At 46.0% G+C, this 72,089-nt stretch overlaps 1 protein-coding gene and 1 pseudogene across 1 annotated transcript; one reads left to right on the top strand and one right to left on the bottom strand.

Annotated features, from left to right (window-relative positions):
* Positions 1-24,126: 24,126 nt before the first annotated feature.
* On the top strand, positions 24,127-41,298 carry LOC144102565 (uncharacterized; annotated as a pseudogene).
* Positions 41,299-43,733: 2,435 nt separating this feature from the next.
* On the bottom strand, positions 43,734-45,116 carry LOC144100488 (THAP domain-containing protein 11-like). Its single transcript, XM_077633429.1, has 4 exons — positions 44,901-45,116; positions 44,641-44,818; positions 44,328-44,508; positions 43,734-43,925 (listed from the first exon to the last, which is right to left on the bottom strand). The coding sequence occupies exons 1-3, from the start codon at positions 45,053-45,055 to the stop codon at positions 44,458-44,460; spliced, it is 384 nt and encodes a 127-aa protein (XP_077489555.1). The 5' UTR covers positions 45,056-45,116; the 3' UTR covers positions 43,734-43,925; positions 44,328-44,457.
* Between the last annotated feature and the right edge of the window lie 26,973 nt (positions 45,117-72,089).

Here is a 72,089-nt window from a genome sequence, read left to right as displayed (position 1 = left end):
GGAGACCTCCGGAGAAGGAGTAACTCCGGAGAAGGGAGAGGTTGTGCAGTCCTGCAGTTTGCTCCTCGCGCGCCTTCATTTTGGCGGAACGAATCGAGGGCGAAGAGCAAAACCAAAACGAAGCAAGAATGGAACCATAGCTTCCACTCCAACCATAGAGGTACGTATACGCCTTTAATGGAGCTGTGTGACGGGTTGAGTGCATGGGTCCGCTCATTTTTCTCATTGGACTTTGTAGGCCGTCTGCACAAATATATTACACTATGGGAAGCGTTCTCGGAAGTGGTCAAATTTGTGCGCCTCATAAATGCAACTGTGAAGTGTCCACCTTTGACGGCCGTCGAGTCCTCGCAGTCTCTCGAGTACGGCCGAGAGTCGGTGGGCGAGGATGGCGTGCCATGACAACGCGCGCGTATACATACAGTGGCGAGAGCTTTGGTGGCGGTGAGCGCTGGCAAAAGCCGTACGACGGGCGAAGAACGCAACGACGGGGCAAATGCAGCTGGTCGTTGTGGTCTCGGCGCGCAGTAGCCGTGGGCCTTGTTATTAATACTGCGAAAGCGTTCATCTGGACAATTTTACACTGCATGCAGCACGCGTGCATAGGTCGTTGTGCGAACTTGCTCGTTAAGCCCGAAATCGCATTCCTTGGAAAGCTCCGTCCGCCGCAAGTTTCCTCACTCGCGTTTTCGTATTGACGCCTTGTGGACCGCGTTGAATAGAGATTAGGAAGCGTCTTCTCAGAAACTCGACATTTCGGGCGTATAGAGAAGCGTTTGTTTCCGCTTTAACAAAAGCAAATTCGGCGTTTCGAAGAACCCACGAGGCGCGCATCCCGACACCCCTCCGCCGCTCGGCTGCAGTGGAAGTGGGCTCGCCCGTCTCCGTCGGCGTCCTACCGACGCCGACCTGCAAGCTTGTGTGAATTTTCATGTAATAATAATAATAATTGGTTTTTGGGGAAAGGAAATGGCGCAGTAGCTGTCTCCTATATCGGCGGACACCTGAACGGCGCCGTAAGAGAAGGAATAAAGAAGAGAGTGAAAGAAGAAAGGAAGAAAATGGTGCCGTAGTGGAGGGCTCCGGAATAATTTCGATCACCTGGGGATCTTTAGCGTGCACTGACATTGCACAGCACACTGGCGCCTTAGCGCTTTGCCTCAATAAAAACCTGCTCCATAAGCATAAGGGCCTCCATAAGAGCCTTCTTTTCAGGAAACGAAATGCGCTTAACTGGCTCCCTGGGACAGTGGACACCACAATCGTGCTTTAGGTACGTGGCGGTGGTGACAGACATGTGCGCTGCAAGCGTTGGCGTTGATAACGTTGTGGCAGAAACGCGGCAGTGGATCACTCACCATGGTGGCCCAGTGGATGGGCGCTCGGGCATGGCAGCCGCGCTTCAGACAAAACGCGAATGCGCCCGTGTGCGGTGTCAGTCTTGCTAAGTTTTTCCGCAGCCCTCCAGTCCGGCGGCTCTTTCTTTCACTCCCACCTTCCTCCCTTGCCTTACGGCGCTGTTCGGTTGTCCACCATAATAGGACACACTGCGTCATTCCTCAAAAACCATTTTTATGCGAAAAACTTTGCTACGCTAAGTAAAGCTGTCATCGCATGGGCTAGAGATTGAACTTGAACGACCTTGAGCCCAACCACGCTTGTTCCTTCCTTTCGGCGCGGTTCGGGTGTCCACCAGAGTATGTGAGACAGTCAATGGGTCATTTATTTTCCCGAAAACCAATTTTCAAAACTGATCTTCAATTTTCTTCGAAAGCAAAGAAAAGGCAAGTAAATGGCCCCATGGGACAATGGGCACCTAAGTCGCGCAGTAACCCACGTGGCGGTAGTGACAGATGCGCGCTGCAAGCGTTGGAATTCACAAGGTTGTAGCAGAAACGCGGCTATTGCCGTTGGTGTTGACAAGGCCTCCCTTTCGGCGCGGTTCACGTGCCCGCCGATATGTGACAGGTGCTGTGCCATTTCCTTTCCCCAGTAATGATGATAATAATAATAATAATAATAATAATAATAATAATAATAATAATAATAATAATAATAATAATAATAATAATAATTGGTTTTGGGGGAAAGGAAATAGCACACTATCTGTCTCGTATATTGTTGGACACCTGACTGGCGCCGTAAGGGAAGGGATAAAGGAGGGAGTGAAAGAAGAAAGGAAGAAAGAGGTCCCGTAGTAGAGGGAGGGCTCCGGAATAATTTCGACCACCTGAGGATCTTTAACGTGCACTGACATTGCACAGCACACGGGCTATTTAGCGTTTTTCCTCCATAAAAACATGGCCGCCGTGGTCGGGTTCGAACCCGGGAACTCCGGATCAGTAGTCGAGCGCCCTAACCACTGAGCCACCGCGGCGGGTTTTCCCCAAAAAACAATTATCATTTTCGAGGCTCATAACTGGCTCCCTGGGACAGTGGATGCCTCAATCGCAGGTACGCGGCGGGGGTGAGAGGGAGATGTGGGCTACATGCATTAGCCCTGACAATGTTGTGGCAGACACGCGGCACTGCAGCATTACGCTGTAGCCTTCATTGTGTGACCAACCTCTCGCGATCAACCTTTAACTGCCAAATGCCAGGGTGGCAGGGTGGGCACGCTGCCTATTCAGTGAACGCACTCAACGTTAATGACGCCAAGCCGCGTCTAGTGGTCTGATTAAGCACAGCTTTCGCTCTCTAACCAGGTTTAGCAGTACTTCAACCACAGCAACTTTTTTTCAGTAGGGCGCCGGCGTTCATCAGATTCAGTGGGGTTAGTTTGACTTTCATAATTGGATCCCTTGTTCAGTGGACACCTCAAACACGCTTTGAGATACTTGGCGGTGGTGCCCACGTGCAAAGAACCGTGCTCAGCAATTTTAAACTACCAGACAATTTTTTTCCATGCAAGGGCGCCTTAGGGAGTGCGTTAATCATAATGGAGTAACGCGAACTCTTGGGAATGTAGTTGTAAGTGTTTGTTTGTGCTCGTTTTGCGCGGGTTCGGTTCCGGCCGCGGCGCCCGAATTTCGATGGAGGCGAAATTCTAGAGGCCCGTGTATTGTGCGATGTCAGTGCACGTTAAAGAACTCCACATGGGCGAAATTTACAGAGTCCTTCGCTACGTCGTCCCTCATAGCCTTAGTGTATTTGAGATGTTAACCCCCCTCCCTCCATAACCTATAAGCAAAACTATGTACAAATACTGGATATGGAAATACCTCATCCTTCGAGAGGATTAGTATGTCATAAATGTATGCCATGTTAACTCAGTGGTTACTGCGATCGGCTGCTGAGCGCGAAGACGCAAAACTGAATTTCAGTGGTGGCGGCCGCGTTCCCACAGAGGTAATGTGCAAAAACTTTCCGGCTTAGCATTGCAGAGGTTAGGGAGCTCGGCTTTACTGTACTGCTGCTGACAGGAAGATAGAAAGGAAAGTGCACGGGCCTGCCTACTGGCTCAACCCGAGCCACGCTCGCTGCCGCGTGCCGAAAGTAGGAGAATTAAAGGATAGGAGAGGAAAGATAGAAAGAAAAGACGCCGCGCGCTAATAGGTCCACAGGACCCGGGTCGATCCCGGAGGCAGTGCAATACCGGGCCGACCCGTGCCAGAGTGCGTCTAGCACTCCATCATATTCCAAAAATAAGTTTAATATCTTAGGTGCAAGGACCAGCAGCAGATATTAAATCAGGTATCAGGTAATCCTTTAATCCTCGGTGCAGGCAATTCTCGGCTACTGATCTGGAGTACCCGTGTTCGAATGCGACCGCGGCGGCAGTGTTTCGCTGGAGGCGAAACGTAAAAGCACCCGTGTGCTGTGCCATATCAGAGCACGTTAAAGATCCCCAGGTGGTGGAAATTATTCAGGAGCCCTACACTACGGCACCTTTCTTCCTTTTTTCTTTCACTCACTCCTTTATCGTTTCCCTTACGGCGCGGTTAAGGTGACCACCGAGATGTGAGACAGATACTGCGCCATTTCCTTTCCACAAAAACTAATTTTGAATTTCAATTTTTCAGCATTGCTGAGCGCGAAATATTGTGCAACCGCCGCGGTGGCTCAGTGGTTAGGGCGCTCGGCTACTGATCCGGAGTTCCCGGGTTCGAACCCGACCGTAGCGGCTCCGTTTTTATGGAGGGAAAACGCTAAGGCGCCCGTGTGCTATGCGATGTCAGTGCACGTTAAAGATCCCCAGTTGGTCGAAATTATTCCGGAGCCCTCCACTACGGCACCTCTTCCTTCCTTTCTTCTTTCATTCCCTCCTTTATTCCTTCCTTGACGGCGCGGTTCAGGTGTCCAACGATATATGAGACAGATATTGCGCTATTTCTTTTCCCCCCAAAAAACCCAATTATTATTATGATTATTAAATATTGCGCGAAAGCACAGATTTCCGCTGCGGACAACCGCCACGTACCCCAGAGCATGACTGAGGTGTGAACTTACCCAGGCAGCCAGCCACTTATGCATCTTTCCTTTGTTTAAAATCAATAGAGTTTAAAACGTCAGCGCCAATGAACGGTGGTCTATTCCTTCAGTGCCGTATTTTTTTCTGGAACGTTGTCAACCCCAAGGCAAGCAGCGCACATCGGTATCACCACTCATAGCGGAAAGCGCTATTGAGGTGTCCACTGACTCAGGAAGCCAGTTATGCGCCTTTCATTTCCGTTCGGGACACCCTCTGAGGCTGCACGCCGTACGCCATTTGATCTTTCTGTTTGAGAGGATTACTGCTTTCACACTCGAAAGACCCGTATGCAGAAACCGAAAGCGCTCAGTACGTAGGCCTCCCTATAATCAGATTTCCTTGCAGTGACGTCATGATCGGCATTGGTGGTCATTTTATATTTCCAGCAACCGCTGCCGTCTGCTGTCAGGCTCGGACAATCCTTGATGTACCAGGTATGTGCATGACCTCGAAAAGATTTTAAGAGGACTTTTATATGTTCGAGCTTCCTAACAGTGTGCCCTGTTTATTTTTTCTTTGCCTACTTATAACCGCGAACAGACATCGGTGTGGAAGGAATTTGAATCCTGCCTCAACGGGTGGAGTGCAGTCATCACGTGGGTGCTCCCCGCTCAGTGATCAGGTATGAAGAAGGGGCAAGGGATATTCTCCAGTGTGAACTAACACCAGGTGCATAGCATAACATTACGCACATAACTGACCTGCGTGCTTCATTGCATTGATACCGCTGAGGATGGGAAACTTTGTACTTGCACACCTGGAACACTCGCTGCAACTGCAGCAAAACTGCATACCCACGATTTGCTCCTTCAAGCCTTGTGTACCCTATCAAAACCATCATGTTGAGGTATTACTCAGCTAGTCTGCTTAGCAAGGAATACGCATCATCCTACCTATGCTCTTTACGCGGCCATTCACGCGGTGTATCAAAGACTTGGGTGGCGTTATGCAGGATATCTTATTCAGGATAGCTTGTGCATTACCCTGTATCCATTAGCCCTGCAATTTAGGCGCGAAATCTGTGTCGCGAAGCGCGGACTCTAAATAAAGTCTGCGAAAATCTCGCATTCCAAAACTATAATGTATGTCTCTGCGCTAAAATCGTTCCTGACTGAACAATGGGCAACTCGCTGAAGTCTGATCTGAAGCTAGAAAAAGCGCTTCGAGTATCGCGATGCGGTTATTTCTTGTAGCACAGTAATTATCGCTTTAATAAGGAAAGCTTCTCAGCTGACTTCGTGATGATTGTGTATTTTTATGGCACAAGGGCATCTGGGGCCAAATAGCACCATGGCACAATGGGTTTTCGTAGTCTTAAGGCAGGGTCGAAGACACAATACTCAAGCATTTCACCCTAAAGAAGCTGGGCACCCGGCTAGGCGAAAGCTTGTACCCATTGTATCCCCCGATGGGTACCCGGCGGTACTGGATATCGAATCCCACACATCCTGCATTCGACGCAGATTCTCCGCTACTACTGCTGCGGCATCTGAGCTGTCTTCGTGTAACAGCACACCATGCACCCCACTGCAAATCGCTAGCGAATTGGACACCTTGGCACCATCCGAATTTTGCACTGCCATGGTCTTAAGTGTGCATTTACAGTGGAGCTTCACGTCAGTTTATGTAGCATAAGTTTTGAATGCCAGTTGATGTGTAGTGCACTCATACCGTGCAGTTATTCTGACGCAGCGCGTGAAGCGACAGCTGTGAAATTTGAGCTTTGCCTCTGCTGCCTGCTAGTAGAGGTCGCAGCGAACGGCAAACTGGGCTTCGCGTAGCCTGCTGTCCTGGCGGCGGTGACTTCAAACTGAGCTCTTTGTACACGTCTGTGCACGTGGTACTTGTTATGTGACAAAAGCCTTTGCTACCCCACATGTACTGACGCAATGCCATGCACATCTTTGATGCATGGCTAGAAGGACCCCTGGGAAGCGTACGCAGGAATCCCACAGAGGAGAGCTCCTTGCAGCCGATGTCTGAATTCTAGAGGCTCGTGTACTGTGCAATGACGGTGCACGTTAAAGAATCCCAGGGGGTCGAAATTCCCGAAGCCGTTCCCTACGACGTCCCTCATAGCCTGAGTCGCTTTGACACAAGAACTTTGTTCGGCGGTGGTTGGTCTCGCATGCTTGTTCTCTTTCACAGCCGTGAAATGCAGATGCAAAAGCCATAAAGCTTAAAAAAGGGGGAAGGGCGGAGCTAAGAGCACCATCTCTTCCTTTTTTATTCAACATTTGGGTTCTAATACACAAGATATAATGCGAGAAGCTGAAAGCTGCTGTCGATGAACACTTACACATGCATAAGCAGCATCGCACAGCCAAAAGGACAAAAACAACGATGATTCAAACAGGAAAATAAACAGTGATTTTCTGAAAGTGTGTAATGAAGATGATTGTTTAATGTGTATTAGAGATAAAATTTTTGGAACGCACTTTTCAGCCCGTGGGAAATTTTAAGGATGTGCGGGATCACTTGCTGGGCAAGGAATTGTTGCATGTGAATTTATTTTGTCAGGAAGCTTGTCCAGCTAGATGGCTCTTAAACAGGGTTACCCAGTTGACCTTCAAAACTTTGGAAAGAAATAAGCCAGTTCAATAGAAAGAATCATGATGGTGGGGACGTTGGAAGACAGCGAACATGATGAAAAATGATGACTCCTTACTTACACTTGCTGGGTTAGAGCAAAGCAGAACTGTGTATGATACCCGCGCAGCAGAGCTTTGGAATCTTAAGAAATGGCGCACAATCTATGGTAAACAAATGTTGCAGCATACTTTACCGACACTTCTGAACCAGTTGTACTGCCACAAGAATCTTGATGTCTCCAATATTTCTCTGAAAGAATTTCCCCAATTGTTCGTGTAGTTCTTTTTTCTTGCTATTACCATTTTGAGTGGATGTGTCAGTTTTGCTGTCCCTTATTTTCTCCTCTCTGCATTTGCCTTTATAGGCTCTTGGACCTAAAGTAGTTCTTTTTTCCTTTACATGCAGAATGTACTGCGTACTGAACGGACATGTGTCGTTCTATGTACTGAACATACGTGTTTTTTTTCCTTACATTTTGTTTGATGTCCTTTCCTGCCGCCGTCAATGCTGCACTGTAAAAGGAAGCCAGGACCTTTCAAGCTGTCTATACACCTTTTTTCCTGGCTGTCCGCGCAACACCTAGTTGCGGAAATAAACCTTCAAACCTTCAAACATGAGCTTGAAGGGCTGTGTGTGTCCATACATGGGGAGCTGCGACATGGTGTCATGGTATGACTAGTTGGGCTTAGGTGAATAAACTAGAACATAACTTAGAATTGAGGCCGAACGAAATGCCAGGCAGCGAAAGGGCGAAAGGAGGACGGGGGGTACGAAAGCAAAGGGTTTCTCTTCACTAATAGCAATGGCAGGCCGGTCAAACTGGAAATCTGGAATATAAGTCGCGCCAGACAGAGGAAAGCGAAAACAGGTTCTCGCACATGCTCAGCGCAATTAAGAAATAGTTGTATGCTGATATATACAGACTTATATGCATATTTAAGCACATATGATATTGGTAACTCTGACGCTGGCCTCCGTAATTTGAAGGTTCCTTGTAGTCACCGTTCCAGTTTACGACTAGAAGTCAGCGCTAATATTCAGCCATTATAAAAGACTCCGGTCATCACAAAAACTTTCACAAATTAAAACCTGTGAATTTTAACATTAAGATTTGGAAATCAATAATCAACACTTCATTTTCCTACAAGGTGAACCAGCGAAGATTACCCAAAATTATTTAAAATAGGTTTTTTTCAGGTGTGATAATTACTTCTTTAACTATAACAGGAATTTCTCATAATTAACTTCTTCAATATCGCAGTTAGGCTACTGGCTGCAGTTAGAGACTTGTAGCCGGTCGATAGAAATAGCCATCTTTTTTTGTAACGATGTTAGCAAAATATGTTGGGCCACAGCGCCAAGGATAATCGTGTTTTCGAAATTCTAAAGACTGATATGGCTATTACTAAAGATTGGCTGCAAATCTCTGCAACTAGGCGCCTTAAATGATATTAGTTAAAAAGTTATTTATTAAAACCTAATGAGCTAATTACTTAAAATGAATGATACGTTTTCTGGTGTCCGGACAACACTGGTAATACTATGCCGCAAAAGCCACCGTCATACCTCAAAATGCCTATTTGTAAAAAACTCTGATTCACCTTCGCTGCAATACCTGGTATATTGCACTGCACACTTAGCTACTGCCGTTATCTGAGGAATGATGCGTGGTCGCATGGTTTCATCAACAGCTACGAATGCACCGCTTCATCAGGTTTTAGGTGATTCTTCGCTTGTTGTAACAAGGAAGAACTTTTCACTTCATTTATAACAACAGTTCATTTTGGTCCTGGCGAATGCCGCGACACATCGTCTTAGGCCTAGAATGTCGTTGGACTGCCGTTTACTTTAGGGTTTGCTTATAAACGTACGCGCAGTCGTCAGAAGCTCAAGTGGAGTCTTTCTGACATAGCTCGAGCTGCTTTTGTCCTTGATCACTTTGTTCTGAGCTGCAGGACTTTTCGTGTAAGCTTCTTCCGCAATGCCAACGTTATCATTCATTTGACTCTTTTCCTGCGCAGGTGAGCCGCCGTGCGAGCCAAGCCTCGTCTTCGTGTGGCATACCTGCATCGCGTGTGGATGCCTGCAAGAGGACTTGTCACTCTCAGCGTCCTTTTCACCTCATCGGCCGGGTGAGTGACCATTGCCGAGAAAACCTCTAACAGCTGTGATGCTGAGAGCATATTTATTGCAGCGATAGCTTCATTACGCCATGTAGAGCCAGATTCGCCGTGCCTGACACAGCCCTCTACTGCGCAAACTCCGCGCGTGACGTCGCAGGTGCGCTGCCGCCGCCGGCATCACTGCCCCGGAGCCGCGCGTGATGCCATAGCCACGCATGCGCAGTAGAGCATGCGTCGCGGGCCGTTGCTCACCTCCATATAAACAGGCGGTGCAAAGCGCTCCCTAGTCAGATGCGCGATGCGTGAAGAGGCGGAATGTAAGCGCACGTACTCAGTACGACAGCAGTACAGGATACTCGAAGCCACGTCGACGGATCCTGAAGTTGTAGGATAGTACAAGGCGGGTAAGCAGCGAGCCCAAGAAGCGAGGATGGTCTGGCAAGGGGAGCCAAACGAGGGGTTGCCCAAACTAAACTGACCCCGTTTAACCAGTTGATCGCTATCGCATAAGCACTAGGTTCAACCGGAGCTAAACCACGAGCAATTTTTTAAGAGCTCAGAGTCGTCACACTTGCCAAGGAACTAGATTATATGAATGGTTTTCGCGTATGCGTAAGCATGCAAGTCAAGTATGCAGTGAAGCTTTGCCCATGAAATCACCCCCTCCCCATCTCCAAGTAAAATAGCGAGTTCTTGGTGGCTTTCTTAGCACCTAAACACAGAAAGCCGCTCACAAGATTAAACATAAGAAGGAAGGTTGTTTCTTGTCTAATACCGCGATGTCCTAAGATGTTTTATTCGCCTCTGCGTTTAAAACATTAATGAACTCTATAATCCACAGATGGTTGTTAGCTGCTCTTTTCTAGTGCCATTTTGCCAAGGTGGAAACATTGTAATGGTAACGCATGTCGAGAAAATAGGCAAAAATGCAAAGGCGTGTTCTATCGACGAAAGCAACGTGAGCCCGCGCAAAATGAATGAGGCTCTCAGCGCTTTGGTGTCACATAACCCCATTGAATTTCATACTATTTCGCAGTGCGTATTGAGACTTCAGGCCGGAGGGGCGATATACCATTAAATTCTGAGGGAAAAGTAATGAAGCCACAGCCAACGCATGCGCCCCAACGCTGCAGCCTCTTCACTGATGGTGCCCTGACCCACAAAATAAGTGGGTCAGGGAAACAATGGGAGATGGTATCCTAGCCTAAATGTAGTAGTAATCGTGAGCAGGGTATGCAATACAAAAGGAACAAAATAATAGTCCCTTCGAATCACGCACTATATACAGGCCGCTCCATATTTATTTGTCTGGGTTTAAAAAATTCTCCTGCGCAAATCGCTGGTCTATATCTGCTCAAGCACAGACCACAGGGTACCTTGTAACAGTCTGCGTTTTTCAAAGAATAATTTAACATCGAATCATGCCTGACCTTCCTGGAATCAGGGAAAATCTAAAGCCGCCTGCGCGATCTCGCGAACTACGACGCAGCCAATATCCCTCCTTAGAGTTGGCGTAGGTCTCGCAGTTCCGAGATTGCGCAGCCTGTCAAATTGTTCTGCTCCGTTCGCCTAGGCGAAAATTCCCCGCGCCGACGACTGCAGTTTTTCGCCGGTTCCAGAAAATTCAAACCAGTTCTCAAGTTTAAATTATTTATTGGAAAACGTAGGCTATCATAAGCTACCCAATTTCGTGTGCTTGAGCCCAAACAGGCAAATAGTTTGCGCTAAATAAATTTTTACAACCTCGGCAGATAAATACAGAACACTCTGTATAGGGGTAGCATATGTGGCAGGGTCTCCAAGAGAATCAGCTGTGGTTATGAGGTATACAATTAATGCAGGGAAGAGAGGATTTAAAGTCGTGCCGCTGAAACACAACTGAATTGGCGGTCATTGAGCGGCCTTTCTTCTATACATAACCAGTTTGGCCTGATGATAGTGATGATGATAATGTTGATGATTTACTTTGTCTTTGCTGTTATTCGCATGTTGTTTAACGCCGCGTTGTTCACGTCCAGTTAGCACATATTGAACGTCTGTCTGCTATATAATAATAATAATTGGTTTTTGGGGAAAGGAAATGGCGCAGTATCTGTGTCATATATCGGCGTAGCACCATAAGGGAAGGGATAGAGGAGGGAGTGAAAGAAGAGAGGAAGAAAGAAGTGCCGTAGTGGAGGGCTCCGGAATAATTTCGACCGCCTGGCGATCTTTAATGTGCACTGGCATCGCACAGCACACGGGTGTCTTAACGTTTTGCCTCCATAAAAACGCAGCTGCCAAGGTCGAGTTGGAACCCGAACCCGGGAACTCCGGATCAGTAGCCGAGCGCTCTAACCACTGAGCCACCGCGGCGGGTCTGCTATATAACCTGAAATATAACCTGAAATATGTTTTCCTTCGCAGTGATGTGCCATTTCAATGTGGCGCAGAAGAGCGCTTCATTTCTGCTCGTGCACAGGCGCTCGCACTTAATCTGAACTTTAGGGTAAGTTCTTTCTTTCTTCCGCTGAGCACGAAACTTGTATTTTTGCACAAAAGTAAGGAATGCCTAAGAGTAGGAAGGCTTCCATCAACGCCTTCCAACTAGGCCTTTTCTGCGTCAGACCGCCTGCAGTCGGCTTAATGCACTTGATGTGCCGACCGGGCCCACTTTTTATTTCCGAATCAACTCGAATTTGTTTTCTAATTTACGTTCCTCCTTTTTTCTCTGAGGTTCACCTAGTCTCTTTCGCTTTCCAAGTAGGCCCTGGTGTCCTAAAGCTGAGCTGAGGTGTTTACATTAGCCTCTTTTTCTGATGTCGATAGGAAAGTACTGAAGGTATAAAACTGCATTACTTATCTGGGGTTCTAATGAATTGTGCTTCTCTTAGCGCGAGGCTAAATGTTTAACTTAGGGCGACGGAAAAGTTCAACGTCCAACAATGTATAAAACTAACAAGTCTGTAAAAAATCTGATGTGCGAATGAAGTCCACCACCAGCAATTGTTGTCCCCCCCCCCCCCCCCCCCCCCAGTTCTATCAAAATTCATCAGCTCTAGCTTTGTACCGCGGTATTAAGCAGGCGCCACCTGTTCTAGCCATGACACTTAATGAACGAGAAGTTGCACAGCTTAAAGACCACACGTGTACAGCGGGCTCGACAGGGGCTGTTGACAGCGCCCATCCTGTTCATTGTCACACATTGTGTTGAAGCGCTAAAGAATGTTTCGTTTATTAATGAATCACAAGACGAATCCATGCTATTGTTCATCGTAAAGATCGATTTTCTATCTTTTTGAGGGTATGTAAATATTTGTCCGGCAGCAGGAAACCTATTTGAATTAAAAAATTTTCCTGCCACAACGTTTGAAGTCGACGTCTACACCGAAAAGACCGGTTGTCGCCGTTTTGAAGTCGATGGCGGTGTAGCATGGCCTCTGGGATCCGCCACAAAAATGCAGCGTCGACGCATGCAGTTTACTTCCAGAATCTGCCGGCGATGGCAGCACGTGTATTTTGCTGCTTTGGTATCTTTGTAAAGCCCTGTTTTCGGTGACAGTGGCCTTTATATCGTTAAATTTACATAGTGTATCGACGCAGGTTGAATTCAGTTTCTCTTCAGGTTTTATTAGCTTGATATATTTAGCTGAAAACCAGAATTCTTGAAGCTTATTCCTACCAACTAGGGCTTATTCATGACATTCATCGTAGCGCGAGAATTAAATGGCTTGTCTTTCGAGGTCTAAATATATTCTACCCAAGGTGCAATTCTATGATTTGATTGTATGTGCATTAGCGTGGACAAGTTTTTAGTGACAGCTGCTTGGTACCCGACTGCCAAGATAATCAGTTTTTTGTGGAGACATTTTCTCAAAAACGACGCGTGTCTACGTTCTCCACATGGACCAAGTCATCTCAAACAGCAAATACAGTGATGCTAAAAGGAGGGTGACCATCAGCGAAATGAAATCGTGAATGCATTTGAATTTAGCTCTTCCACGCTAGGAGTAGGCATTTGTTATAAGCCTAAATATGCTTTTCACGCGACAGCGTTAAAGGCCCGTTACCTAGAAAATCTGGCGTTGGCGTTGTGAGCAAAAAATCGCGAGCATGCCCTTGGCTAGTGGTGCACAGAGATTAACCTAGAAGGCAGGTGGGCACCTAGGTTACATGACCTCGCAGCGTCATTACAACCTGCACACCGGGTAGGGAGCAAACTGCCCACCGTGGCAGGTGACATATAAATTAATGATTGCTCGCTCGGGAAGATCAACCTGGGCCATACAAGGTCCACCACTGGGAACAGCTGTCATCGCAGGGCAGTGGCGCATCACTTAACCACTGCACCACTGTGACAGGAGGGGTATGAGGACTTCCAGGCATGTATGAATGTAAAGTAGAGAATGACATTCTGCTTATATGGAAATTAACCCATCACACTATGACGTCACACCTTCAGGTGGAGCTTAAGTGTTCCCTTCAATTTTTTTTTCAGAGACATGGACGGGGCCCCTGGTGTGCACCATGAAGTCGCATGTAGTGGCGACAGCTACACATGGACTTGCATTGCTTGTGCACTGGTAAGTGCGTTCCTCTTCCTCTGCTGCAAATGGCAGTTTGTGTAGGCAGTAACTTTTAGCGTCTAAGGTATCGCCGAGAAACTACGCTGTGTTATTTTCCTTCTCACTGAAATATTCAAAACCGTGACGCTATTAACAAGAGCTAGATATAGACCCCATGACTGCAAGTCGAAAACGATAAAGTTTCGGCTGAGGCACTGCCATTCAAATAAATGCGTTGAAGTCAGTACATTGTTCTTTCGTGGCCTTTTCTAGCTAAAAGTGCTCGGCTTTCATTGCAAGTTACTCAGTTTTTAAAACATGGTAGCCAGTCGGTGCTAGGCAGATATCTATAGCTATCAGCCCATGACGTAGAGGTAAAAGGCGGTGATTGGTGTGGGCACAAAACGGAATGACCTTTGACCTTATGGGATGTTCGTCGCCAAATACATTGCTGTCAGCGCAGAGGAGCTGCAAGTCTCTCATAAAATATTGCAACCGACTGCATTTTCATTAAGTGGCACCGACTAGCTTCCTTAGGTACAGGCAAAAACTAATGTCAAAGGCAACTATCGCCTTTACGTCTGCGCGCACTGCATTACGACACGCAAAGCGAGCTTGGGACTGCCTATATTTTGAATGACAGCGGCAGCGAGAATCTTCCTCGCATTTTTTGGAGGCATTCATTGTCCTTCCGTGTATACAGGTATTCCATTATGTATCCATCGCTGTCGGTGCTCATTAATTCTCAAGAGTACTGATGAGGATTTCTTTAAACTTATAACAAATCAAATAATGGCAAGGCCACATGTGGGCCAGAATACCACAGATATTGTGTTGTCATTTTGTTCGATTTTTGTATCACTGTTTGTTTTGAATAAGAGACGCCTTCTTCAAGGCCATCACCAAGTTTGGGGAAAGCACAGATGAAGTGCAGAGTACGTCGTCCTGTGCTTAAATCACTTTAGAAAATGGCCGATGAGTTTGCATAATCAGCGACACCAATGTCTTTAAGAATGTTTAAAATGCCGATGAAATCATCAGGGCAATTCCTTTGTGCAGTGACGAGAAACTTATGTTGAAGCACAAATATTTATCGGTGATGCATGTCTGTTTGACAAGTAACAATGTTGTTCTCATTCAATGAGTGACCGAAAAATGGTATGCTCAAACAGCCATTGGACAGAAAATCGAACCGGCGAACAGTATTACTACACTGCCTCCATCCCTCCTTTTTACGCTTAATATGTTTCACTGACTCTTGTGTGCAGTGGCTGATTTGAGATTTCCACTCGTTTGCGGCGCGTCGGAGTTAACTGACGACGTCGCATCCTCTAATTTCTCGAGAACAAGAGAACAGGGTGGACCAGAAATACACTTTAGTGGTATCATGCAGCACAGGGTGGGCTAGGAGGCGGGGTCCCCTATGGGTGGTTCCATGTGGCAGTCCATGTGGACCCGATGGTGTTTCTATAGGGCCACATCGCCTCCTTGTGGGCTGGCCACTGTTCACTTACTCCATCGGTGCTTTGAGGAAGCGATCTAGGCAGCCTAAGTGGAGCTTGAATGTGGGTTCCGCCTGAAATGGGCCATACATGGGCAGCCAGCCAGGCTCCCCAAGTGGCCCTGCATTGGACCGAATAGGGCAGCCCATGAGGACGAACGTCGGTTTTTGCATGTCATTTAGTCTTTTGAATAACCCACGTATGACACATGCGGGTTCACCAAGGACATGCTCAATGTGACCTTGGCCACACGTTCTCGAGAAGGCGTCGATATAGTTATTTTACGGTCTGCCGAGCAAAAATACACACGCTGCACCCTCGGAAGCGTATTTCATCTGGACCTTTTGATATGCATGACAAAAGCAGGAAGCCCGCATATCCTACTGGGACCTACTTTAGGTCAGTGTGGGCAGCTCGTATCTGATTGCACTAATGTGACACATATCCATCGGGGGTGAGAAACGCAGCTACTTTAGTCACCAGGGCAATACGAGCAATGTATACGCATCCCGCACGTGTTCTGCCTTTGGGAGAGTTTGGGAGTTGCTTATACGCTATAAAACCCAATACACACACACACACACACACACACACACACACACACACACACACACACACACACACACACACACACACACACACACACACACACACACACACACACACACACACACACACACACACACACACACACACACACACACACACGCACGCACGCACGCACGCACGCACGCACACACACACACACACACACACACACACACACACACACACACACACACACACACACACAGAGAGAAAGAGAGAGAGAGAGAGTGGACAGAATATGTTGAGTTTTTGCGCTCGCATGCCAGCGTACACGGTTGCGATTTTCCGCAAGTGTGGCACACAGCTCACTTCTTCACGAGAAAGTAGGGCTTATAATATGAAGCTTAAGTACCAATCTATGCGGCAAACCATGATTATTTTCTAGGAGAAGGAAGGTCGGCCTCAACATTTCGTCAGTGATAAGGTTAGAGAATAAAAGATATAAACCGAGAGAAATTCTGCGCAAGCATAAAAATGTGCAAGTATCCTTGCCAGGAAAAACAAAATAAAACGATGCACATAAGCAAAGGGGAACGCGATCGTACCTTTCCCTTCGTCATTTTTATCATATTATATCACAGTGCTGTCCAATGCGGGCAGCTGCCCGTGACTCCGGTCAGGCTCGCGCATTTGGCGTCCCAGCGGGTGTTCGTGCTGAATGACAGCGGTAAGCACCGGCACAGCCCACGTCTGTGACGTGGCAGACTGTGAAAGGTGTGTGCTTCTGTATTTGCGGCGTTGAGACGAAACGTGGCTTTGCGAAACATTCTCTCCTCTTATTCTATCTGCATTTTGCACCCGTCTGGGGGCAAAAAGAAGGGAGCGCAGAGGAAGGAGGTCGTGGAGATGTACATCGTTCCCGGGGCACGTCCTGGACGTTCGGACAAGAGTTGTGGCCATCGCTGCCTATTAGTAATTCGCCCAGTTGAGTTCTAGGAATGGATTTCGTGTTTGTAGAAGCACGTTTTTATTTCACTGACGAAGACTGTTTTTCAAAGCGGGTTACTCACCTTCTCTCTCTACATTTTTACAGGGTCGACCTCTTACATGTTCTGCAGTCCCTTCGTCTCGTGGGTGTAGATGCGCCGCCACCGACCCGACCCACTTCATCTCGGCGTCAGTGTTCCGAGGGGGACATCAATGGCGCGGAGGTGAGGAGGACTCGGTTGTTAGCGGATCAATTTTGCGCTAACCTTCAGGCAGCGCCACCTTGTTGCCTGTCGCAGTTGCCGCACTGGTGTGCCCCAGTACAGTTTGCTGGCCGAATGGAATGCTTGCGCAAAAAAACAAAGCCGAAACAATTACAGGCGCAGTTTTACCCTATGATCACTGAAACTTGTTTAGACGACCTGTGGAGGTTCAGGGGACATCCAAGGGAGTTTCAGTGCCCATTGCGTAGGAAGCATTGGGAGCACTTCAGAAAAATTTTAACGCGACAGAGTTGTGTCCCGTTCAGCAGAATGCGCGGCGGCGGCAGCGATGTAAGCTAATAATCCGCACAGAAGCATATGGTCCGCCTGCCACCTAGGTCCTTAGACCTTGTCATGTCACCACAAACTGCGCTCCATGGCAGGTGGCGGCCACCTAGGTCATTAGACATTGTCATGTCACCACAACCTGCGCTCCGTGGCAGGTGGCGGCCTGCCCACCTTATTGTAAACAAACTTCCCACCTTTGTAGGAGACATTTAAGTTAATGAATGGTCGCGAGAGGTTTCATTGTCACAAGCCCTATCGGTGGCCGTTTTAAACAGCCGCTTGCCGGGCCGGTGATGCGTCGTTTAACCGCTGCACCACTGCGCCAGAAGTGGTGACAGCACATCCAGCCATCTATTAATATAAAAAGAAACCTGACCAGTTCTGAATGTATGAGTTCCATAAACGTCATCGCATCATACCTTTAAGGCCGAGCTTAAGTGTGCCTTACAGCTTCTTTTTTGCTTTTCTGGGGCGCTCTGATTATGAAACCTACATGAATTCACTGTGAAAGTTCAATCGTCTTCATGATGGTACTGATTACGATTACGAGTTTTGATACCATTGTTGTCTCCAAATGGGTTGGCAGTGAATTAAGTGCATATATTAGTGGCTGGCTAGAAAGTGGCATACAAGAATGGCTGCCTACACAGTAAGCATAGCTGAGGTAACTGTCTGTGGGAAAGTACCGACACAATTTCTTCTCTATAATCAGTAAGGACGTTTTAATGTTCTCAATTGTAGTGCTATGAACTGAGTCTGGAAATGTTTTCATGCCAGGGACGTGACCCTAACACAGCTATGTCACCACGTCATGACACAGCCACTTTAGTGGGTAAACATCGTAAGCATAAAAACTTGTCAGTGTCGCCGCGAGAGAAACTTTCGGTCCACATTCTTTTCATCAGTTACTTTCCGCCAACACCGATCGAGTTACAAACTACTGCTAGCAAAAAAAAAAGATGACCAAAGAATTTTCAGGTAGTTCTAACTTCCTTACCACCTGGCATTGCCGATCCCAAATAGTCCTCCGCAGTTCGACATGGGCGACATATAGCGGGCGTCATTCAGCACAGGCTAATGTCTTTGACAAGAAATTTTGGATGGATGCCGAAGTGAAGAGGAAATATCAAGGCGATCTTCGTCGCGGTGTCTGTAAAAATTTTACGGTGGTCTCAACGTATATTTTATTTAGGCATTAATCTGTAGTTTTCTTCCTTGTAGGCACCCTTTGCCTCTGCCTTCGCTCGATGAGTGTGGCTCCTTCTCGTCATGCACATTAGCCTCCACTGTTTCTGTCGACTCTGCAATGAGTTTCCGCTCAGTTCAGCCATTAATCTTTGCACTTTATATGTGTTCCTTGCTGCTTTCTGCGCTCTCCGTGTCCACTAGTTGAAGCTGGTATCCTGAACACCACAAACTAATCGTGAACTACTCCACTTTGCTTCAGCACATCGGACCTGTGGATCAGCCATCACCTTGTGTGTTCTGAGCTTCAAGTCCTGTTCTGATCCTCGCGGCTGCCAGAGAGCCGGTAAGTTATCGAGCCAATAGCTTTCTGCCGGGCAGAGTGTTTCACTAGCCCAATGCAATACTGTCAGATGAGAAGTTACCTTGCCTCTACCTGACGTGAGATCTTGAGATTCGGAGGAAGCATAACATCGTATGCACACAGGGGGCTTTTGCCCCAAAAGGAGTATCAAACATGGTGGTGATATATCTTAACAGGTCTATGGGCTGCTGGTAGATTCAAACATTTTTTTTACTTATTCATGGGTGGCGTTGCAACTACGAGGGAAGTTCTTGAGCACATTGCATGTGTTGAATAAGCTTGACACTAAAATCGAGAGGGTTCCATGGTGTCTTAGAGGCTACCTTTCACAGGCACCTTCCAAATGAAAACCAAATAACCTAATGTAAGTAGAATAACTAAGGTTCATAGGTAATACACATATAGGGATAGCAAGTATATTAAACTGAACGTAGCGAGCACATAATAGCCTGATGTAGAAGAAATTGGAAGGCGAACAAGCACTTCGTTGTGCATAGCGCATTAAAAGTAAAAAAAAAGCGCTCACATAACGGTGACCACTCTATGACTCCAGAATAAACTATAACTGTTTAGATATTTTAACGCCACAGCATTCGAGCTACCGTTCACTATTAAAGCCATCATCGTGACGCGCTGCGTTTTTTGTCATCAAAGTTGAGGGGAAAGGCGGCTCACGTCACTAAATAAATGCAATTGCCACCTGCCCACCGTGTCGCTGCGGATCAATTCATTGGGCGAGAGACCGACAGCTAATGCCTTACGGGAGCTTGGGATGCACGGGATGTTTCTGATAAGCTCCGCTGGTGGCTGTGTTTGTAACAGCTATGTGCCGTGGCAGTGTCGCATTGCTTAACCGCTGCTCGACTCTGCATTTCGCTGTAACTAATCAAGCCTGCGCGGTGGCTGATTGTTATGGAGCTCGGCTGTTGACCTTAAGGACGCGGGTTCAGTCCTTGCCGAGGCGGTCGCACTGCGATGAAGGAGGAACGCTAGAGGCCCGTATATTGATCGGTCTCGGTGCACGGTCTCGGTGCAATCCCAGGTGGTTGAAATTTCCGGAGCCCTCCACTATGGCGTCCCTCATAGTCTGAGTCCTTTTGGGTCTTTACTCCCAAAAGACTAATACGATACCGTAGCTCTTAACTACGGTGTGCTTCATAGTCTTCGGCAAGTTAATTTCCACAATTTACAATTCAAATTGCATTTCTATTTTTCAGTGTCCCTTTTGTTGAACCGCCTTTCCCCTCAGCTTTGATGACAAAAATTGCAGCGCGTCACGAGCATAGAGCTATTAATTAATTGGAGACTACTTTAACTTGCAGTCACCGCTGCTACGCCATCGGTGCAACGATGCTCCTTCAACTTCCATGGAGCACAGCATCCAGCATCGGGGCCTGCCAAGAAAGAGCCTCGGAGTAAATTCCACCTCTCTGGCATCAATGGTCGCGATTCTGGCGCAGTGATCGAGGCGAGGTGGCGAGTAATCGAGACGACCGACTCCAAGCATAAAATGCGCTTGTGCATACATCATTGCTTCTGTTTGGGAGGGGGCAGCCGGAAATATTTGACATAGGAGGCATATAGCGAGCAGTATCCAGCGCAGGGTAATATCCTTGTCAAGAAATTTTGAATGACGAAATAATGGATGGATGCCCAATTGAAGAGGAAATATCATGACAATCTTCATCGCGGTGTCTCTAAATGTGCTATGGTGGTCGCAGCGTATCTTTTAGGTTTTAATATTTAGTTTTCTTCCTTGTAGGCAGCCTTTGCCTCTGCCTTCGCTCGATGAGTGTGGCTCCTTCTCTTCATGCCCATTAGCCTCAGCTGTTTCTGTCAACTCATCAATGAATTTCTGCTTAGTTAAGCCCTTAGTTCAGCCTTTATAAGTGTGCCTTCCTGCTTTCTGCATGCGCTGTCTGTGTCCACTAGTTGAAGCTGATATCCTGAACACCATAAAAAAACTAACCCTGAACTACTTCACTTTGCTTCAGGACGTCAGGACCTGTTCTACGCCGGTCGGCTTGTATGTTCTGAGCTTCAAGCCCTGTTTTGATCCTCGCGGCTGCCAGAGAGCCGGTAAGTTATCAAGCCAGTAGCTTTCTGCCCTGCAGAGCTTTTTACTAGCCGCAATGCAATACTGTCAGATGAGAAGTTACCTTGCCTCTACCTGACGTGAGATCTTGAGATTCGGAGGAAGCATAACATTGTATGCACACAGGGGGCTTTTGACCCAGAATAAGTATCAAATATGGTGGTGATATATCTTAACTGGTCTATGGGCTGCTGGCAGATTCAGACATTTTTTTTTACTTATTCAAGGGTGGCGTTGCAACTACCAGGGGAGTTCTTGAGCACTATGCATGCGTTGAATAAGCTTGACACTAAAATCGAGTGTTCCAGGGTGTCTTATAGGCTCTCTTTCCCGGGCGCCTTTTAAGTTAAAACCAAATAATGCGAATGTGCGTAGAATAACTCAGGTTCATATGAAATGTACATATATGAATAGTAGGTATTTTAAACTTAACGTAGTGAGCACGTTGTTATAGCCTGCTGTAGAAGAAATCGCAAGGTGAACAGGCACTTAGTTGGGCATAGCGCATTGGAAGTCGAAAAAAAAAGCGCTGACAGAACGGTAACCACTCTATCACTCCAGAATCAACTATAACTGTTAAGATATTTTAATGCCGCAGCATTCGAGCTACCTTTCACTATTAAAGTCATCATCTGTCCGCCCGTCCAGGTTCCTAAAGAGGTGGCTCACGTCACTAAATAAACGCGATTGCCACCTGCCCACCGTGTCGCTGCGGATCAGTTCATTGGGCGGGAGAACGACAGCCGCCTGAATAACTATTGTCTGTATATGTATATGTATATGGCGGCTTGTCTTGAGCCTGTTGAGCTGCAGGACGACACGCGGTTATGTGTAGAGCTTGTCTCGGTGCTCTTCAGATTACGCGCGGTGACCGGGACCTGACGGACGGACGACTGCGAGAGCGCGTGACTACAACAAATCGATGAGTTATTTCCTTTACTATTTTGAGAGCTAAGATTTAGGCTAGTTTTATATCTGGGCTTGTTAGGTGAAGTGCTCGCGAAAGAGCAGGTCAGTGACCTAACGGCCCGGCCTTTTCCGGCTGACAGCTATAGATCTGCAGGGCTCACTTGTGAGCCAGGTAGTTAGTATTTTTTTAGTTAGTAGAAGAAGGTAGTTAGTATTCCTTTATAGGTGATTGGATTTAGCGGTAGGCAGAGTTTTATTTGAGCACGTGGTTGCAAGTGGGTTTTTTTTCTTCTCTAGCATTTTGTGGTAGGAATAATAGAGTGCTGCTAAGGTGGTCAAGCAACTGAAGGTTAAATGCAAGGAGTGTGAGACGTTGGTGAATCTGAAAGAAACGTGGTTCGAATCTGTAGAGGAAGCCGAAGGCGCAAATTTTATGACGAAGCAAACACCAGCCTAGCGCTACGTATGGATGCCCTAGAAAAAGAGCTGCAGGTAGAGAGGGCAGATAAGCGCAAACTCCAAGAGCAGCTTAGTGAGTTGCTGAACGCAAAAATGGCTGACACCGTCAAGCGAAGTGACATTGGCGGACATTGCAGCGCCAGCCACGTGGATGGGGCTTGCGCTGGCATGGACAGCGATAAGGAGTTAGGTCAGGCGGGTTCAGACAGGAACAGCTACGCACCTGTGGCAGCTGGGAAGTCTGTTGGAGATGGAGAGAAGGGGAACAAGATAACTTCCAGGAATGAGGTCGCAGCCACAGATAAGAGGCGGCATAATTAACCGGAAGTTAGGATGGAGGAAGTGAGTACCCAAGTACTTATCGGTGGTGTCTCAAATATGAGTAGGTGCAAAATAACTATAATAGAGCGTGTAAAGGGTGATAAGCGGGTAGCAGTCGGCGCATTACCAGGCAGGAAAATGGACGCAGTAAAACGAACTTTCTAAGAAAGTCGAAGAGCGCAATTTGGTAGTGATAGCGGCGGGACTAAATGATGTCTTGAATGGTGAAGCCGCAAAAGTAGCGGAAAGATTAGCGGAGGGAGTTGAAAATTTAAGGGCGATAGCACAGCAAGTCCAGATCGTGGTGTGCACTGTGCCGGAAGTGCAAGGACGGAACGGATAAATTGCCAACGACGTTATGGCTGTTAATCGGGAGATATTAAAGTTAAGCCCAGAGAAAGGCTTTGGCGGAGGCTTTACACGAGATGGCATCCACTTTAATAGAAGGCTAGGAGCCGAGATCGGGTGGCGCCTAGCAGGCCGGGCAGTAGCTATTTTAGGGGGTCCACTGCGGCTCAAGGCATAGGGGTAGGTAGAAGCAAAGTAGGAAGTGTAGCAATGAAGGCTGACACCAATAAAAGGGCCACTAAGAGGTCCAGAAAGAAAACTACAAAAAAAATTTAACACTAGGATCAGGTACATAAACATTCAAGGAGCCACCGCGGTGGCTGAGTGGTTACGGCGCTCGGCTGCTGGCCCGAAAGACGCGGGTTCGATCCCGGCCGCGGCGGTCGAATTTCGATGGAGGCGAAATTCTAGATGCTCGTGTACTGTGCAATGTCACTGTACGTTAAAGAATCCCAGGTGGTCGAAATTTCCGGAGCCCTTCACTACGGCGGCGTCTCTCATAGCCTGAGTCGCTTTGGAACGTTAAACCCCCATAAACCATAAACATGCAAGGCGGTAGAAAGAGAGCGAAGGGGTTAGAGATAGAACAGCAGTTGAAGGACGAAGAAGTAGGTGTATACGCGCTATGCGAGACATATCTCAGGGATCTGGAAGACCCACCATATATTGATGGCTACGTCTGGGAAGGGAGCAACAGAACAACAACGGAGAGGAAGGGAGGACGAGTAGGTATGCTGATACATCAAGGAAGAAATTGACAAAGAATAAAGTCAACTTGCAAAGAACATGTCTGGGTATCGGGTACAATTGCCGGTAAAAGGACATGGCTAGGAGTAGTTTATTTAGAGACAGGGGACAAATGCAGGCTAGAGAACACGGATCTAGTTAAGTGTCTCAACGACGATATAAAGCAGTTTGGAGAAGGCGCCAATATTATTCTGTTGGGGGACATGAATGGCCACATCCAGGATCCGGATGAATACACAGATTATAACGGGAAGTTGATGCTAGATTCCTGTGAGCGACACAACCTAGTTATTGTATATAGAGAAACTAAGTGTGGGGGACAAATCACGTGGGAATCCGTAACAGGCAAGTGACCACTGACTACTGCTTAATCTCGCAGGGGATATATAGCAAGCTCGCAATGACGGAAATGGACGAAGAGGAGAAGTACAGCCTCGGTAGTGACCATAAGCGTATTAGTCCAGAGTTTGGAGCCCTGCTCAAACGAGAAATGAAGGGGAGTCAAACAGAGTGCGGAAAATTAAATTACGAGCAAATAGCGCGAATAGCGGCGTGCATAGAGGAAGCAATAGAGACAGATCCCATGGAAAAGTGGGATTATAATAAGTTAGAACTCCTCATTAGTACAAAAAGAAAACAAGTAAAAGAAGTAAACCGCTGGAGAGGAAAGACGAAGCCACGAAGTTGGTGGAATAAGGAAATTCGGGAGGCCAACGAACAACGACGGTTGGCATCACGGAAACACAGAGAAGCAAAGAGGGCGCAGTTATCTGAAGAGGAACTAGGCTGAAAGAGAATCTTATCGACAAAAGAAACGGCAAGTGCAGGTCCTCGTCCAGGCTAAAATAAAGCAGTCCTCAGATCGCTGGCTGGCTGAAGTTCGCGCTGCAACTAAAGGGGGGCGAAGAACATTCTGGAACGATATAAGCTGGCTGGGAAAAGCGAATTACAGAAAGCAGGAACAGATCCACGATGCCGAAGGAAAATGTTTAGAGGGAGATGACGCTGTGCACTACATTTCATCAGTTGTAGCTGAGTCAATTAAGAAAGGCGATAGAGTAATCACCCCAAATGAGGGAGCAACACAGGAACGCACAATAGAAAACAGCGTGGAACTGACGAATCTTAAATGGAAAAAGGCGGAAGCAAATATTCCAGGATGTACGTCAGCAGGGATCGACGAAACTGCAATCAAGCTACTTAATGAACTTGGCCCAAGAGGCAAGGAAACGCTGATAAAAGTATTGGAGGCAGTCATAACGAATCAGCAAATTCCGCACAGCTGGAAACAGAGTAAAATGAATTTGATTCATAAAGGAAAAGGCAATAAGACGAACATAAAATCCTTCCGACCGATTACGATAACATCAGTTACATACAGGATGGCGATGCAGGCGGTGAAAATAAAATGCAGTCATGGGTAGAAAGTAATAGAATACTCGGAGAACTTCAGAACGGGTTCAGAAGTGGTAGGCGCTTAGATGATTCCCTGTTCGTGCTTACCCAGTGCATAGAAATATCTAAGGCGGAAAACAGACCTCTGTATTTAGCCTTCTTGGACATAAGAGGTGCATACGACAACGTGAACTGGGAACTCGTGTGGAACATATTAAAAGGTGAAGGTGTCAGTCATGAGGTAATTAATTTTCTACAGGAATATTATCGAGAAATTGAAGTTGAAATAACATGGGAAGGAAATAAGAGAACAACAACTGTCCAGATACACAAAGGATTAAGGCAAGGTTGCCCTCTATCACCGCTGCTGCTGTTCATGCTTTATATGATAAGTATGGAAAGAAGGCTACAAGGAAGCAATCTAGGTTATGATCTGTCATACACATTAGGCGGCAAGGTTGTTGAGCAACGACTACCGGGTTTAATGTATGCGGACGATATTGTACTGTTAGAAGATAGCCAGGAAAATTTGCAAACTTTGGTGAATTGCTGTGGAGACCAAGGAGACAGTCTAGGTTTCAGTTTTAGCGCAACTAAGTCAGGTGTGATGGTTTTGAACAGCACAACTGATCAGGAGCTTACAAGGCCATGAAATACCCCGTGTGGCCGAATACAAATATCTCGGGGTATGGGTAAACAACGGGCATATGTACACGGAAAAGCACGAACATTCTCTCGTAGCAAAAGGGCGAAGAGATGCCGGGATAATGAAACATAGGGAATTGTGGGGGTACAACAGGTATGAAGTCCTCATAGGTATTTGGAAAAGAATAGTGGTGCCGGGGCTTACTTTCGGGAATGCGGTTCTATGCTTAAGATCTGAAGTTCAGTCGCAATTAGAAGTAAATCAGAGAACTGTCGGAAGCTTAGCACTAGGTGCCCACGGGAAAACCACAAACGAGGCAGTACAGGGGGATGTCGGCTGGGCAACGTTCGAAGCACGAGAAGCTCAGAGTAAAGTACTATACAAAGAACGCCTGAGGAAATTGGATGATAACCGGTGGGCAGCTAATGTATTTAAATACCTGTACAGGAAGAGCGTTGAAACACAGTGGCGGAAACGAACTAGAAAGCTGGCCAGTAAGTTTGCCAGAGACGAGGAAGGATAAAGAAAGAGCATTAAACGACAGGTTAAAAACGTCGAAGGTTATAATTGGATAGAGTCAATGGAAAAGAAGCATAGTGTAGAACTATATCGATGCTGGAAAAGGCAGATCAGGAAGGACACGTTTTATGATAACTCAAGAGGCAGTGCCCTCCTCTTTGAAGCTAGGTCAGGGTGCCTTAGAACGCGCAGCTACAGAAAAAAATCTAACGAAGATTATGACACATGTGCTGTGTGTGGTATATCTGTAGAAACAATAGAGCACCTCATCTTAAAATGCGATGGTATTCATCCCGATGTCAATGCAGGCACAGTCACTCTTCCTGAGGCCTTAGGGTTTAGAGATAACAATTGACATGTAAATAAATCTGCGGTGGAAGTTAGCAAAAAGCGATAGGAGGACTGGTGGTACAAAAGCAGAGAGGTGACATAAGTTTTAAAGTGTATGAAGACTTTTTTTAAGGAAATGGCGAATTGTATTAACTTACAGCAGAGTAAACAAAAATAAAGGAAAAAAACTGAGCATAGTGGCAACAACCACTGCCCCGTTTCAAACGGGATGCTCCTACCCAAGGAGGTTATATAATACTGCTGGAGTGGAAGTGGCGCCCAAGCGCTGAAGCCGAGGAGCCGCCATCTTGCTAAAGGCAGAAAGCGCTTGCACGGCATAGCGTACGCACAGCATTGCGCGCCAGTACAAGTTGAGTTTTGCTTGCGCTATTGTTCTAGCCTACCTGAAGGTGATCGTGGGCTCGTGCGTTGCCTTCGGCTGCACCAATCGCGTGAAGGAGACGCCGGGAATAAATTTTCATGTGCAAGTACGCCGAACACATTTTACGACTTGCTCGCGAACGAGGAACCGCGAGGGGAGCTTCAGATGGGAGCCATTAACGTTATCGCATCATACCCTCGATCTTTTGCACGAATCCGCAGGAGCACTCGATGACATCGTTAAAGATTTGCCTGAGAATGTGTGCTGTACACGGATCTTTGTTCGTGAATCCCAGGTTTCCCAAATATGCCGCCCAGCGTGCAGCCTGGGAGCGCGCAGTGCGGCGAGTTGGCTGGACAGCCATGAAAACTGGTGTTCTGTGCTCTGTTCATTTCGAAGCTAGCTGTTTCGATAGAACAGGACAATCTACGAGGCTGCGAGCAGGCAGCATTTCCACAATATTTCAGGAGTTCCCAGCCTATCTTCGTCAGCCAGTAAATACAATTAATATTTTTAATTAATTTCACTTCTTAGCCCGGAAAGTGTTATTACATCAGCCTAACAGCTGTCTCATTACTGCTTTCTTAATTACTTTACACGGCTGTACATATGGAGAGAGTAAAAGGTCTAGCGTTGTCGAACGTACTTTTTTTCTGACAGCAAAAACGAAAGCGAGCTCCTGCAAAGTCTCGGGCATCGACTCCATCACCTCTGCCTGAAGTTTACGAAGAATCAACAGAGGTCATCTCAGAGCCATCTTCTACGACGAAAGAATGGTACAAGCAGAAGGCACAGCAGTCAGCTGATGAGGTTCAACAGTTGAAGAAAAAGGTGAAATTACTGCAGCAGTCCAAACGAAGGTTATCAAAGCGCTGTGACGATTGCAAGAATTTTATAGACGAACTGAGGAAACAAAAACTGTTATCAGAGAAAGGCCTTGAGGTTTTTGAAGCTACCTTTTCACCTAATATTCAGCAGCTTCTTGCATGAGCCCAGGAGAAAACGCACGCTAAGTATATCTCAGAACTTCGTTCGTTCGCCCTAGCGCTGCACTACTACTCCCCAGCTGCGTATGAGTATGTGCGACTGAAATTCAATAATGCTATGCCATCTCAACGTACTCTGCGCGAATGGTATAGGTCAGTTAACGGCGAACCAGGTTTTACCTCTGAAGCTTTTGCCTTCCTGAAGAGTATAGTGCAGAGCCGAGAGAAGTCACTGCTCGCTGCACTAATGATTGACGACATGGCTATTAAAAAGCGTGTACAACTTGTGGGCCACAAAGTGTTTGGCTATGTTGACCTTGGAATTGAAACCTCGGACGATAGCTTGCCAGAAACCACAAATGCTTGTGTTTTTATGCTTGTAGCCATGGATATGAGGCTGAAATTGCCACTTGCATACTTTTTCATAGATTCCCTTTCGAGATCTGAGAGAGCTGAGCTCACAAGAGAATGCCTCTCCAGACTCGCATCACTAGGCATCGAAATAGTTTCGTTTACCTTTGACGGGGCAGCGTCAAATTTTGCTATGGCCAAGTGTCTCGGAGCGGAGTTGAACTGCAATTCGACGGCATTCGACGCCAGTTTCCAGTTCTCAGAAGGTGCAGGCAGAGTACATATGATACTAGATGCCTGTCACATGATTAAATTGATACGGAACTGCTTAGGATCGGTTCCTTACCTCGTGGATCCAAATGGTTCACATGTGAAATGGCATTATATTGAAGAATTGGAAGCACTGTGACGGCAAGAAGGACTCCATCTTGGCAACAAACTGAGAAAGGCTCGCGTTGAGTGGGCTAAGCAGAAAATGAAAGTCAAATTGGCAGTTCAAACCCTGCGTTCATCCGTAGCAGATGCACTTGAGCTCTGCGAGTTCACCCTAAAATTGCCACAGTTCAAAGGGGCGTATGCTACAGCAGAATTCATTCGTATTTTTGATCACCTTTTTGATATTCTCAACTCTAGGAATCCTCTAGCACGGTCATATAAAGCCCCCTTCGCAAAGAGAACACAGCCACTTGGAAGGCATTCTGTCAAACAGCAGAGACCTATATAAGAGGGCTCAAAGATGCTGCGGGACGACCGATAATCGAAGGACTGAAAAAAACTAGATTTTCAGGCATGCTCATTTGCATTCAAAGCGTTACAGCTATTTTCGACACTCTGGTGGCTACTGGCAAACTCAGGTACTTGCTGACACATAAGATGTCACAGGACTATTTGGAAACATTTTTTGGTTGCGTAAGAGGAAGGGGTGGTTACAATAACAACCCCACTGCCTGTCAGTTCAGATCTTCATACAAAAGGCTTCTGATACAGACAAAAGTCACCTAATCTGAAGCCGGTAACTGCTCTAAAGATCTAGTGACTGTGCTTAACGTATCAAGCGCCGTAACTTTGCAGAATCGTCGACAGAGATTACAATGCAAAGGAGATCGTCTGTGCTTGAAGCCTGGGATGACGATCACGACTATACAGATCGCATGGATCTCCCAAAGAGCCTGTCGGAGTTCGCTCGAGCAGTAGTTCCCTACATAGCAGGGTTTGTGGCCCGTAGAGTGCGCGATGCCACTTCATGTGAGGAGTGCTGCATGCCATTACAATCGACCGAGTGCCCGGCTTTGGTAGCCGAAAAAAGCCGAGGCGGTCTCGTTGCACCATCCTAGGATGTCGTAAAGATATGTAGCATTGTGGAAAAGGGCATACGACTTCTTCAACATCAGTGGAAAGACGTTAAAACCCTGCATATAAGATGTCAAAATATCTTGGCAGAAGTTATGACAACTGTGTTTGAGAAGGCATTGTTTCGCGAGCTTGAACCTCACATTTTGGACTGCGACACCCTTGATAATGACATCTACGTCCTGTCCAAAAAGGTTGCAAACATGTACCTGAAAATCAGGGTCCATCACATCACAAAGATGAGTAATGAAAAAAACTTCAAGAGCAAGGTGAGGCAAATGCTCACCAGGGAGATAATATTCAAGAACCAATGAAGTATATCCACGCTTTTTTACCTGTACTCATCAGTGCCTTTCCATGCTTTCCACCGCTCAGACGCATCAAAAAGCTCGCCACTGCTTGCAGCACCCTAAATATCTGACAGAAGTTTATAGAGATTGTCAGTTATTTTATTCACTTTGTATCAGAGTTCTAAAGCTTCTCGCAGACGGAGTGACAAACTCCGTCTCTGAATAAACAGTTGTCACTCAGCGCTGCGTTCGCTCTTCTTCTCTTCTTTTCTTTGGCTGTGTGCAGTTGCGCTGAAAAACTATGAGCTGGAATCAAGGATACCAACTAGCCCAAGAAATAACTCTACTGGAGTGACAAACGGGTAAAATCAGGAAACTGAAGGGCGAGCAAGAGAAACAAAATAAAGTTTTATTCTGTTTTTGTTGTTCTTAGTCAGAGTCTGAGTGTTCTCGTTTACAAAAAACATTTTTGTACTGTGCTAGCTCATAAGAATAGGCTGTAGATTCGCATGGACAGCCGCTTGGTGGCGGCATGTGAGCAAAGGTTTCCCTCCAGAAACCTGCCACAAGCAGCCGCCCAGAAATCTGCCGCTTGGCAAAGTAGCCGAGAAAAAGAAAACCTTAAGTGTCCCCATAATGTGAAAATAATTTGATCGTCGTAACGAGCGGTAGCGAACGCTTCCAAACCTCAGCCACCTCATCTCTCCAAGCCGCGCATAGCCGCGCAAGCGCCTTTTGCCCTGAGCAAGATGGCCGCCGGTTGCGCCGCCAGGCTTCACCCGCTTCACAGTGGCAGGCAAGCAAACACTCCTTGGCTTTGTATACCTGTGGACAGGGGCTAATGCCAAAGAGGAAAACAGGAAAATGTTAGAATGTATTGCAAGCGACATTGATGAGCTAGGAGGACAGGGCGAGATAATTATATTAGGCGACATGAATGCACACATAGAAGACCTGGATGGGTACACGGATTCGACAGGAAGCATGCTGCAGGACATGTGTGACAGGCATGATTTAGTTGTATGCAACAGCACTGAGAAGTGTGAAGGGCTCATAAAATGGGAGGCGGGGAGTCTGCACTCGGCGATAGATTATGCACTAATGTCACAGAGGATGTATAATATATTAGGGGTAATGAACATAGATGAAGATGGTTGCAGAAGTCTAGGTAGTGACCACAAGCGTATCAAGTTGAGCTTCAGAAAAAAAAGCAATGTAGGACTGAAGCGAGATGGACAATCAGAGGGGAATTTTTACTCAGAAAAGCAATTGGAAGAAGCCGCCAAAAAAATCGAGAAAGTAATTTTTGAGAATAGTGAAACAGAATGGACTTATACCAAATTAACTCGATTACTGGAGCTCGAGCTAGCTAAGGTGCAAGTAAAGCTAAAAGGGAAAAGATAGAAACCCAACAGTTGGTGGGATGAGGAGGTCAAGAGGGCAATAGAGAAGCGCCAGGAAGCATCCAGGGAACAGAGATATTCCAAGAAGAGGGGGTACCAAAATCCGAAGTAGACAGAAAATGGGATACCTTCATAAAGTGTAGAAGGGACGCATCCTATTTGATTAATGAGAAAATTAGAAGAAAGGGTGCCGAATGGATGTCAAAAGTAAATAAAAAGGATAGAAAAGCAACCCAAAATTGTGGAAACATCTGAATGCATTGAGTAATAAGACTAGGCTAGAACAAAGGTTTATTGTTACAGATGAGGGTATTCGACTAGAAGGGGATGAAGCAATAAAACACATAGGAACAAGGATGACGGAAAAATTTACAGCAAAGCACGTGGTACATAATTTATTGAAGCATGATAGACCGGTTGCAGCAATAGCTTCACTTGAGCAAGGAGAGTCGAAAAGGGCAGAGAAGAAGGTTCCTAGTGGCACATCAAGAGGACCAGATGGAATCCCGATTAGGTTGATAAAGAAGTTAGGACCAAAATCCAAGCAAACATTAACACAGGTAGTGAACAAAATGATAGTGGATGAGAAAGTCCCCGATGAATGGCGATGAAGTAGAATGAACATGATATATAAGGGAAAGGGGGACAAAGCAGACGTAAGTAACTATCGTCTCATAACAGTGACAGCTGTGGCATACAGGATGGTGATGCAGATTATAAAGGATAGACTGCAGGCTTGGGTGGAGAACGAGGGGGTGTTAGGGGAACTACAGAATGGGTTCCGGAAACAAAAGAAGTTGGAGGACAATCTATTTTCATTGACACAGTGTAGAGAAATTGCGGAAAAGGAACACAGGCCCTTATGGCTAGCATTTCTGGATATTAGGGGAGCCTATGACAACGTTACTCAGGAGCATTTCTGGGACATACTGGGCGCATTGGATGTGGAAAATGGAGTAATTAATCTTTTAAAAGATATATATAGAGGTAACAAAGTGCTCATAAAATGGGGGAAAATGTATCAGGGCCTGTAGAGATACAGCGGGGGCTTAGGCAAGGATGTCCTCTGTCCCCTTTGTTGTTCATGTTGTACCTGCAAGGGATGGAGACCAAGCTAGATGGAAGCGGACTAGGCTTCAACCTATCTTTTTTCAACCAAGGGGAATGGATTAAACAGACATTACCGGGACTAATCTAGGCGGACGATAAAGTGATAATGGCTGACAACAAGGAAGACCTGCAGAAGTTGTTAGACATATGCAGTACAGAGGGAGATAGACTAGGCTTCAAGTATAGTAAGGAAAAATCTGCAGTCACGATAATTAATGAAGAAGGCGGCGAGCGTAGAATACAGTAGTTCGTGCTAAAACTAGTGAATGAGTACAAGTATCTTGGGGGTGGGGATAAATAACAGTGCTGAGTATCTGACAGAGCATGAAAAATATTGTAACAGTTGTTACACTGAAAAGGAACTGCAGCGGCTGAACGAGGGCACCAGAGAAACGGACCTACACTTCAGCGTCGTCTACTTCTAGAGGCTGCGATCTCTTTCTTCTTCTACTTCCAATCCTCGTGTCACTGCCCCCTCTTCAGGAGCATCGCCCCGATGCGGTGTTACCGTCAGACCGAATAGCGGGGAGAAAAAGTGTTCAAAAGGTACACCACGAGTCTGACGTCAGCCGCAAAGTCACTCGGGGGGTCGCTCGTAGTACGGCTTCATTCGCACCACATGCACAACGTCGCTGCGCTTGCCGTTGTGCGATGAACAAGCTGGCGAGGCTGGTGCAACTTCGTACGTTACGTCGCTTAGGCGGCGGACAACAAGGTAAGGGTCGAAGTAGCGGCGCAGTAACTTTTCGGACAGCCCGCGACGACGAACGGGCGTCCAAACCCACACATAGTCGCCTGGGTGGTAGGTAACGTAGCGGCGTCCAAGGTTGTAGCGGTCAGCATCGATCTGCTGCTGATGGTGAATGCGGTGTCTGGCCAGTTGCCGTGCTTCTTCCGCGCGCTGAACATAGGTGGCGACGTCGACAACAAGTTCACTCTCACTGTCAGGGGGGTCCACGGGTAGCATAGCATCGAGGGGGGTGGTAACCTGTCGACCGAAGACTAATTCGAACGGAGTGAACTGCGTCGCCTCTTGCTGCGCGGTATTATACGCGAATGTTGCGTATGGGAGAATTTCGTCCCATGTCTTGTGCTCGATATCAATATACATGGAAAGCATGTCGGTCAAGGTCCTGTTGAGGCGTTCTACCAAGCCATTTGTCTGCGTGTGGTAGGCTGTTGTACGTCTATGGCTGGTGTGCGTGAGCTTGAGTACAGCCTGAGTGAAGCGGGCCGTAAATGCAGCTCCACGGTCAATAATGATAGCTGCAGGAGCGACATGACGCAGGACGATGTTGTGGACGAAGAAGTCGGCGACTTCAGCAGCAGTACCGTTTGCAAGTGACGTGGTCTCAGCGTATCGGGTCAAATAATCTGTCGCGACCGCAATCCACCGGTTTCATCTGGTCGACTTCGGAAACAGGCCGATGAGGTCTATGCCAGTTTGCTGAAAAGGGGTCTTTGGTGGTGCTATGGGCTGCAGAAAGCCGGCTGGCTTCAGAGGAGGAGATTTGCGCCGTTGGCAATCCCGGCATGTTGTTGCTTATCTACGCACGGATGGGAATAAATTGGGCCAGTAATACTTAAGCCGAATCTTTGCCAGTGTGCGACTAACCCCCAAGTGGCCGGCGGATGGTTCATCATGACAAGCGCTTAAGATTTCGGAGCGTAACTGGGATGGCACAACAAGCAGAAACGTCTCTTTGTTGCTGTCAAAGTTGCGCTTGTAGAGGACTCCACGCCGCAGAATGAAGGTCTGTAGTCCACGGCGAAACACACGAGGTACATGAGAAATCAAACCCTCCAGATGCTCGTTGAAGCTGCGCCATACGGGAGATGCTAATGGCACAAAGAACAGGGCAATCTTCGGGGATGTCTTGCGTAGCCGGTTCCACGGGCGCTCGTGATAAACAGTCCGCTCCTGGTGCTGCCGACCCGATTTATAGACGACCGTAACGTCGTACTCCTGTAAACAGAGGCTCCATCTGGCCAACTGGCCAGAAGGGTCTTGAATGCTGGCCAGCCAGCATAGCGAGTGATGATCGCTGACAACACGAAACGGTCGGCCGTAGATGTAAGGTCGAAACTTACTCAGAGCCCAGATGACGGCAAGGCACTCTTTTTCGGTCGTCGAATAGTTCCGTTCCGATCGAGAAAGTGTGCGGCTCGCGTAGGCGATTACTCGCTCTGCGCCGTCCTGCCACTGTACGAGGATCGCTCCGAGGCCGACATTGCTGGCGTCAGTGTGGACATCAGTCTCTGCATTCTCGTCAAAATGAGCTAGTATTGGTGGACTTTGAAGGCGGCAGCGGAGTTCCTCGAAGGCTGCGTCTTGGGCACTTCCCCATACGAAGGGTGTGTCATCTCGAGTCAAGGCAGTCAATGGCTCAGCTAGGCGAGAAAAATCTTTAACAAAGCGGTGGTAATACAAGCAGAGGCCCAAAAAACGTCGGAGGGCCTTCTTGTCGGTTGGGCGTGGGAAACTGGAGACGGCGGAAGTCTTGTCGGGGTCTGGAAGAACACCTTGTGCGCTGACAACATGTCCTAAGAAACGGAGCTCCTCGAAGGCGAAATGGCATTTCTCTGGCTTGATCGTTAGTTGTGCAGACTGAAGAGCTTGAAGGACAATGCGCAATCGCTGCAAGTGTTGTTCGAAGCTAGACGAAAAGATGACCACGTCGTCCAGGTACACAAGGCACGTCTGCCACTTCAAGCCAGCTAAAACAGTGTCCATCATGTGTTGAAATGTGGCCGGAGCGGAGCAAAGTCCAAACGGGAGCATCTTAAATTCGTACAGACCGTCGGGTGTCACGAAAGCCGTTTTCTCGCGGTCTCGCTCGTCCACCTCGATCTGCCAATATCCGCTTTTCAGATCTAAGGAAGAGACGAACCTGGCGTCCCGGAGTCGGTCAAAGGCATCATCGATCCTCGGGAGTGGGTATATGTCCTTTTTGGTAACATTATTCAGTTTCCTGTAATCAACACAGAATCGCAACGTGTTGTCTTTCTTTTTCACCAGGACCACCGGCGACGCCCACGGACTTGTTGACGGCTGTATAACGTCGTCTGCAAGCATTTCATCGACTTGCGTCCTAATAGCTTCGCGCAATTTAGGCGAAACGCGGTATGGACGCTGACAAACTGGTGGCGTGGCCGAATCGGTGACAATGCGATGCTTGGCTACCGGCGTACGTCCGACCTTGGAGCTCGCCGCGAAGCAATCTTTAAAATCAAGTAGCAGCGACGACAGAAGGTTCTTCTGATGAGGTGACAACTCCGGGTTAATTTTAACCTTCTGAAGGGCGTTACTTGGTGCAGCATCGTCGTGAAGATTCACCTGTACGGGGCACAGATTCGGCAACCTATCCACGTCGTCGAGGAAGGCGACGGCCGTTCCCTTGGCGAGGTGCTGAATTTCGTTCGTCAAATTCGTCAGAAAAACGGTCGCACAGCCGTCATTCAGTTCAACAAGACCGCGCGCAATAGCCACACCCTTCTCGAGCAACAGCGAAGGGTGACTGTCCGCAATACCTTCGTAGTCGTGAAACGAGTCGTTCCTCACTAACACCAGCACCCTGGACCGTGGTGGCAGCATTACGTCGTCTTCGACTATGCGCAGAGCGTTGACTCCTGGGCCTTCTGTGTTAGTGTGCGCCACGGCTTGCTTCGTCGAGAATGTGACTCGCTCCTTGTGTAGATCGATCACAGCACCGTTTGCCTGTAGAAAGTCGAGGCCCACGATCAAGTCTCTCGAACACTCGCTCAACACGACGAATTCACCCACGTAGACGAAACCGCGGATGCCGACTCGGGCTGTGCACCTTCCGGCCGGGCTAATGAGGTGACCTCCAGCCGTGCGAATGCTAGGGCCCAACCATGGTGTTAAAACTTTGCTCAATTCCTGGGCGAGGGTGTGGCTCATCACGGAATAGTCAGCCCCAGTATCAAGTAAAGCGATGGTGTCAGTTCCGTCAATCGTCACACGCAAATCAGAAGTAGCGCGTCGGATGCTGTCGCTACCCTGCCCCGGTAAGGAATCAGAGTATCGGTATATCGGCGGCGGAGGATCTTCAGTTTTCCCGACAGCAGCGTCCTTGCCTCCGGAGACCGCTGGAATTGGTTTTCGCGGAGTGGACTGGGAGAACGCCGCTCAGGGTAGCCGGCGTCTCGGCGAGGGCTTGGGGAACGGTAACGCAGCGGAGATGACGACCTAGGATCGTAGCGACCGTATGTCCCAGGCCTCTGACGGGCCGACAGATGAGGATCAATTTCGAATGGTCGTTCGCCATTCCGGGGGCAAGGGTCATCGGGCGCGAAACCACGCTGACCCACTCGGCGGTACGGGCAGGCCCTGTAAAGATGTCCCGCCTCACCACAGGGGTAGCAAAGGGGCCGCCAATCCGGTGCACGCCACACTTCACACTTCCGTGGCCGCTGATAAGCTGGTCGAGCAGGCACACGGGAAAGACCAGACTGCTGCGCTGCGTGAGTCGCGGTATTCACGTCGTAGCCTGGCGTTGGGGCCCGGCAGAGGACAGATGCATAGGTTGGTCTGACCTCAGTCTGTCTTGGATCTCAGGCAGTTGTTGCTGCTGTGCTGCTAGGCGCACCTCGTCCCGGACGACTTCAGACAGCGATGTAACAGACGGCGCGCTGGGAGGCAGCTGGAGGGCTTGTAATTCCTCCCTGACGATCGACCTGATTAGGTCCCGTAAAACGGCCGCATCACTACCTAGCGGCATCGAAGAAACAGCGCGCCCAAGCGTGCTTACATCCCGATTGTATTGCCGGGCTCCTTGCAGGAGCGTCGTCTCCATGGTAGTCGCTTCTGTGAGGAATTCGGCAACAGTACGCGGTGGACTGCGCACAAGACCGGCGAAAAGTTCCTGCTTGACCCCGCGCATGAGGTGGCGAAGCTTCATCACCTCCGCCATGGATGGGTCAGCACGCTTGAAGAGGCGCGTCATGTCCTCTACATACATGCGGACGCTTTCGTTAGTCCGCTGGTTACGGGAGCGAAGCGCAGCTTCAGCTTTCTCCCGGCGGTCTGCGTTGGGAATGTAGCTATGAGATTTTGGCGAAATGTCTCCCAGGTGGACAGGTTGCTCTCGTGGTTCTCGTACCCGCTCGAAGATGTCCAGCCAGTCTTCCGCATCTTCGTACACGTCGCCGTGAAAAGATGGCGGTGTTCGCGGCGTGTGGTAGAGGATGGGCGCCGGGTACCTACTGTCTGTGGCCATTTCCGGTGGGACCGTCGGTCGAGGCTGCGTCTTCCTCGTCGGGTTGTCATGAGGCCCGAACTCAGGTGTCTCACCGCGGAGGCGGCGGCTTGGGTGCTGATGGACCGGTGTGAGTGCCGTCTTTATCTCGTAGGCGTAGGCAGGTCGGGAAGCGTACCCAGCACTGCTCCACCAGATGTGTAACAGTTACACTGAAAAGGAACTGCAGCGGCTGAACGAGGGCACCAGAGAAACGGACCTACACTTCAGCGTCGTCTACTTCTAGAGGCTGCGATCTCTTTCTTCTTCAACTTCCAATCCTCGTGTCAATATGTAATAAATAAAGCTAGTAGGAATGCAGCTGTCATGCAAAATAGGGCACTGTGGAATTACAATAGGTATGAGGTGGTAAGAGGGATCTGGAAAGGGGTGATGGTCCCTAGCCTGACCTTCGGTAATGCGGTCCTGTGTATGAGGCCAGATGTTCAAGCAAGGCTAGAAATTAAACAACCGGGAGTAGGGAGGTTAGCTTTGGGAGCACATGGAAATACACCAAATCAGGGGGAACAGGGTGATATGGGATGGGCGTCTTTCGAGAGCAGAGAGGCTAGCCGTAAGATAACATTTGAGGAACGATTGAGAAAAATGGAGGAAAAGCAGTGGGCTAGGAAAGTTTTCAGATACCTGTATATAAAGAATGTTGACACGTAAGGGAGAAAGCGAACTATAAAATTGACAAGCAAATATCTGGACAGCAGTAAGGGGGCAAATCAGCAATTATCGGTTAAGAAAAAGGTTAAAGAAACAGAGAGAGCTCTGTGGAAAACAGGGATGCTGACGAAATCTGTACTGGGAACATACCGGACCTTTAAACAGGAAATTGTCAAAGAAAATATCTATGATAACTGTAGGGGAAGCTCTTTGTTGTTGGAGGCCAGGACTGCAGTTTTGCAGTCTAAGACGTATAGAGTCAGGTACCATGAGATAGACACTTTGTGCATTGCGTGCGGAGAGGAGGAGGAAACGGCTGAACACTTGATACTTTTCTGTAAAGGGCTGCACTGTACAGTGGAAAGCAGCGGGGCTGACTTACCCAAGGCACTGGGGTTTAGGGATAGTGAAGGGAAAGTGGATTTTAAGAGGTTGGAAGTAACCAAGCGAAGGTTATCTGATTAGTGGCTAAACGCAAGACAGGAGTAAAATTTCCCAAGATATGGCTAGGTGGCTTGAGCCACCGCCCGATTTAAAGGGTTCAGCCGTATCCATCCATCCATTCATCCATCCATCCATCGCTCGAATAGGCGGGTATGAGGGACCTCTGCTCCAGCAGTATTGTATAACCTCCTTGCTCCTACATTCCATCCATCCATCCGTGGGTCATGATCATCATCATTGTCTGCTTGCGACAAATGATTTTTCTCCTCTCACTGCCTTTCTGTGCACTTGTGCCGTCTTATTATTTTGAAACCTAGTAATGAACGATGCAAATATGACATTTCTTGAAATTCTAGCAGTGAATATTCAGTTTGCGCGCATGCATGTGTGAGACTTTTCGGCATCTTTGCTAAGGCAGTGGATAAATGATAAATGCTCAAAATGTAGACAAATGACAAAACTATTACATCCTTGAAGTAAAATAACCAACGCCATCTTGTTCAACAGGTTAATTGCAGCGCCACGCCGCCCGGAGGTGCCATTCCCTAGCGGGAAAAGCTATGAACTAAAAGGTGCGCGCTGGAGCAGTGCCAAATGCGCAGGTCCCTAGTTCAGTAGGTATTGATCCGGGTCACTTCAGGAGATCACAGGATCGCAGCTTCTACAAACGACATGCCAGAAAAAAGTAACTGAAAGCCCTTTGATGATCATAAAGATAGTAAAAACAATTTTAGAAAAATACGTTCTTTGTTGTGAAGATACTTTAAATATTGGTGATTTAAAAAAAAAACTTCTTTGTTGGTTAGAATTTTTCAACGACGCGAAAGCGCAGCGGTCGGCGACATTGCAGCGCTAACGAAGCGTCTCGTTTTGTATTTGCCTCTTTGAGGCATTGCTTGAGTGCTGGTGCGGCGGACACGTGTGAAGAACTCATTCAATAGGAAGTTGAGCAGGAGTGTGTTATGGAAGCCAACGACCAGAATTACGGCCTGTCAACATTGGAGAGTTTCAACGGGTAAACCATGGAGAAAGACAGTGCTGCGACGTCTTGTCATCTGTAAAGGCAACGAAGACTCCTGCGCGTTTTATTAAGCCTGGATGAATCGGATGGCTGGTGAGTCCCGCTTGCGTTTCTTTTCTGATGATCTGTATTCACACGCGCTCTTTGTATTCGGCTATATAGGGATGTGAGTGGAGGCAGTCTGCATGCGGTTGCCACAGCTATGGGCTCCGTGCGCTGGTTTGGTGGCGCCAGCAGCGACCGCATCGCCAGCGCCGCCTTGCGGCTGTCCCCGCGTTAACCGGACGCCCAGTGCGTTTTTGTCAACCGGCCCGGCCACATCGCAGACGCGCTCTGACCATCGTTGTGAGAATGGCACCGCGGGAGAGCCAACGCCTGCTTTTCTGCGCATTTCAACGCATTGAAAGCCTTGATGTGTATTTTAAAAGAAAGAGTTTAAAAAGTGGGCGACGGCTGTATGAAAGCAATCATGTGTATGGCGTTCAAGAGGAAGCAGTCGGCGCAACGGAGCCTTCCGACATCATCGGCAAGTGCGTCGCGCAAATGAAAAATGTGGACCACGACATTCGCCTTGTGGTAAGCAAAATTTACTGCGGTCAGCACTGTTCTAAGGAGGACTAAAATAACCAGGCGTGTTGTTTATAAGCTCTCAGGAAACCCAAGGGAGATCACGAGGGCCAGTTGCACTTGCAAAGCAGGGGTCCGTGGATGGTGTAAGCATGCTGCAGCACTGGCGATCTTCGTCAATAGCCACGAGAATAGCTCATGCACGGACCTTCCGTGTGAATGGCGCAAACCGTCGAAACCAACGCTGGACACAAAAAAAAAAGATTGAAGAATTGTTTCCAGGTGAGAATTACAAATTTTGTGTCCATTCAACATTTATTTTGCGCTATGTTTGTGTACGTTTTTGCGCAGGCCCGTCCCGGCAAAACCCAAACCTACAACCCCTTGATCCGGCAGTTGTTCATGCTAAATTTGCGGACCTGAACTGCTCAATCAGGCATGTTTTAAGGACGGAAAGCAGCCCTGCTGAAATGCATAAAAACGGACTAGTGGCATCACAACTGACAGAGAGGGAACAAAATTGTGAAGCAGAGCTAGTGAATGCCCTGGTCAGCGGGAAGCGACGGCTTTATACCATGCTTGAAATCGCAGAGATTTCCCCAATGAAAATGAGAAGGCTAGACATGGAGCGTAATTTGAATGAAAAAGATATTTCCTTCTACAAAAAGGTCGTGCAAAAAGTCTCAAAGAGATAATTGAGATAGCCCTGATTACAAAAGGCCAGGCAGCAGTTCAACGGTTTGTTTTTTATTGCTTTTATTTATTTATGGTATATGCTGTTTTTGTTTCTGAGCACAAACTATGCAATTGCTGATCCAGATGGCACCAACAACGACAAGTGCGCGTGAGCAGTTCGACTGCGCACCGGATTAAAACAAGAACAGCTGAGTTCCAATACTTAGCTGATGTTCTTGCCCCGCAAAGACCCTTTTCAAGTGCTGCAACCTCATACGGTATGTGCTGTGCCCTGCCTAATATATTTGTTTATTTAAAGTGTCCAGTACAGTGGCTGAAATGACACTGTGCAGTAGTGTCTTTGCAAGGTGTGATGCAGTTCTCTTCCACATGATGGCGCAGGAAAGAAAATGGAAAAAATGGCCAGACAGGAGTTGGAGCTGGCACTTGGGACGAAAATACACGAGGTAACTTCAGTACAAGCCTAATGAAGCCATGCTACATTTACTCTCGATTACTTTCAGGTTGGGCTCATCATCGATGCCGAGCAGCCATGGTTGTGTTGCAGTCCAGACGGCATTGCAACATCCGGCAGCACACTTCAACTTATTGAAATTAAGTGCCCTTATAGTTTGAGGAGCAAGTGTCTGGTTGACCCAGATAACGAAATCAGCAATGTGCCATATATTCACTATGTGAATGGTCACTTAGAACTGCGAAAAACGCACTCCTACTACACGCAGATAATGATAATGCTTTACATCCTGAGGATTGACACCGCTTTGCTTTATGTGTACTCCCCTCAGAGGAGCATAGCAATTAACGTAGAAAAAGACGAAGCGTTTCTTGCGGAGTACGTACCAAAATTAGAGGACTTTTATTTTAGGTATTTTCTGGAGGCACTAATTAAATGAATGCTGTGAAGTTCGCAGAACTTTCCGTGGCGCCAGTCGGCCTTGGGTTCGCGAGGAATGCCGCACCAGTCAAGTCACTTGCATCAGAGGGACGCCTGATGGGGATTAGGCGGCGGCTGTATTGTGATCAGCGCGTCGCACACAAAGGGACCCGTCCCGTCCCTGCCTCGCCATCGTGCAGCGGATGCCTTTGTGTTCTTCGCGCCGTCACGGGCATAACCCGTCTTGAAGAAGCTTAGGCAGGTACATCTGTCGACATGTGTGCGGCGTCAAGGGGTTGCCGAAACTTCGGGAATGCAGGAGATACGTCTGGGTAGGATCGAGTGACCATGAAGCGCATTTTTCCCTTGACTACTGTCTTCTTTTTTTTTTCTCTGAAGAACCCACTACCTTTATTGATCGTTCCTTCGGCATGCGCGTGTGCGAAAGAAACAAATTAGGAATGTAACTTCTGTGCGGTGGGAAATGGTAGTGGTATTTGTGCTGGTTGTGTGTTTGATTGCCACCTCTCCATTCCCAAATGTTTGGCTGGTCGAGGGAATTGCAGATTTTGGTTTTCCTTTCCCCGACCATTGTTTAGTCCATATTCGTTCCCTAATCGGCGATTAGTTGGCGGAAACCTTATTTTCCTTTCCCTAACCACTGAGTGGTGAGCAGGGTCGCTTAATATTACCTTGTTAGTTGCTGTCCCCGCTAAGGGCGGAGACAAAGGGGTTAAAAGTAAGCGCCCTGGGTTGAATCCGGGCTGAATTCGTCTGATGAACGGTTTAGTCATGTTGTAAATAGTTTTCTCCTTGCTCGTTTCTTCTTGTTTTATTTATGTTGTAAATAAATAGTTAACCTTCTCCTTTCCTCGAGTAACGTGAATGTTTGCAAGTTAACACCACCAAGTCATCAAGAAACCCCGATTTCATCATCAACAAGGTGTTTCCTCTCATCGCCACCTGAAGGGGATTTCAACTGGCGCAGTCGAGTCAAAATTGCAACTGGCACAGTCTGAAGGGGAAACCGAACTAATTCCCAACGCATTTGTCCTCGGAAACAATCTGGTTGTAATTTTATATTTATTGATAAGTACTTGTACTTCAGAAAGTATTTTAAGATGTTGTTAAATGCGAGAAATAAATGTACAGAAATTAAACCACTTTCTCCGTTTCTTTATTCATCCAGAAAATGGCTTCAGATGTCGAGAATGCAAGAATTAAAGGCACAAAAATTTTAAACCACTGTAGGAAATAACATGATACAAATGCACGCAGAATGGCTTGCGTGAAACAATGTGACAAATCACATAGGTGAACTCAGAAGCTGGTCATTGCGAACACACACAAGTAACAAAAAAAAAACAAAGTTGACGCGCTGAACCACACAGAAGCATAACAAACGAAGAATGAAACTTCAGTTGCTAGCTCTCATTCCTGTAAACACGACTCCAGTGCACACTCATCACTTCATTTCCCGAAAGGACTCTTCCAGTAGACCCTCTCGGCATGCGCAAGGCGTGAGCGAGACGGTGGCTCGCATTCTCGGTAAAGAAGGGGAGCTAGCAACGCACAAAGCGACTACCACCATCAGACGCCTTCTCCCCATCACCCTAAACACTGACACATCACCCTAAACACTGACAGTAGCAACGCAAAGGCATTTGCACTCACACCACAAAGTTCCACAAATGCATCCTTTCTTCCATAAAGGGAGCTGTATCCAAGAAACACACAACTTCTCTCGTCTTCGCCGGTGGCTGTAGATGCAGTGGTAGGCTTTGCTTGGGTTGAAGAATCCACAGTGCTAATATGACACACCTGTGTCGAAGCTATGCAACCTGATGTCATGGAAAGGAGAATGGTGCAGGCGCCCTGGCATGATTGACCGTCGGTCTGCGTCAGCTGCACACGCAAAGAAGACTGGTTAGCGATATCCAACGCGAGCCACATATTGCGGCCGGGGACAGACATAAAGTTTAACCTAAGGTAGAAAACGGGAAGGCTTAGCAGCAAAATCGAGGAAGGAAAGAAAACACTCATACGAAAAGGCAGTTTATAGAAAAGCACAAGAAAAACAATGACACCAAATTTCCTTTGGTGGCAATGTGCCCATTGCCTAGGGTTTAATATTCAGAAACTAATGCAAACGTAAATAACGATATTGCCGGAGCAAACGAAAACCAACATAACATCATCAAATGCAAACAAAAAACTCGAGTTCTAATCAGGGGGATCGCGAAATTTTGTCTAGATATTGTATACTTGTTTTTTTTTATCCTGAAAAATGAAATATCTGTCGCTTACCACGGATGTGCGGAGAGTGCTACCCTCTTCCATTGGTATTTGTGCATCTTCAATGAAAAGCAATGGTGATTCGTATTCTGGATCTGGTGACCATTCCTGTTCGTGTAATGGAGAAGCGCTTTCCTCTGCATCATCGTCCGAACTGTCCGCAGTCGTCCGGTCTGCTGCACGACGCTGAGACCTTCAAATCAAAAGGATACATTTCGTGTTGTCATGCGCCAGAGAAAACAAGCGCACTATTTCATCGGTTTCAACAGACGTATGTATGACTCAGGTCGTACATAGTCATTCCCTTTCCTTCAGTGGTGCTTACCTGAGGTATCTCTAGTTTTTCACTAGGCATCATTCCATCGTCTTTCCCATAAGACGGAGGGAATATGGTGGGAACGTAGGCCGGGTGCGAAGCAATGCTACTTTTCTCATTGCCCACAAAGTGCGCGCTGCAAATTCTTGTTTCGTGCCGCACCGGCTGCCACGGTTTTCCGTCAGGGCTGGTAGGGCATGACGAAAACAGAAAAAAACTCAAAATTCTTTCTGGATTGAGTCTTCCCCATAAAAAAAGGCCATCCTCACCTTGCACGCCGCACTGCTTGAATCCAGCGCTCCCTCTTTTCCGTTTCGTACGGTCTCCAAGGAAAGCGATAAAATTTTATCCTCGGTACCTGGCCTGAAGTGTTTTTATAGCTGTTATGACACTTGTAAACACAGCAGTAGGTCGAGCCACCCATAATTAGCGAAATTTCCTTTCGCCTTCGATGGAAACACCCTACCGCTCGCCTAGCTGACAGCAAACTGAGAGCTATGCGTCCGGTTTTCGCCACGTCTGTTAACCAGGGGGCGCCACCAGTACTCGCCAAACTGCAGCGTACGGAGCCCATAATGCGGCTCCAAAAATGCAGGGCCTATATCCTGCATGACAAGTGTTGTTCTCACTGTCTTTATTTGCGATTAGTACTCGCGTGCCATGGTAAATAAAAATGGCACCAGATATCACAACAGAGTTACGCTTTCGCTTGCTAGCGCTTCGACACTCAGTGCAAAAGCATGGATTTGCATTGCGTAGAAGACGATGAGCGAGAAGTGCTGCGCGACGGAGCGCTCGCGCTAGGCCAGCTGCGATCAGACATCGCACTATCTTGATTCAGTCTTCTGACGTTTCCTTCCCCGCGCAAATGCTTCATTGGCATTCTACCCTATACCTTGGCCAATCCCCCCACGTGGGTATGTGCCATATTACTTGAGAAGAAGTAGAAGAAGATCGCACTATTTTGCTCAGGGTTGGTACTTATCGGATTAGTGCTTGCGCCTTGATATTCGTCATACTAAATTATTCTGAGACAGTGATCGCATGTGAAAGGCTGGTGAATATTCCTCGTCTTGTAATTTGTAAACTTATCTGTGCTTCCCGAATGGCACAGGATTTGTGGCAGTGTTATGTCAAAGTTAGGTCAATCTTGCGTCTCCTGAGCTAGCTGTAAGCGCCGATACTTCCTCTCCTGAGCACTGCGAGGTGCCGGAGATGCAACTGCACGCTTATTTAGGATTTCTATCTTTTTGCTATATTCCTAGCTTGTGCGGCCCGCATTCAAGTTGTTCGCCATTGTCGATGCTTTTTTGTTACTTATTTTCACTTTGTTATTTATTCTTGGTTGCGTGCCATCAGCTGTGCTGCCGGCGATTCTCCGAGCTCGGAACTCTTCCCATACACGGTACCCTACCCACAGAATTCCCTTCACCGCACTCACCACTGCTCTTTGGTTGTTTTTTGTTTCTCTTGCCCTTATTTGCATTGCCAGTCGACAACTTTGTGCAGTTTTTAATTTTATGCAGATTTGTTAAATGCGCTACCAATTTTTTTATCATGTTAAGCTGTGCTCGGAGATATCAAGCTTCTTGCTAGTGAAGGCACGCTTTTTTCCATTCTCTCTTCTCATTTATCCAAGGCAGACTGGTTGCAACGTTCAATTTAATGCCTAAACTTTGGTTCAAGGCACCATGATAGGAATTAATGAAAACCTGCGCATCGTATAATAAAATTGGTGGGCGGTATTACAGCCAGCTCATCTTTCAGGGTGGTTATGACAATCGTGACTTTTCGCAAAGAATGTGTATGGGTGCATTACATAAAATCTGTTCATTTCTTTTGTCACGGGCTAGATCATTGGTTTTTATTTACTTATATTACGACTACATTTAGTTTTTAAAGCAGTAGATGATTTCCTCTCTTGTCATTCATGACATTGCTACAGCTACTGACAGCTGTTGCTCTGGATGTATTTATTTGCAGTTGCCAGCTGCCAGCATCTATTGGGCCATGCATGTTTCCTGCTTTCGGCTGTGTCTCTGGATGTATTTATTTGCAGTTACCAGCTGCCAGTATCTATTGGGCCATGCGTGCTTCCTGCCTTCGGCTGTGTCATCCCTCCTGAGCCGTTCATGGTAGTTGTTCTTTTTCAGTGATGCATATCTTAGCTGCCTATTTAGAAAAATATTTTCAACATAGGCTTGCAGCTAGGTTTAGAAATGCATGAAACTGTACATGCAGTTCACAGCAGTACCTCAGCTTATAATTACAGGAACTGTAGACTTGTAAAAAATATAGTCTCTGATGTAGCTCTTGCCGCAGCTGCTATTCACACAAAGGTGCTTTGACATTGCACACATGTTGCCTGTTATGCATATGTGTTCTCGAAAAGGACCTATATCTTATGTTCATTTATCCCTTTAAAAACATTGCGCTCTACAATGATGGTTTACCAGTATTTTTGATACAGAGACCGAATTGTCAGTCAGTAATGTAACATTGCATGATGACACCAATCCTTGTATGGCATAGCATCCTTGCAATGCACTGGGCAAGCTGCTGTCAGCACAGATTTATTGCTGGTTTATTGCCACAGCTAATGCTTATATTGCACAGTTTTTACCTCTACATTCTTAAAGTTGCATCCTTGAAAAATTTAAAATTAGGTGAAGGAAAATTGAAGGAAATGTAACAGTAACTGTCTCACATTTTGGCGGACGTGAAGTAAGGGAGGGATATAGAAGGGGAATAAAGAAGAGGTGCCCTAGCGGAGGGCTGATGCCCTTGTTAGATGCCCCTCTTTAGTTAAACATACCTCGCAATTAACACGTTTGGTGCAAAACAAACATAGGACTTGCACACTCAGGAGCACCCTCATGTCAGTAAAACAGTGCCAATGTTGCCGTACTTTAGGGCTTTGCTCTTAAAAGCGCAGCTGACTGCTGCTCAAAGTTGAGAGCAAAAATATCTTTCCTTTTCTTTATGTGCAGCCCGCGGTGCTGGTGCCATTTGCAGTGGTGACAGACATTGAGTCGCATGATGCGCAGTCCGTTCCTGGAGTTAGTGATTTCTTCTGTCGTGTGAATCTGCCGTTAAAATTAGTGCAGAACAGTGGTTCTCCAGTTCATCTTAGGTAACTCTATCCTGTGCCACATGCTACCACCATTTTTCCTCAAATTTCCAAATCTCATTTAGCAATCTGATTGCCACCCATTCATGCATTCACCTAGTCTTGGAATCCTCCCAGTGTTTTAGTGTGGCATTGCTTATATCTTCTCTGCATTACACATGCATTGCACTTCCTCTTCTTTCGATTTAGTCAAGATATCTCTGTTCCTCTTTCTTGCATAAGCAGCTGTGCTCTTGCTGTTTAGAGGGAAGGGGCACAAATTTTTAAACTTAACCTAACAATTTTAATTTTTTTACCTGTCATAAACAGGCACATTCCAGCAAGTTTCAGTCACAGGAACTGAGTGTACATAATATTGGCCTACCTGGGAGTCACTTCAACGTTTCACCCGCATTAAGTGAAAGCAAGGGGTGCAGCTTCAAATATTAGAACGTCGTTGAAATCACCTCTCAACAGTCACTGCTTGCTAGTGATGCTGATGGGGTCCTGGGGGCTTGCTAGCAGAACCTGTTGGCATAGCACTGGTCGGTCACGCACATAAAACCTCTGTGGTCACTATAATGACTACAGCAGCACTAATGATGCCCAGGTATTCAGTGGTGTGAAAGGCTTTGTAACGAGCGATGCCGACAAGACGCTGACAGTCGCCAAGCCAGGCCTTGACAGAAAGCTGGCAAGCGAAAACTTGTCACCGACGAGACAACAAACTGAGTATCCTCTCTCGTCTTTGTCAGTATGTCGAGCGGAAACAATAACGAAACACACTGCATGCGTTCATGTGTGAACACTGACGAGAGATAAACAGCACACTACAGTGCCAGCCTCCTTCCGTGACGAGAAAGCCTAGTTAGTGCGTCTGTGTGATGATGCTGATTGTAGAAAGCGAATTCCTAAGTTCTAGCTATGAAGTTTGTCATAAGTGTATTTTTGACAGCGGTGATCTGAAATCAATGGTTGCTTACTGCGTACAGCACATAGAGTGAACTAGATGTGACAGTGCTGGATGAGGTGACCCTCTCTGTCTAGCAATGGATTGGTTTGGGAAACGCAGACTTGTGGAGAACGGCTTAGTTACATCGGCTTAGTTACATCTGATTTCTTGATGTTGTTGTAGTATCAGTGATGAGGAATTAATTGTAGCTAATGAATTCGGAGGGCTAAAGTACTCAACAATCTGGAAAGAGAACATTTTACAATAGGCAGTGAGGTACTGGAAGTGGTAACAGAGTACATCTAGGCGAGGTCATCTGCACATCTGAGCCAGGTCGTGCACAAATGCAGAGCAATTGAGAGAAATGGTTGCGAGTAGATTGGGGTTTAAGGCCTTTGACATGCACGCAGAAGTTACAAACAGTGCCTTGCAGTATGCTCAAAAGGAAAAATTTTAAACTGCGTTGGTGCTACAAATTTGTCGGGCAAAAAGTGATACACTAAAAGGTTTAAAATAGCGAATAGTGTAGTCAACCGCTGAAAAAAATCACAGGGTTAATGTTAAGAAATGGAGGATAGAGCTGCATGAGTTGGCAATAAATGCAAATCAAAATCTGAGCTGAAATCTCGAATAGACATAGGCAGGACACGTATTTTCTAAAGCTGACTCTCCTTTTGGGCAGTGGAGTGGTTGCTGGCAGCAAGGAACTCTGTTCATGCCTTCATTTTATGGAGATATTGCTTTGTGCTTTAGGTCCCAGAGCCTGTCATAGGCAGCATATACTTGTAATGAATTATCTGTGCAAATATGTGGCATTGGTAGACTAGACAAACTCTAAAACCTCATCAATGCTCACTGTCTCTGTAGTGAACTTTGTAAAGCCTGTTCTGTTAGTGGCTTACTTACATCGGTTAGGCTAAGGACATGTGCCTGGCTACACCGTCGGTGAACCTTCACTGTAAGGAATTAGTTTTTTAGATGGTTTACTAGTACGCCAGTGCCTTTCGATTGTTTTTTGCCCTCTCACTGCTTTGGGGCTTTGCGCACGTGAATCTCTTTGCAGGTCTTCTTTTGCCGCCTTCCTTCAATAAAATTTTAGTTGTTAGACCAGCCTCGTCTTGTGCTCATCTCTTTTCCTGTGTTGTATCTTCTGGTTGGATTTAATATGTAATACTGAATGCCGGAACACAAGTATTTTAGAGTCAAGTGGACTTATATTGGCCGCAGCTATAAAGAATGTTCATTTATTGCAAAAATAGTGCTTGCTTCATTAATTTATGCATAAAGTAAATGACACTGCATAAAAATAAACGGACTAACCCTCATGGCCAAACTGCAGTTACAGCAAACAAGGGGGCACCTTAAACCCGCCCCACATGCAAAAGCTTGCTCTTCAGGCCAATGCAGAAATCAGATCAGATTACTTCTCAAACCGCATGACACTGCACACGCAAAGAATGTGACAACCAATAGAAAAGCAACAAAAAAGCGAACTGTTGGTAGCAGCCAATCTCATGAAGACAAGCTACAAGGTCAGGCCAATAAAGACGAAGAAAAATTTGAAAATAAAAGCCACAACAAGCACATAATTTTTAAGGTTCTCACGGCACACTGAGCCCTTTCAAAGGCAAATACTTTCCTAAAAAAACATCGGAAGCGGCAACTTTTTTTTCGGCAATCAATTTTTTTCATGTACTTCATTGTTTTGAAGCATGGGCAGGTGCAGAGTAGTCAGTTTAATGGATGCATCCCTAAGTAATGTCATGCCAAAAACTCTACTTACAGAAAAAGCTTGCCTTGCTAAATGAATATCACTGGCCATCCACTAATTAATAAGCCGGCTCTGCGTCCCTGGCACAGATCACAGAACTTTGTGGCTTGCACAACTTCCATGCAATTCTTGGTCTTATCTAGAAAAAATTGAGGGATCAGCGAGATATCAAATTTTATATTACCCAAAAACGAAAAGCCCTACACATTGCATCACAAGCCCAGATGGTGCACTTGAGTCACCTCTTCTGTAAGTCTCCAATGTTCTAGTCCTTCACAAGCTGCATGATCCCTGTCTGCTACTAGTCAAATTTCACTATTCTACCTGGCTCAGGACCTCCCACTGCTTTTCTCACTCTTGAAATCCTGCAGCCCTAGCAGATCATTAGCTGTTTATTTATTTACATCTGCAGCGCCACGAAGGCATAACTGCAAGGGGAATACATACATACACAATCAATCCTACAGCAAGTGCCAACCTTTTGTACAGGATGGGAAAGAATCTATGGCAAATGATAAAAAAAGAGCGTAAACAGCGCATTCACATCAGTCAATTGTTCAGGGAAGGACAAGAAGAGTAAAACCAGAAACACAGTAGCTTTGCACGCGTGCACATCACAATTCCGACAACAGTGCTCGGAACTTTATTTCGGACTGGAATTTCTTCTATCTTATGCTTTTTGATTTTGCAATGCCTTTGGCTGAGGCACCCGAGAGCATCTGTTGAAATGACAGTTCATAGTGCAGAACTCAGACTTGATTATTGATTGCTGGCACTAGAGAGCCTCTATGGATTAAACGTATTGACTTCGATTGATGTACCTTCGATGACCTTTTATGTCTCTAATGATTCCAAGTTATAGTGTTTGCGTAGACTCAAACAGTAAAATATTTGCGGTGGTTTAGCTCTGGTTAAACCTGGAGTGAAGCGGTAGCTACAGCTGGCCGGGTGGAACTTAGTCAGTTGAATTACAAAGTCAGTCTTTCGCCGCTTCGTTTCGCTGGGCGTTCCTTCTTCATCTTCGTCCCACTTGACACGGCGCATGCGCATAGCTGTTGCAGCTCGGTTTCGCCGGTGCGCCGCGCCGCCAGCAGCAGCAGCTGCTCCGCACCACGTTGCTCGTCATGTGACCAACCAAGTTACGAACCACGTGATCAGCCATGGCGCCACGCCGCCGGCCGTTGCTCCGCACCACGTGACCAACCACGTGACAGTGTGGCGGCGCAGCTACGGGGTGGCGGTGCAGCCACAGGGTGTCGGTGCAGCCACAGGGTGGCTAAAGTCACTGGAACGGTGGCGGCGCAGCCACGGTGAAGGCTCGAAATGCTAACGTAATGTGGCTATAGCTACAATATCTGTGAGAGAACAACCCCGTCGGTAATTTTTTCACCTCTTCACTGCCCAGGACGAGCCGAAAATGGCGGATGTTGAATGGCTCATTTCATAGAGTAGAAATTCTTTTTAACGTGTAGCTTAGTGGACCTGCACATTCAACAATCTAATTGCCGAAAATCAGAAACCAGTATTCTTAGGTATTTTGTATTCGCTGGATGCACACGCGCACCACTGCTGTCATTCTAACAGCAGAGGGCTTTTGATGGCACGAATTCTTTCGTGAGCCACATATATTTTCCAGCAAGAAAAAATAAAACATTCTACGCTTCCAAACATCTAGTGGGGTCACACCTTGAATTGGCTGGCCACTCTGCAAGCCAGTACTTGCACTATGAGGCTTGTGGTTGATTTGCTCATGACAGGGGCATGTAGTCAGGACATCAAGATTCTCGGGCCAGATGTCTGGACTTTTGGATCTTTTGGCTCATTGTCTCCCTTGGCTACATAACATGTAATTTTCATGTTAAACCGAGAGTATTCGAATGTTGATGGTAATGGAGCTGTATTTTAGCGCTCTGGGTGTACACAAATCTGGCAGATCCAGCTTTTAATGTTGCTTTACACCGAAGCTGTCTCCACTGGTTGCCCACTTCTCATTGTGCGCAGCACTGGTGGCTTGCGTTGGAAAGCAGGTGTTTCATAGCGTGGGGAGCATCGCGCAAGCCTTCATTTGAGGCATTTCGTTTCCTGTGCTCTAAATACATGCACTGTAAAAGGAGTTGACTTCAAGGGTCGGCGCCCGAATCCTTCCGTGGGATCTTTGCGCTTGTCCCAGGGACACATTTTGCAGCCTACACATGTGGCCGCGAAGTGATACGAAGTGTCGAGGGAGCTACGCAGGCACCCGCACTCTCCTTAACGCAGAGCTTTCGTGGACGTTTTTTTTTTCATTGTGTAAATAGAGCAGTGATCAACTCGCATGATAGTGTGATGCGCCTTTTTTGTTTGTTTTTAGGGCAATTTAGCATCCTTCATATCACAGTGAGGAGGCTTTCAGGCAAACTTGTGAATAGAGTAAATAATATTACTTAAACCTTTGAGCTTGGCCACCTGGCTTCAACAATTTTCATGCTGACAGGTTTTTGCAGCATAATACCCAGTCCGGAAAAAGAAAAGAACCATATAAAAAATACCGCAAAATCGTTTTCTGTTTTGTCGCTACCACAAAATTTTGTTTTGTAGTATTTTTCTTTACTGTTGTACTTTTTATATACTAATTTTGTGCTTTCTGCAATGATAAGAATTTTCTGTAGTAATTATGCAAAATTCGGTTCTCGCTATAAATATTTTTGTCATTGGCATAGGTTTTTGAGCAAAAACAATGCAGCAAATTTCTTGTGATGACAAAACTTTTTCTGTTGTCTTTTTCAACTTCTCATACCACCCGATACCTTACTGGAGAGCGGCATGTTGCTGGACCTCATATGTTTTTCCTGATTGAACTGCATAGCTTATGGAAAACTAGAATGGTGGGCAGGCAGTGTGAATCAATTGTTTTGACGAACATGCATCTCAGAAAGAAAAAACCATTCTAGAATCTCATTTTGTTTAATGACAAGTCTCCTTATTTTTTGTCAGTGTTTCTAACCATTGCGACTGTTTTTGAGGACTTGAAAAAATAGACTGATCAGCTTACTGTCCATTGCCCGCAAGGTATTTACTAAGGTAATCGCAAATAGAATCAGGAGAACCTTAGACTTCAATCAACCAAATGATCAGGTGGGATTTCGTAAAGGATACACAAAAATAGACCATATTCACACTATCAGAGAGGTGATAAAGGAATGCTAGGAATATAATCAACCCCTATATGTAGTGTTCGTTGATTACGAGAAAGCATTTGACTCGGTGTAAACCACAGCAGGCATCGTGGAATCAGAGTGTAGAAGAGCCTTATGTGAAAATACTGGAAGATATTTATAACAACTACACAGCTGCTATAGTCCTTGATAAATCGGCAATAAAAGTCCAATGAGGAAGGACGTCAGGCAGGGAAACACGATCTTGGCAATGCTATTCACTGCCAGTTTACAGGAAGTTTTTTGACGCCTGAATTGGGAACTGTTGGTGTTAATAATGGAGAATACATGAGTAGTTTGCGATTCGCTGACGGCATTGCCTTGCGTAGTCACTCAGGAGATGAGCTGCATAGCATGATCAATTAGTTAGACGGGCATAGCAGAACGGTGGGTCTAAAAATTACCATGCAGAGAACCAAAGTTATGTTAAACAGTCTCACAAGGGATCAGGAGTTCACAATTGGTAGCGAGGCGCTAGAAGTGTCAAAGGGATACGCAGGCAGTGGCCGCCGATCGGGATCATGATAGGGAAATGACTGGAAGGAGAAGAATGGGGTGTAGAACATATTGCAGGTTTTCTCAGATCATGAATGCCAGTTTACCAATATCCCTCAAGAGAGTACGACAGCTGTATCTTACTTGTACTCACCTACGGGGCAGAAGCATGGAGGCTAGCAAAAAGGGTTCAGCTTAAAGTTAAGTACAAGGCAGCAATCCATGGAAAGAAAAATGATAGGTGTAACATTAAGAGACTGGAAGCAGGCAGAGTGGGTGAGAGAATGAACATAGGTTAATGACATCCTAGTCGAAATCAAGGGGACGAAATGGGCTTGGGCAGGGCATATAATGTGAAGGCATGATAACCGCTGGCCTTTAAGGGTAACGGAGTGGATTCCAAGGTAAGGCAAGCGTAGCAAGGTCAGCAGAAAGTTAGATTGGTGGATAAGATTAAGAATTTTGCGGGGATACGGTGGCAGCAGCTTTCAAATGGCAGGATTTATTGGAGATACATGGTAGAGGCCTCTTTGCCCTGCACTAGGCATAGTCATGATGTTGGTGATGATGTTGAATGTTTTGCGAAGGAAGAGAAGCGAATTGGTATTCTTAAAGCATGAAGAGTAAAATTATTTGTTACTTGTTTTGCAATGACGATCAGAGACTGAAAGTGTGAGTGTGGAATGCTACGAAACACCGAGGCAGAATTCGAAATACCGTCACGAGTGTCACATAAACGGGAAAAACCGCCTAGCAAGGCTGCAAACTAAAGATTTTTGGATTCAGTACTGCTGTGTATCATTATTTACAATGTGTTTGCATCAAACACTGGTATGGAATAGTTGTTTATGGCATGATATTATGTGAAATTAACAGAGCCAAATGCGTCAAAATATGCTTTTTACTTTGCAGTGAATTGAAGGCGATGCTTGCTACAAGGAAGTTTGCCCGAATCGTACAGAAGCTGGGCTTTGGCGTAAGGAAATTTTCATTACAAGAAGTAGAATAATGAGCTTACTAGTATCTAAATAAACTACAATTGTGCCCACGCCTCTAAAAGAATATCACCATCACAAAATACGCTAGAGGAAAAGGTGCTGTCCGGGAACCTGCTTTGTGTAGAGAAATTGCTGCACACAAGGCACAGCGCTTTGTTGTTCTTTCTTATTCTAGTTAAGTAACTGGAATAAAAATGGGGTGGAGCATATTTGGCTGGTTCTGTCAGGTCACGAATGGTAGCTTATCAATATCCCTTAGAAGAAGAGCATATAAGAGCTGTGTCTTACCAGTACTCACCTATGGGGCAGGAACATATAGGCTGACGAAAGGAGTCATCATAAGGACAACGCAGTAAGCTATGGAGATAGAAATGATTGGTGTAACATTAAGAGGCAGGAACATGGCAGAGTGGGCCAGGGATGAAACAAGGGCTAGACATGATAGTCGAAATAAATATAGAAGGAATGGTCTTGAGAGGGCATATAATGTGAATGCAAGGTAACGATGGTCCTTGAGGGTAACAGACTGGATTCCAAGAGAAGCAAGCATAGCAGGGGGCGGCAGAATGGGAGATGAGTGAATGAGGTTTATTTTTTACGGGGTTAGAGTGGCCGCAGCTGGTTCAGGACATAATATTATGGACAGAGGAAAAAGAAAAAATAATTTTGCCCACCTCGCACCTAAGGCAAAACGGGCTGAAGGTTCAGGACAGGGTGAATTGGAGACATACGAGAGAGGCCTTTTTACTGCAATGGGTGTACTCAGCTGCTGGTGATGACGATCTAACCTCCCTCCGCCAAAGGCCTGCAGCCCTTTGCCGATATAAGTATACAGACAGGTGAGCACAGGTGGCCATTGGAACATGGGTAGGAAGTGTATGCATAGTACAATAGGAATAGCCGGCTCTGTGTTGTGGAGTAAGAGCATTAATTGACGCTAGTATAGAGAGTTAATAAATTTATCTGATATTGTCTCCTGTGTAGGCTGGCAAGCAACAAACACGACGCAACTAATCGCCTTCTGCCAATGCGACTTGTCGCGCAGAGCTTGTTGGCATGGGTACCGAAGTGTAATGGGCACAGTCCGCGGTTGAAGGGACCCTGAGGAGAAGTCCATGCAAATAATAGTCCAAGTATCAGTTGATTACTTGCCTCTTTCTGGGTATGTCGATGCTTTCCAGGCATCAAAAAACACTTTTATCACGGGAAAAATTGGTTCTGAAAATCTTCCCGCTGGTCGATTTAAACTCGTGATGTCCTTACCGAAAAGGGTGGGTTGCCGCCGTTTCCAAGTGAATGAGCCATGTGGCGCAGCCTCCGGGATCCGCGATAAAAAACATGGGTCTACGAAATTGGACGCTGATGGGGAGACCTCTATTTAATTTTTTTGCCTTTTTGCTACATTATAGATACTCCGCGTCCTGTTAGAGCGGCCTTTTAATGATCAGAACCAGACAATATTCATAACAGGGCACTTTTCAATTTCTCCTCGGTGCGTCTTTAATCGGATAATAGTGTGTTGTGCAAACCTGACAGGTCTCTTCGGGAAGTAACCGTGCGTGCATTATGCCAGCCATGACACTTTTTTTTCGAGCGATGCGTCTAGCAGTAGCAAATAAATGCGCGAGACCTTGGTTGCGTTTTGCTTGACGGAAAACGCCATGGGCACGTAAAGGTACAGTCTTGGTCAAAAGTCTTAAGGCAGCAGCGTTCAGCTGTAGCTACGTTCCGAACACAAGTCAAACAGGAAGCTTCTCCACCGCAAGAAGGAACCTTTTGCTAGCATTCCTAGGTCATTCGGTCTTTTTTAAAAGAGTGCTGTAATGGCTCTGTTATGCGGCTGAAACGAACAGCCTTTGGTCTTAAGACTTTTGACCAAGACTGTACCTTTAGCATAGCACGTACCGTTACCGCTTAATATACCACGCCCTTCCACTGCACAGGCGCTGATTGGTCTCGAAGCGATAGGTTTGGGGGCTGTACGAGAACGTGGCGCCACCTGCCGCCCTCATGACTGTGTATGCGCAGAGGCGCCTCACGACAAGCGTTAGCGGCACGCGTTACGCTAAAGGTATCTTAATCTTCCGTTTCACAACCGGTAATATACATAGCTTGTGCAGGCTCCCGCTCATAGCACTTTAGTCGGCGGTGGCGCTGGTAGCGTCCGGTTTAAGGTGAAAGACTTTCTCGGCTCATGAGTGGCGTGGACAGAAGTTGTAGACGAAGGCTGTAACGGAAGTTGTAGACTGAAGTTGTCCGCGCAAACTGTCACTCACTCATAAGTTCTGTGGCAAATAAAACAAAAATGTAAAAGTTGATTAAGCAACAGTTCCGAAGCAACATATAAGTAATGAAATAAATCAGAAATATGAAAAGTAAAAATAAAACAAGAAAATATAAAAACAAAAAATCTAGAAAAAATTGCAGGACGCTTAAGCTTCGAAGTAGAATGATCTTGCGGGCTAGTTGGGTTATTGCAGATAAAAGGTTAGTACTGCGCGAATGACACACGACAGGAGAACAGTGTTGTCGTTTTTGTTCCTGTTCTGCTGTCGTGTCTCATTCGCCCAATACTAACCTTTTTTCCGCTTAAGCTTCGTCTTTAAGAATGGGATGCGACACTGTGTTGCAGCGTTGCCAAGGGCCCTGTCCACGGAACGGCATCGGCCCGTTCGGCACGACGCCTTGCCCGTTGAACAATTTAAGGAGAAGTGACGCCGTTCTCACTCGGTGGGGACACAAACCGCGCCACTAGGGAAGGAATATTTCCGACGGGCAGTGCCGACAACTAGAGCTACTACTTTTATGACGCCGACGGCGTCTCGACCGAACGAGCTACATGCGCTGTCGCGTAAAACAGAAAGTGAAAAATGAAAGGAGAATGAGAGGACAGGGAAAGGTTTTTGCATTTGCGCTCTTAAGCAGACTTGAGGGCAATCCCGTAATTGTTTGACACCAGACAAAACTTCAACATGAGTTTCACCGCCATATAAAGTATGAGACAACTGTGGCAGTACCGTTGTGTATTTTGCTGTTGACCGGTGATCTATGCTTGTCGAAAACATTGCAGGCCCATTTCCTTAACTTCAAGATTGCGACTATGGTGGCCATATGTGACATTGGATTTATGATACGTCTCGAAGGCCTCCTCCTGGGGACAAGAGGGCTCGCGAGGTACGATCTTTTGCTTTCTCTTACCTTGTCCTAAAATGCCATGAAAGCTATAAAAAGTTGAGTTCAGTTCAGTTCAGTTTATTTACCTTAAAGGTCCCCTTGTATCGGGGGTATTACATAAGAGGTGGGTTTTTAATGTAATGAGCAAACGAAACAGCGATTATTATTTAGCTCTGAAGGTGATCGGTTACATGTTCTTGAAAAGTAGAGGATGAAGCGATGTTGAAGATGTCACGGGGTAGGCCGTTCCAGTCCGTTGCTGCTCGAAAGAAAAATGAAGCAGAAAAGGTGGCAGTATGCAATGGCGGCCGGGCAACTTGTAGGGGATGACTGGTGCGGTGAGATATGCGTGCGGCAGTTGTGATATACGGTGACCGATTGAGGGAAGAATGAAATAATTTGTGACAAAGGGTGAGACTTGAAATGCGACGACGGAACGAAAGGGGCGGTAGTCCTGATAATGCTTTCAATGAAGAAATGCTGACGTCATATGAGCATGAAGAGTGGATGAATCGAGTGGCACGGTTTTGGACAGCTTCTAATGCATTAATTAAATAAGTTTGGTGCGGGCTCCATATGGCAGAGGCATATTCTAATTTTGGTCTGATGAGCGATTTATATGCGAGTAATTTTACGTGTTGAGGGGCAAGGCGGAGATGGCGCTTGAGAAAACCAAGTGTTTTATTCGATGCTGAAATGATGTTGCCAATATGGGTGCGCCAAGATAAATCATAAGACAAGGTGACTCCTAGATACTTATACGATGATACTGAATCAATCGAGGTGTTAGAAATGGAATATTGGAAGCGATGCGGGCTATGGCGACGAGAGAAGGATAAGAGTTTGCATTTATTAGGATTTAGGGACATGAGCCAGTTGTTACACCAATTAAGTACGCTGTTAAGATCGGTTTGAAGACTAAGTTGATCACGAGAGTTGTTAATAGTGCGGTAAATAACACAGTCGTCAGCAAACATTCGAATACTACAGGAAACGTGGTCAGGTAAATCATTAATATATATTAAAAAGAGTAATGGACCGAGTACAGATCCTTGCGGAACGCCCGAAGTAACCAGGAGGCTGTTAGACAGGTGGCCGTTAGCAAACACTAATTGAGAACCATTAGTGAGAAACTGCTCAATCCACTGTAGTATGTTAGGATGTAAGTTCAGCTGTGCAAGTTTTACTAGTAAACGACGGTGGGGAATTTTATCAAAAGCTTTCGCAAAATCTAGAAATATGGCATCAGTCTGTTTGTTACGGTCAAGATTAGTGTGCATGTCGTGAAGGAACAACGCTAATTGGGTTTCACAAGAGAGGCCCTTACGAAACCCATGTTGTGAAGAATGGAAGAAATCATTTGAGTCTAAGAAATTTATAATTTGAGAGTAGATGGCATGTTCCATGATTTTGCAGGGTACGCTGGTTAGTGAAATGGGGCGATAATTCATGGGGGAGTCTCTGTTACCTGATTTGTGGACTGGAACGACCTTCCCCGTTTTCCAGTCATCTGGAATGATCCCTGAAGAGAGCGATTGCGAAAAGATCAAAGATAAGTAGGCTGCACATGTTGATTTCACATTTTTAAGCAGTTTTGTTAACAGGACCTTATTGCAATGAGGAGCTTTTTAGGTGCTGTGTGTGTGTGAGCGTATGCATGTTGTTAATTTTATTCCGTTAAATGTTTTTCAGAATACAATTCTTGATGGAAATATTTTGGAGCAGCGCCTAACAATCAGATCCGTTTCGATGGAGTGCAGCAAGCAGTTGTCAGTTTCTTATACGTCTCGAAGATGTATCCAACCAAAATTTGTTTTTCTTAAATGTAGAGGAATTTTTGTTTGTGGATAGTCCAGTGTAGGAAAATTAGGGGGACACTTAAACTGCGCTTTTAATGTTATGGTGCAACTGCTTTAACAGCGGTTTCTGTTTACACACAGTTACTCTTCTTTGTTCACATTCACACATTTATTACAGATATAATTGATCACAGATAACGCAGTTTCCACATTCTTGTCTTTGAGCTCTTCCACGCGGCATTGTGTGCATATATTCTTAATTTAATTCGTATATAACTAAGTTTCACGTCTCTAGTTTATTCCACTAATTACTATATTAAAAAATTTCAAATTAAGTCAACACTACCACACATCACCCTCCGCTGCATCTTAGGCAAATCGACGGTCCAACGTGACAGAGACCGTAGCATGGCTAGTGACCCAAGGGTCCTGTTTTCAAAAACTGAATGAAATTTTGCACTTTTACTTTGCGTAAAACAAGTACTTCTAATTTAAATTACAAGTCCTGTTTTCACTTAATTTCATTCCTGACATACACCCCTGATGCGAGTTTTCTGCAACGCTGGCAACGCAAGGCCTACCGGTGAACAGGAGCCTTAGTGCTATTATGTTAAAAATAAAAACTCAGAGGATGGTTACGACTGTTTTAACGCAAATGGTCGAAAATTATCGCCGAGAGATTGCTGTCTGGAAGCTCCAACAAGAACATTGGCTGCTGAAGCAAAGGCACTGCAGAGAGGTTCTCAAGCCACAACCAGTCCCATACCGAGGAGCTGTAGCCGAGTAGGTTGTCCAGAATGCAATTCGTGAATGCCTCGTCGGAGCCTCGGTATCGACTACTGGCTTGGCTTGCCGATTCCGTCACCTCGCGTTTGACTCGGTCGGTGTGCTGAAAACCTTGGCCCAAGAGTTCACTCAGGAGCTCCACGATCTGGTCAATGATTCATTGGAAACATGGCTGCCGCACTCCTGGAAGATGGCGAAAGTAATATTACTCTTAAAAGCTTCAACGAAAGGTTTTCATATTGGTAATATTTGTAGAATAGCTATAATATCTAATTTGGTAAAGCTCATAGAAAGAATTCTGCACCGTCGCCTATCAAAGCATGTTTCTGAAATCAACGCATTGAGCTCTGCTCAGAATGGCTTTCATCGTGGATGCTCAATTTAGTTTGCCCATGTTGATTTAGAGAGCAGAATCCGCCTTGCTATGCTCAACAACGAAGTATCAGTGTTGTAGACGCTTGACATTGCTAAAGCAAACGACAGTGTTGTACATTCTATCCTCACCAAATTATCATTAATACACCCGCCGTTCTACATTTATGCGTGAATCTGGGAATTTTTAACAGGACGGCAGTTCCTTTGCACTGATGGTTGCCTCAACTCGGGCACCTATGCCCAGACCAGAGGTGTGCCACAAGGTTCTGTGCACTTATTTTCAATATGTTGATGCCTGACGTTACAGTTTATGCATACGCAGACGACACAACCTTCTTTGCCTCAAGCAACAGACATTCATGCCCTATATCTTTCTCACCAGGCTTACTTCGTTGCATTGGAGGTTTGCCTGGATAACATTAGTTGTTATTAAATGTGCACAAAAGTTGCGGGCTAGTTTTTCACTCCAACATGCCTTTATATATCTTGTTACACTATCACTCGAAAAAATCACAGGTGGTGCCTTTGATGTAGCTAGGCATTACTTATGATGCTAATACATTTGGCGGCCCAACATCGACTAACGTTGAGAAAGGTGAGCGTGCACTCTGTAGGCTGCAATGAACAAGTAATAAGAATTTGGCCTTGTAGTAAATGGCAAACGGTGTGAAAAAGTGATCTCTCTTTCCCCTCTTCTATTTCTCTCTGCCTCCGTTCCACTTTCCACACATAGGGTAGCATACTTGGCGTAGCCTAGTTAACCTTTCTGCCCTTCCATTCATCATTCTCTCACTCTATCTCTCTCTTGTCATGCGTCGGGAGACGCTTCTACTTTTACACATGAATCTATTTTGGAATTTGGCTGCGTACTCTTTGCTAGCACCCCTAAATATAAGCTTCATTCGTTGCTGCTGTCAGAAAGGCACGCACTACGCTTTTGCCTAGGTCGGCCTCATTCAGTTTCTACTGCAGTTCTGTACCTGGAGGCTCGTGTTCCCGACTTTAACTCCCTTTCCCACCTTCTAACTGTCAGAACTTTTTGCAGGCATTTGAATCTGCTCCTGGTATGCCTACACCTATTTTTGTCCCCCACACAGCCCTCTTTCTCACTCGTCATTGGCCAAGTTTCCGCCTCCCTCACGTTGTTTTTGCTCAGAACCTTTTATCGAACATTGGTGTTTATCTCAATTTTGTATGTAGAGTTGTTTACGCAGCGTCTCCTGTGGATATTGCTTTTGGTTTTATTTTCCCACCTAATGCGAAGCATCTGTCTGCCGGTGCAGTAACTGGTCTCCACTCTGATCACCTTGAGAATATCCCACATCACACTGAGATTGGTACAGATGCGTCTGGGGCTGGCCAGAAGGCAGCGGTTGGTATTTTTGAAAATGTCTTTTTTAAAGCTCTTCAGTTCGAGTCCCGGATTACGCGCCCATATTTCTAGCAGAGTTTAGGCTCTTGGGCTGGCTGCTTTAAAAATTCCCTCCAATGTTTCCCAGGTGATATTCCTCTCAGATTCTTTCTCTGTTTTGTTGGCGCTGGTGTCCACAAGGAACGCTCTTTTTGGCCGCTCACAAGGCCTTATTCCCAGGTGGGTGAAAGAGGTGCTCTTGGCTTGGATTCCAGGTCACTGCAGTATTTTTCAAAATGATGAAGCAGCAAAATCGGCTCTGAATGCATCTGTTGCCTGTAGCATCCCTAATCTTATTCTGTTCGGAATGTCTCATATTCAGCGTTATCAGTATATAGCCGCCACATGCAACGATCCCTTGCTGTTTACCGCTGACTGCCTACATCTCATGTACCCGTAGAAGGCTCATGCGTGTAAATCCCGGCAGTGTGAGGTAGCGATGACTCTCATGCAGTAAACCTTCATTTATGTAGATGCGGGTTCTGTCTCCCACAAACCTTTGCGTGACTTCTGGGGAAGTAGAAACATTGGAACATTTCCTACTCTCTTGCCGAAGGTTTACACATCAGAGAAGGACCCATCAAGAAATTCCCATTACAAATTTGGGATTCGCTTTGTCGGTCCCGCTTTTTCTATTCTTCTGTGCGAGAGCCAGAGGTTTTGCATTGCATCAAGTTTGTGGATACGTCCACATTTACATAATGGCTACTGGTCGATTCCCTTGCTAATTTAATCCAAAATTTCCGCATTTAAAAAATTTCACTGATTTTAATGCACTAAATTCTCTGATCTTGTCTCCCATTTTTTTTTATTTCCACTTTAATTAATCTCTGACTTATTACCCAAAAAACAATCAGTAGCTCTGCAGCAGTTTACCTTCTTCTCTTGGCCCTCTTCACAGAACCTTGGCCTATCACCATCGGGAGTATGTGCTATGTTACTAGAGCAACAATAACAACAGAGTCATCGTGCCTTAGTTGCATTTGTATTTTCTTCTGCTGCCAGAGATTTTGAGTCTTCTCTGTTACGTCGCTTTCCTGCCGTCTGCATGGGATATGCATAAGGCTGGATTGTTTTTGTTGGGCTAGGTGTTTTTGGCCTGGACCTCAAGTTTGCCAGGCCTCTAATTAGAGGCACAGAAGATCTTGCTTCCTCTCTGTAATTTCAGCAAGGATGGTCAGAGACACTGTGGCAAGGCAGCGTGTGGGCGTGTTGGTTGGTTGGCCTCAAATAAAGATTGCACATACTCACTACGGAGGAGTGGCCAAGACACAGACAGTGAATTGCTGGGAACAGGAGTGTTTAGAGGGGAAAATAGGAGTAGTAATAGGGCATAGGCTGAGAGACTGGATGCCGAAATGACGGGGGACCTGTTAACTAGGAGATTGAAGACGGGACAATGGCTTTATGTGCATGTTGGAGGTTGTTAGTCTTTCAAAAGATGGCCCATACCTTCACTGGAGGATCGGCCAAGAATCAGGAGATAGAGGTTGCTATTCACCTGTACGAGATAAAGGCAAAAAGAAGAGCACGTGGGAAAGCAACACTGGTGATTTCTACCACAAGAAGGGCATAGCCTGAAAAGAGATAGGAGTTTGGAATAAAAAAATAGAGAGGGATTAAAAAAAGAATAATAAAGTTAAAATGCAATAATGCATAAAAAAGAAAATATTGTAACACTTGCCATCGCAGTCGATGAGGCTAGCAAGAAATTTTGAACAGCCGTACAAACAGATCTTTGGCTGAGCACAAGCATGGTGGCGCTATTTAGAATAGCGAGTGGTAAATGTTTTGCATTTTCGGGTAAATGTCATTGAAAACAAAATGTGGATAGAGGGCCCACTGCTTAAAGCTGGAAGGATGTTATAAATTTTCACGTCTAAAGGCCCAAGTAGTCTTTGCACAAGCACAACCTGTGGGGTATGAAAACGAAACCTGCGGGCACCAAATAAGGAGGTCGACTGGCAACAGAAATTGCTCTGCGAATAGTAGAAGTGCGATCAATAGAATCCTATAAGTCTGCATAGTTAGAAAGGGAAGTCAAAATAAGAGAGGGGGAATGCAGACTTCAAGGTACAGCACATTGGTAGCCAGACATTTGTCGAGGCCAAGGCACGTCCGAAGCGCTTCCCTCTCAGGAGGAGGAGAGGACAAAGTTTGCATGTAGCTGAGCCTGAAAACAACACAGATCTGAATTCTAAAATGGGCCTGACGTATATTATGCAAATCATTAATAGCGCATCTCAGCGCATGCTATACCGGTGACAGCACAATCTAGGGAACATGCCCGCGGTACAAGCCCTTTTACTGCGACATGGTGAATGTGGGGCCGACAGGTGAGTTTCTCGTCATAAATGACCCCTAGATATTTTAGAGGTTCAACCTGAGGTATTGGTTGTAATTGACATTTAAGAGAGACCACTACAGGACCCTGTATAGGGAACATTTTAACTCGTAACAGTTAACATTTAACTTCAGGTGCAAGTTGCGCAAACAGTGCTCAAGAGTGCTCAAATATGATTACAACTGATCATAGAGGGAATGTATATCAAGTGCAGCCACAAAAACACGTCTTCCACATGACTGCAAGTGTGAACATGGCGATGGAGAGCAATGGATCTCAGCAGAACATTAAACAGCACATGAGAAAGGACAGCTCCTTGAGGTAAGCCTCTCGTTTGTTTGTACTCCTCTGAATGAACACCATTATGGATGTAACAGAAATTGCTGCTATAGTGAAATGCAGATAACCATGCTACTAAATAATCTAGAAACTGAAGAGACTGCAAGCTATGTATTAGGATGGAGTGTTCTACACTGTCGTAAGTTTCGGAGATGGCTAGTGTAACAAAAGCAGCGTTCAGGCGTTCACCACGAGCAAAGCGAGTTCGGCTCTCAAGATCAGCATGTGCATTCCTTATCGAATATTGTAGCCGGAAACAGAGTGACACGGGCTCAGAATAGTTCTGTGGTCCATGAAGGGGCTGAAACCCGAATTACTAACACTCTTTATATTAATTTTAGCACGTTCCATGTTAACTAAATAGGCCTATTATTACCCTAATCATAGCCTACACCCTGATTTTTAAGTAAAGGGATTACCTTGGCTAGCTTCCACTAGGAAGGTATTTCAAGCGTGTTTGATAGCACAGTTTACTAGGTATTACAAGCAGTCCGGAGATTCCGCAAAAAGAGTCTTGAGCATCTTTGTAGTGACACCACCAGGACCGGGAGCAGCAGCTGGCAACCTCTTAACAACTTTTGAAAGCTCTGGTAGATTAACTTTAGAGACAATTATTTGGTGGAAATTGCACAAACATTTGTGGCAAAGGTAGTAGAGACAAGAACTGGTTTTACAGGACCGTGCAATAGATGACACATTCGCCAGCAAATAGGTGTATGTTAAAAGGGATTTTAGAGGGCAAATCATTTATATAAATAAGAAATAGAAGGGGGCCTAAGACAGATCCTTGCGGAACGCCAGACAGAACAGGGCAAAGTGAGGACGAATGAGAATTAGCGGGAACGAATTGATAATGGTCCATTAAGAAAGCACGGATCCAATCCAGGACCAAAGGATGAAGGTTTAGGCATGAAAAGTTAAGAATGAGGCGTGCATGAGGAACATTAACAAACGCTTTTTCAAAATCTATGAATATGGCATCTGTAGGAACGTTATGATCTAGACATACATGTATGTCATTAAGCAAGATAGCAAGTTGTGTATCACAGGAACAACCTTTGCAGAAGCCATGCTGATTAGGTTGAAAAAAATTGTGATGATAGAAAGTTGGATTTAAATGCTTTTCGTGCTTAAATATAAATGGTAAGCATTCACGGCATATGCTTTGCAATATTCCCAGTTGCACCTCAGTCAGAGATGCAACAGGAAGTGAAGAGATACAGCGAAGATGACGTAACAAGCAAAATTGAGCAGCTGCCATGAGGCATCCGACGCCTGCACATTTGGGTCTGCAGTCATTCAGCCCGGACCACAGTGCACATGTCCACTCGTTGGGAACTTCGAGTATATGTTCCCTGCAGAGCACGGATACTGGAAGCTTCCGCTGCGGGTCAGTATCAGCAAGTATGGACGTCGGCCTAGGAGCATTGTGGTTTTGCTTACGGGGCTCATTACTTTCCTGCTCTGATGCACAATGGGCTTTTATCCGAAAAGAGGCAAACTAACCTGAACACAAACCGTGAAAAGCACATGTCGGTTAACGGCACATACCGCAGTGCTATCCCAGTTTACATATGCTTTACAGGTTAGAGCAACTCTACATCACGATGCATTCTCATTATAGTAGTAGAGCTGAAATCTTGGTCAATTGGTACATGTTCAGGAAAAAAACCAGTCAACAGATGGAACACAGCGGAGAGACGAGGCACACAGACGACGACTGGACTAACAACGGTACTTTATTGAGGGAAACTGTCTCACAGGAAACGGCGGCAAAGCTTGCGCAGCTCAGTCCAACAATCTACGTCTAAAGATAGGCTGCGGTCTAGAACCGTTGTTAAAGGAAGCTTAGTTCGTTCTGCATAAGGGTGATGGAAGGATTGCTTATGCAATCATCCTCTTGCATGGTAATGAGGAAAGCTTAGAGAAGTTCGCCCTCAAGGTTTTCCTTGCTTCTACCAACAATACTAACATATGAAACGAGCGGGTAGCAGCCGCATTCCCGGCAATGTCGAGGCAAGTTAGCGCCGTCAGTAGGGGACAGAGAGTTGTGGTGCTCCCTCAATCTTTCATTAATACGCCGGCCTGTTTGGCCAATGTATACTTTTTAAAAGGTAAGCAGAATTCTGTGTACTGCCACGTTCTATACAACCACATTCTTTATCGAGTTGTAGACTGCTTCACAGAAACAAAGTTGACACTTCTTCAGGCTGATAAAGAGGGCAGGGTTCTGGTTCTTCCAACGAGCGCGTTTGGGGAGAAGGCGTCAGCAGCTGTTGACAAGAACTTCAAGCCTGCGAAGCGCAACCCCTCGAAAGTGAAGTCCGCAGCTGGGAGATACCTGGATAACCTGTCTCAAAGGGTGAAGAACAGCAAAGGGAATATACTCCTGGTGCTTTTCTCTGCAAAAACGCACAAGGCTGAGTGAATTTGAGAGTCATTGTGACAGAGGCAGGCACCTGGCAGAAGTTAGTGTACCAGTATTTGCAGCGACATCTACTGTTCCTTGCTATTCAGGACCCATACTGTGTTGCGAGAGCGGCTGCAGTGACTGAAGTTTTCGATAAAGGCATCCCTGGAGCCAACAGTGCATTTTAAATCGACATTGAGGACTTGTTTTACAGCATCCCCCGTGGCAATCCATTTGTTGCGATGCGTTACCTGATTGAACAGCATGGCCCAGTCGCGTTTTGAAACGCATGCGGCGCTTCTGTGGATACGTTTATTGAGCTGTTAACAATTGGTCATTCTTCCATCGTCGTTGATTTTAAGGATGTTATGTACGTCAATAAAGCACAGTTGCTAGTCCATTCATTGTGTGTGCGCCTCGTCTCTTCGCTGTGTTCCATCTTTTGACTGTTTTTTTTCCCTGAGCCTTTTGATAAGTGTATCAGCTTTATGATCAGTGCATCAGCATTTTGATCGGTGCATCAACAGGATCTGCCTCATTTTTTTATTCCAACAAGGATTTGCGCGCAGATTTTCGAGGCGTTAACCTTTTGTTCTCACAGTTTTTTAAAAAGTAGAACCTATGTTCGAGCTTTCCATTACTGCAAACTTTGGCTCATTTCAGAAACAAAACTCACTTCGTCAATATGTGGTTTCCAGGAATGCAGTAAAGCACCTTCAAGCTTCAAGATGCTGCAATAGAGAATTTTTGCCCTCAGAGTAATAGCTCTCAGAGGAAGTGCTATCGTAAGCACTCGCCGAATGAACACAGTTTATTTTCCCAGAAAGTTCCTTGAAATTTGGTAGCAAAGGGTGGCAGAAGGTTATTGGAAGATGAGATTTAGAACTTTGCAGGCATAGTGTGCGCGCAGGTGGCAAAAGACAGGGTTAATAGCAGACATAGGAGAAGCTTTTTCTCTGCAGTGGGTGTAGTCAGGCTGATGATGATTATAACATTTACAAGTGAGTTAAATTTTCCTAAATGTTTCAAACTGTAGAAAACGGTGCCAAAACTGGCTGATTTCCGGAATAACTACTTCATCCATTGTACCTAGCGCGGTTTCCGCGCTTGAGAGCGAAGCCAACAACCAGCAATACTAACTCGTGTAGTGGTGGATAATGCTGTCTGAACAAAACACAACCAGAGTTCACTCTAGCACAACTCAAAATATTCATTGCGAATCCTGATGGCTACAGGTTTCCAGAATCATTAGTGTGACAGACCGAACAGAAAAACCCTCCATAACCACGTGCGTCACCCATATGTTCTCAGAATCCTCGTGGAACATTCGTGCAGGTTGTTACTGTTACTGTAGACATGATTCAACAGAAGGTGGTTTGTGGTACTGAGTAGTTTTGACGTTCATGGATGGGTGGATGGATAAGGCTAAACCCATTAAATCGGGCGATGCCTCAAGACACCTAGCCATGACTTATGAAATTTTACGCTTGTCTTGATTTTAGCCAACAATCAGATAACCTTCGCTTGGTTACTTCTACCTGGTCAAAATATGCTTTCCCTTCACTGTCCTTAGACCCCAATGCCTTGGATAAATCAACCGCGCTGCTTTCCACTGTAGGGTGAAGCCCTTTACAGAAAAGTGTCAAGTGTTCAGCCGTTTCCTTCTCTCCGCATGCAACGCACAACGCGTCTATCTCGTGCTACTGACTCTATATGTCTTAGTCCGCAAAACTCGCATCCTGGCCTCAAACAACAGAGCTTCCCCTACAATTATCTTAGATATTTTCTTTGGCAATTTCCTGCTTAATGAAGCTGTATGTTCCCTGTGGCGATTTCGTCAGCATCCCTGTTTTCCACAGAGATCGCTCTGTTTCTTTAACCTTTTTCTTAACTGATAATTGCTGATTTGCCCCTCTACTGCTATCCAAATATTTTTGTTACATTTCTGGTTCGCTTTCTCTACTTTGTGTCAACATTCCTTCTGCTAGCTTCTCTGCTCTCGAATGACGAGCATCCCATATCTACCTGTATTCCCTGATTTGGTGTATTGCCATGTGCTCCCAAGGCCAGCCTCCCTATGCCGGGTTGTTTGATTTCTAACCTTGCTTGAACATCTCGTCCCATGCACTTGACCGCATTACCGAAAGCCAGGCTAGGAACCATCACCCCTTTCCAGATCCCTCTTACCACTTCATACCTATTCTAATACCACAGTGCCCTATTTTTCACGACAGGTGCATTCCTAGCAGCTTTATTCATAACATATTTTTATGCTCTGTCAGATTCTCACCACCGTTATTTATCCACACCCCAAGAGGCTTGTACTCATCCACTTCTAGCGTGAACTTCTGTATTCTATGCTGGCCACCCTCATCATTAAATATAATGACTGCAGATTTTTTCTTACCAAACTTGAAACCTATTCTATCTCCCTTTGTACCACATATGTCTATCAACTTCTGCAAAACTTCCCTGTTGTCAGCCATTAGCACTATATCATCGGCGTATATTAGTCTCGTTAATGATTGTTTAATCCATTCCCCTTGCTTGAAAAAAGAAAGTTTGAAGCCTAGTCCACTCCTCTCTAGCTTGGTCTTTAACCCTTGCATGTACAACATGTACAACAAAGGAGACAGAGGACATCCTTGCCTAAGCCCCCGCTGTATCTCTATAGGCCCTGATACATTTTTTCACATTTTATAAGCACTCTGTTACCCTTATATATATCTTTTAAAAGATTAATTACTCCATCTTTAACATCCAATATGCCCAGTATGTCCCACAAATACTCTTGAATAACATAGTCGTAGGCTCCCCTAATATCCAGAAATGCTAGCCATATGGGCCTGTGTTTCTGTTTGGCAATATGTCTTTCTTCCTTTTTGAAAATATGTGTTCCTTTTTGGCAATGAAAACTGATTGTCTTCCAACTCCTTTGTTTCTGGAACCTATTTTGTAGCTCCCCTAGCACCACGTCATTCTTGACCCAAGCCAGCAGTCTGTCGTTTATAATCTGCATCACCACTCTAAACCACAGATGTCACTGTTAATGGACGGTAGTTACTTACGTCAGCTTTGTCCCCCTTTCCCTTATATATCATGTTCATTCTACTTAATCGCTATTCATAGGGCTCTTTGCTATCCACTATCATTTTATTCACTATCTGTATTAATGTTTGCTTGGCTTTTGGTCCTAGCTTCTTTATTAACATATGCAGAATGCTATCTGATCCTGTTGACGTGCCACTAGGAACCTTATCCTCTGCCCTTTCCCACTCTCTTTGCTCAAGTGAAGCAATTGCAGTAACTGGTCTACACTCCTTCGATAAATTGTGCAACATTTCTCAAAATTTTTCTGTCATCCTTGTTCCTATGTGTTTCATTACTTCAGTCCCTTCTAGTCGAATACCCTGATCTGTGACAGTAAACCTTTGCTTTAGCCTAGTCTTATTACTCATTGCATTTAGATGTTTCCAAAACTTTTGAGCTCCTTTTCTATCCTTTTGATTTACTTTTGACATCCATTGGGCACCTTTTCTTCTGATTTTCTCATTAATCAAATAGGATGCTTACCTTCTGCACTTCATGAAGGTACCCCATTTTCTGTCTACTTCACCTTCCGGTTCCCCCTCTGCTTGGAATATCTCTGTTCCCTGGACGTTTCCTGACATTTCTATATTGCCCTCTGGACCTCCTCAGCGTACCAATCCTTGGATTTGCGCCTTTTTCTTTTTCGCTTTACTCACACCTTAGCTAGCTCTAGCTCAAGTAATCGAGTTAATTTGGTATAAGTCCATTCTGTTTCATTATCCTCAAAAATTACTTTCTCAATTTGTTTTGCTGCGGCTTCCAATTGCTTTTCTGAATAATAATTCCCCTCTGATTGTTCATCTCGCTTCAGTTCTACATTGTTCTCTTCTGAAACTCAACATGATACGTTTGTGGTCGCTACCTAGACTTCTGGAACCATGTTCATCTATGCTCATTACCTCTAATATAATATACATCCTCTTTGACATTAGTGCATAACCAATCGTTCAGTGCAGACTCCCTCTATGACATTAGTGCATAACCAATCGTTCAGTGCAGACTCCTTGCCTCCCATGTTATGAACCCTTCACACTACTCGTACTGTTGCACAGAACAAAATCGTGGCTGTCGCACATATCCAGCAGCATGCTTCCTGTCAAATCTGTGTACCCATCCAGGTCTTCTGTATGTGCGTTCATGTCACCTATTATAATTATACCGTCCTGTCCTTCTAGCTCATCAGTGTCACTTGAAATACATTCTAACATTTT

The sequence above is a fragment of the Amblyomma americanum genome, chromosome 8 (assembly GCF_052857255.1).
Source record: "Amblyomma americanum isolate KBUSLIRL-KWMA chromosome 8, ASM5285725v1, whole genome shotgun sequence".
NCBI lineage: Eukaryota > Metazoa > Arthropoda > Arachnida > Ixodida > Ixodidae > Amblyomma > Amblyomma americanum.
This window is presented reverse-complemented; position numbering and strand designations above follow the sequence as displayed.

Bases quoted from the DNA above. Each gene is read 5' to 3' on its own strand.
- LOC144100488 (XM_077633429.1), bottom strand. From the start codon at position 45,055: ATGGGTGGCTCGACCTACTGCTGTGTTTACAAGTGTCATAACAGCTAT. The intron at 44,819-44,900 runs GTGAGGATGGCC...ATGCCCTACCAG, and splicing joins CAAGCAGTGCGGCGTGCAAG to CCCTGACGGAAAACCGTGGC. The intron at 44,509-44,640 runs GTAAGCACCACT...TTTGATTTGAAG, and splicing joins AAAAACTAGAGATACCTCAG to GTCTCAGCGTCGTGCAGCAG.